The 72089-nt window shown below is 38.6% G+C and overlaps 2 protein-coding genes across 3 annotated transcripts; both read left to right on the plus strand.

Moving 5' to 3' along the window:
• Positions 1-4329: 4329 nt before the first annotated feature.
• LOC307157621 (uncharacterized protein) lies at positions 4330-45509 on the plus strand (the record flags this gene model as incomplete). Its single annotated transcript, XM_079869548.1, has 5 exons — positions 4330-4427; positions 5864-6019; positions 22421-23342; positions 44060-44511; positions 45490-45509. Exons 2-5 carry the CDS (start codon positions 5935-5937, stop codon positions 45507-45509), a joined length of 1479 nt encoding a protein of 492 aa, XP_079725674.1. The 5' UTR covers positions 4330-4427; positions 5864-5934.
• Positions 45510-53385: 7876 nt separating this feature from the next.
• On the plus strand, positions 53386-62644 carry LOC307157273 (uncharacterized protein). Of its 2 annotated transcripts, none has more exons than XM_079869144.1 (3): positions 53386-53445; positions 56191-56346; positions 61190-62644. In XM_079869144.1, the coding sequence occupies exons 2-3, from the start codon at positions 56262-56264 to the stop codon at positions 62428-62430; spliced, it is 1326 nt and encodes a 441-aa protein (XP_079725270.1). In that variant the 5' UTR covers positions 53386-53445; positions 56191-56261; the 3' UTR covers positions 62431-62644. The 2 variants fall into 2 exon arrangements, with proteins under 2 accessions (XP_079725270.1, XP_079725271.1); XM_079869145.1 differs by having other exon boundaries at positions 53415-53445; positions 56213-56346.
• Positions 62645-72089: the final 9445 nt, after the last annotated feature.

A 72089-nucleotide genomic window follows, 5' to 3' on the forward strand; every position in this document is an offset into this window, starting at 1 on the left:
CACAAATGCTTTGCTGCATACCTTGGTTGTAACGAGTGGTTATTTCAGCCAAAGTTGCTCTTCTATCAGCTTGAATCAGTCGGCCCATTCTCCTCTGACCTCTAGCATCAACAAGGCATTTTCGCCCACAGGACTGCCGCATACTGGATGTTTTTCCCTTTTCACACCATTCTTTGTAAACCCTAGAAATGGTTGTGCATGAAAATCCCAGTAACTGAGCAGATTGTGAAATACTCAGACTGGCCCGTCTGGCACCAACAACCATGCCACGCTCAAAATTGCTTAAATCACCTTTCTTTCCCATTCTGACATTCAGTTTGGAGTTCAGGAGATTGTCTTGACCAGGACCACACCCCTAAATGCATTGAAGCAACTGCCATGTGATTGGTTGATTAGATAATTGCATTAATGAAAAATTGAACAGGTGTTCCTAATAATCCTTTAGGTGAGTGTATGTAGTCGTTTAATAGCTGTCTAATTGATGACTAGTCTGTTCTTGGGCTGTGTTTAGACATCTATTAGATTTTCACTGACAGCCCAAAATTAGTCTCGTTTTAGCCTAGACGTCTGGGCTGTGTTTTGACAGCTAAAATTGCTTGCTGGGATTGCAGTGATAGTTTTCTGCTTCGGCAGGGCTGTAAAAATAAATAAATAAAGAGTGGGAAAGAGGAGAAAAAAAGATAAGCTATTTTTACTTATGCTTAATTCGTGTTTATACTGTGTTGTGCATATCACACACACGCACGCACACACATACACAACGCAAATTGGTTCAGTTTTAGGAAGTAGAATACATCAACACTTACTATGCATAAGGACATCCGCGCTCTCTCGCGAAGGTGCCTGTACAGTGCTAGACCTCTGATTCGGATCTCCTGGTTAATTAAAAACAAAAACAATTATGCATCACACACACACACACACACACACACACACACACACACACACAATAGCAACATTTAAACATAAAACGTAATTATTCCGTACCACTCGCTTGATTCAGGAAATTAAGCTCCTCAACAATATCGAAAAGACTCAGTCCAGTCGCATCACCTGAAGCGCAGAGAAACCTGTTAATGTAACGCATTAGAACAGTGACTCTCGTATAAATAAAGTTTCTTAACAACATTACTAAATAATAAAAAAAGTAAACACTTACTGTTAAGACAGGTGTCCATCTTCTTGTGAAGTACGCACACGTTTCCAATAACGAAATGCAGTGTGGAAAATAGTAGTTTGAGAACAAGACAGAGACGCTGACGCGAGCTGCTTGCTTAGATTACTGATGAAGTGAACCCCAATTTTATACAGGTACCATTGGACGGTCAAAAGTGTTAAATGTAGGCTGTTCCCTTACAACGCCATTTACATACACACCTAGCACCACAGATAATGGCGCTATCCTGCATCCTGTCCAGACAAACAGTTTATCCCCATCAGACTGGAAGGAGTCAGATACCACTTAACAAATGACCAGACCGTTTGGCACAGTAAATCAGAGACACATCTGTTTGATCTGTTTTTGTCTTTTAAAATATCCCCCACCGGACATCATCACGGGTGGACATGTGACAACGCGGTCACATGTCAATCAGGACGCAAATCTCAGCCAGCTTGGCACTGTAAATCAGAGACCCTGTTTTCTTGACACCTGGATTAGGCTACCTGACATACACGTGTATCATAAATCAACCAAAGGTGACACATGGTATATGTTAATACTACTACTAACTTAACCCCCTGGGGTCGACGGTATCGCCGGCGATACCAGCTCGCTTTTTTTCAGTTCAGTTCAAAAGAAATTAATTTTGCTCTGTGGACTTTGTTATTACAAGCAAGTTTCATACATCAATCGATTCTGTTAAATGTGTATTATTTTTGTGTATACTCACAATAAAAACAAAGTGTTGTGCTTTTTGCTAAATAAAGAAAAATAAATGTGATGCGAGTTCTGCCTTCTCTCTGTCAGTGAAGACCATTCTGAAACGCGTCCGAAAATGAACTGTAACTCAGCGAATACTCAGTCAAACAGGCATACAGACACACAGGCATGAAGCTTGAATTCTATTCTTTTAAATGAGGTAATTTATATAAAAAACAAATATTCTCATCTTGTGAAATCTGTATTAAAAGAGAGCGATTCCAGTCGAGCTCATTAGAGCTAATTCAAATGTAATGTGAACCCGCCCACGGAGAGCGCATGCTATTCAAACGCAAATTACTGAGGCAAGTTTAATCATATCATTGTAGCCTACTGTTTACACCATCTGGCAGCGCTGTGAGGAATAATAATAATGGAAAATCTACCTCAGAGTGCGGGTATTGCAGGAGAGAGGATCCGAATATGTAGTAAGTTTTTTTTCCTTCTCAAGTTAATCGTGTTTCTGTGAATGAATGAACGGCAGCCGCAGAGATGCGCGCTGTTTATCACAGCTCGCAAAAAGACAGTTTAAATTTAAATTGCGTCTCTGTGTGAATGAATGATGATGTTTTAGCAAACTGTATTGCTATACTGAGTTGAGTAAAAATCGACAGAAATATGTTGAAATAAAATGTAGGCTATTTGTATAAGCAACGTATTAAACTGAAAATTAACATTTATATGCCCTAATATTTCATAAAAACGTTACAGTCAGCCGTTTCTGTTTGTGAATGAATGTTTCGGTTTTAGCAAACTGTATTGCTATACTGAGTAAAAATCAACTGAAATATGTTGAAATAAAATGTATTTGTATAAGCAACGTATTAAACTGCAAATTAACATTTATATTTCTTATAATAAAAATGAAAGACCTATGTTACAGACATATGAAAGACAACATTTCATTGATTAGTTTTGGATAGATTATACATTTTTAATGTAAAATATCTGCCACCTCAAATAAGCTTTTGTTTGCCAATATTTGCTCATGTTAAATATAGTATGTTTTGTCAAAAATAAAGTAATCAAATAATCAATCAAATCCTTAACTTTGAAATTTGTATGATAAAATGTATACTTTAGTTTTTACAAAGAAAGATTACACTTGAATTGTTGTTGTAATTGTAACCTTTTTAATAAAAAAATATATTTACAAGGTAGATGTAAACAAACTATTAAAAGGTAAATATAAGCCTTTTCTTTAAATAATTTTTATTGTGTTTTATTAGTGACAAATTTGGGGAGAGGATAAATATTCCAAAACTGAAAATACAGTATGAGAATTAACTGCACAATTTCTAGACATGTTTTCCTTGGATATTATAGGCCAAATTGCAAGCACAATATGTGGAAAAATAAAAAAGAATTGAGATGCTTCCAACTGTTGCTCTTGCATTCTTGTGGCTCAGTAACTCACCTGAATGAATGGCTAATTAAGTATGCAGGGCCCATTGTCTCCTAAGGTGTGAACCACTAAATATGCATGATCGTTGACGCCCACTCCGCATATTGCCTTTCCAAACAGAAAGTGCTTTGCAAAATTCAAATCAATGTATTGTGTTATGTGAATGATAAGGCAGGGTGATTTTCACATCATTTTGAAGAAAAAACACTAGGTGATGACATCCATTAGACAAAAGTCTTATTGGCACATATTTAGAATGTGTTTTATGGCCTTATTTCAGAAACTTTAGTTTTTAGTTTTTTCAATAACCATGCATAAACATTATTTTCTCAAAAATGCAGACATGTACATTCTTGTTGCTCACATATTATGGTAGCCCTGTTTGTGCTAAATAGTGTGTAATTTTTTTTTGCCATTAATATGTTTATAAGCAACTGAAAAAAGCACAAATGTCAGGGCATGTCAGAACATCTCAAGGACCCCAAAAACACCTTAGACCCCAGAGGGTTAATAAGAAACGTCTTTATATTATTATAGTCACATTTCCACACAAATTCCACACTGTTAATTTTAATAAAGATAATCAGGGGACATGTTAACCAGATTCCATTATCATTTAGATTAAGTGATTTTAAATTATTTAATTTAAAAATTTTACATTCAGACAGTCACTGTAATCCTTTACAAGCCCTTTTAATATAATGCACTTAAATCAAATAAAGTTGCAATTTGATTTTATTTATTGGATATTATGAAAAGGATTCAGTCTTAGTTAATAAGTGAAACCACACATTTAATTTTGAGCTACACATTTTTTAATGAGTTTGGAATATTTAAACATTCTTACCAATCTTTTGTAATATAAAGATACCCTTGATTGAGAAAATCACCAATGCTCTGTAGTTGGAATTATAATTGTGATCACTTCACACTTGCTTACATTTAAATTAATTCATAATTTATCTTATCATTTGAATGTGTTTTCTGTATGCTTATTTCTATTTTTGTTTTAGCGTGTTAAGAGGACTTTTATTTTGGTGTGTTAGTATTACGTCATAAGGCTGCGCCGCGCTCCCTCATCTGTGATTCTGCTGAAGAGAGGTTTGTGTTTTTAATCATTTAAAGTGTTTAAACCAATACAACCTGTTTGTACTATTATATAGACAACTGTGAATTAAGTTGTTTTTTTTACTAAGGAATGTAACACTGTAGGCTAATGTATATAATAGCATTTATGAACAGTTGTTTATGAGTAACTTAAAGCACACGCTTCGTTTCATTTCGCTCCGTTATTGTCAGTTTATTAACGCAAATAAATGTGGTCACATGACAGAATTATCCTACATGTGTTCATGGCGTTTCTCCCGTTAAAGCTCCTTTATCCGTAGTTCAAAGGCGAATTAATAATCTGTTATATTCATGTTATTAAATCAACTAAAATTATTCTACTGTTGGTATTTGTTAAGACTAAGACGTATTATTCTAACATCAAACATTATTTATTACTATTTTTGTCTATGGTTATTTTCTTGATTAGGCTACATATGAAAATTAATTTAAATTGAAATGTTGTATTAAGTGACAACATGGATGTGTTATATCTATAGCCTAAGTTAAATCTGGGAAATTTATTCTAACTAAAATAAGTTGAGAGCAATTGCAAACATATTTTTATATATATAAATTTTGAATAGGCAGTTTCTCACTTTAAAAAAAGAACTGGGGTATTATTAAGCATCAAAAGGCTCGACATTAAGCCTTGCCATGTGTAAATCAGTCATTCACTTGTACGATTAAAAAAGTTGCTTTTCTGGAAAAAAAAAAATTGTGGTGTAAATATAATTTATTCTGAAGGAATATTCTTATCAGTGTTTGATCATAAGCTTTGACATTTTTATATATATATATGTATATTATAAACACGTTTTGCAATGATCAGTCAAATGTGGTGATGAAACACTTGTGTGACAAAGATATGTAATGGAGGCAGGGTGAAGAGTGATACATTTGAGCTGTAAACAAACTATATTCTAAATACTGTTGCATAATCTTCACTAATGACTTTGTCTTTTAACTTAGTCACATTATACACAAAATAACTTGTATCAATAAATATATCAAAAGTGTCACTGGCAAAACCTTATTATATTCTATTATTAGTCTTATTTCCTCTAGTCTCTACCAGTGGAGGAAGAACTCAGATCTTTTTACTAAAGTAAAAGTAATAAAACCATAATGAAAACGTGTATAATTACATACAGTACTTTTATACTATTTTAAATAAGTAGTCAGCAAAATGTACTAAATGTGAAACTTGGCTACTCTTTATGCAAAATGGCCCTGTATAAAGTGTTACAATTATATAAATTATTAGAATATTGCTTGATGTTGTAAGGTAGCGTTATAGGCAGAATGGGCTTTAACATATGGGATAAATCGGTCGGGGTCTACCACAGATTAGCAGAACTATTTCCGTAAGACAGTGATAACACAAGTTAGCCAGTTTTCTTTCTGTTAATTATTCTCATCTTAAACAGGACACTGTATCCAAACACACAGGAAAACTCCTGATGAAGCGACTGAGATCCACGTGACACACTATCGAAAGATGGCGTTTATTAAAGAGGAGAGTGAAGACGTGAAGATTGAAGAAACATTCAGTGTAAACCATGAAGGAACTGAGGAAAAAACAGGTTGGTTTCATTCTCAAATGAATTTGATCTTTATTTAAAAGTCCAGCTCTACAGAAATAAATTATATCTTTGAAGAATCACTAAGAGCAGATTTTGCATTCTGTTCCATAACATGTTAAATGAAATCTTATCAGGGGTGTGATTCTTCTGTGATCCGGAAATCCGGCTTTTCCGACCTGAAAATGATGCTCTCGTAAATCATGCAATTTATTTATTTTTTTCGGGTCGTGCATTGGTAAACATAATGGCCGCTCACCTCTGTCGACGTTTTTTGATTCATGTCTTCATGTCACTCCACAAGTAGTCCATTCATTTGTCACGATTGAACTTAAAGCAGAGCTCCACCAAAGAGCCTGCACTCGTTGCGAAAGGTTATCTAAAGTGTGCTAAGAATTTTGGACGTGTGGGGCGAACTGTTTCTTTTCTTAGCTGAAGCCGACAACGGGACAAAATAAATGTAAAGAGAGACATAGTGGAGTTCCTATTTTCATTTTGACAAGTATAATAAATTCTGTGGTCTAGCCCTTACATTGTTTACATCCATTTTATTTATTGTTTTTGGTATTTATTCAAGTGAATTTTTTTGTTAACAGACACTGAGAGTCCATTGCTTTTATTGTTTTTGGTTGTTTTGTTTATTTTTTGTGGATATTTAAAATGTTTTTCCATTTTCAATGTTTAATATTCTTATTCATTTATGACCTGGTAAAAAATAAAATAAAAAATCTACCATTTCGAGAATAAAGTCAAAACATTATGAGAATATATAATATAGCCTTCCGTAGAAGTTGCATGTGTGCTTGCCGTTGTTTCACATCGCTGCACAGGCATTCATAACAGTGCGCGTCCACTGGCGCAGATCGAGTGTTTCCAATTCATTACGCGCATGTGTGTGTGTGTGTAAAGAAATACGCTTGTTAAGTCGAACTGCCTCGGACATGGATCTACACAAAATAGTAGCGTTTTACTTTTATCTGGGCTTTCAACAAAAGGAAATTCTACCTGTGCCAATCTACCAACATGGCATTAGGCTACCATTATAGGACGTTATAAAATATAATATAATATTTAGGACGTTTGCACTGTATTTCATTAAATGTATATAAAGGATGTCTGTGTGTGTGTGGGTGTGTGGGTGTGTGTGTGTGTGGGTGGGTGGGTGGGTGGGTGTAATGGTAGGTGTGCCGTATATTTTCCTGCTTTTTTGTCCTTTGCCAATCACACCTATGCTTATGTATTATAGAAATAGTCTTTCTATAGTCCTCAACTCCACGAGTTTGATGTATTGACATGCAAATTTAAATCTTCAGTAAATTAAGATATAGGTTTGAGATATAGGTTTGTTGTGGTAGATTCATCTCGTCTCTGAGAGAATGTGATGCCAAAAATTTGGTTTTGCTTTAACTTTCACTTTCAGGGAATAAGTGAGTGCATTTACATGCATGTTCTTATCCCTGTTATGCTTAATAAGCCAACAATGCGTGTGGTCGTGTAAACGTGTTAACCCATTTTCTTTTATCGGAGTAAAGTCATAAACGGCTTAAGCATAAACCGATCAACACAGCTAGTTGTTTGCCCCTTACGCCAATTTCTCCCGCCATCTAAACACATTATCCTGCGTTCTTTGGGCTTATTGAAGTGTGCATATGTGGTTATATGACAGGAAAGCGTCCTTACTGTTCATTTAAACCAGGGCTCCAGACTAACTTTTCCACTGGTTGCACTGGTGCTACCAACTTTCTCAGTTGGTCACACCCGCATATGATTTGATCGCACCTTTTTTTTTTTTTTTTTTTTTTGTGCTATATGCCATGGGATTAATCAATGCATGCTGATGAATAGTGGTGTCTTAATCTGCATACCCTCGTTTTGCACTGATGTAAAAAGACTGACAGTGACACAATAAGACCTCATGTTAGCAAAATGTTTTAATCTTTTAACTCTCAAAAAAATTATTAAAAAAACATGTAAATTTTTAATGTTTGATTATAATTTTACTGTCTTCACATAGGGATGGGAATTGATAAGATTTTATCAATAATAATGCCACTGACGATTCTGATTTAGGTTCCGATGCTTTAACGATTCTCTTATGGATTCTTGATAGCACTGTGTGGAAACATGTAGTCATATGCTTTTCAAAAAAAACAAGTGGGTTTATTTATTTCAAAGCTTAAGCGAGTAAGCAAACTGTACTTTTTATGTAATTTATGTAATAAATAGAACCTTATTGTAAAGTGTTACTGATTGTAGGGGTGTAAATCGGACAGTTCATCGCGATACGATACGATATCGGTTCTCTCAGCCAGCGATATGATATTTTCCGATACTTAAAACAATTCCACGATTCGATTCAGGGCTATATCGATCGATTAATCAATATTTAGATATTATGTTCACACAACCAGTCACGTTTTTATTAACTCACAAATGCAACCAAAATATATAACATGATCGTTTAATTAAACTCTTTGAAAATTGCACACCCTCTCCCAATTGGGACATTTATAACAGAAGAGGTCATTTGCAAGTACTCCGTTCTTGTTCATTTTCATAAATCATGATTTTTATTATTATTGTGCATTCCAAGTAATATCAATCAAACTGCAGCTGGGTTGTTTTGATTAATAATAATAATAAGTTAAAAAATACAGGTAAATTACAAAATTAAAGTTAATTGAAAGTAGCCTATGCTTTAATATGTAAAGTTTTTTTTTTTTTTTTTTTTTTGCAGAGCAGATACATTCACATTTCATCCTTCTGAGTCAAACAAAACCAAGTAATTGCTATGATAAATAATACAACACTTGGTTAATTTTCATTACGTTAATCTCCTCAGCTGACATAACGTTAGACGCCTGACAAACTTTGTTGTTGTGATAACGTACACGCAGTACAGAGAGCTTTTCCCTCACCACTAAACGAGCTGCTTTAGTAAGGTTCCGTGAAAATGTTTCGGCTTTTATTTTCCTTTTACGCCCCGAAGAAGATATCACGAGTTCATTGAAATTATCCATCCTCGATCACTTTTAGTCAGCTTTGACGAAACTCCTCTTAGCCAGCGCGTCTTTTCAGAGTGACATCTGACCTGAATACTGCGCGCTGAGTCGCTAAAACGGATTTATTGTGTTGTGTTCACCAACAAGGGTGCGAGTGCTTGTCTGTTTCTGCTGTAAAACATGAACTCACGATGCCTTGACAGCGGACAATACCGACTTTTGTGAAAAAAAAAACTTGTTGTCAGGCGTCTTTTTCAGATGAGGAGATTAACGTTACACACCGGCAGGCGGTTGTTGGTGAGTAAACGAAAATGTGCGCTTTGGCGGAAGGATGTTACGTGAGAATGTGGAGAGTGTCAAAATAAATGTGTATATCGATATTTTAAGTGTGGAATCGATGCATTGTATCGTTATACGTTATATCGATCCATATCGATGTATCGTTACACCCCTAACACATGGTTATACACCGATTCAGATGTCTCCTGAGTTCACTGTTGGAAAGATCAGTTGTTTTAACCATTCAATGGAGTCATTAGTTCACGAATTGGACGTGTCATGCGCGTTGTGTGATTATCCCAGCAGTTAGGACATAGACATCCAAGATTTGTGTCAACACAGAAAACATTTCATCACTGGATAGTTTTTTTTGTTTAATTAAAGTGTTGTTTTATGTCAGCTGAATGTCCGGAACGCTTTTCAGAGAAGATAAGGCAACGTATTTATCACAATTCACACCCAGCGATAATTCAGGAAAAAAAAAATCTCTGAATGCTCCACGTGAAACTTTGGTCTTCCGACCTTTTACCACCGTGTCGATGTATTTTGATTAATATGTGCAAGGGAAAGAGAGCAAGACAGCGCTTAGTTTGGAGACAGTGAAGTCTTATTTACACTTTCGCCTGGCTCCGAAGAGAGAGAGAGCTGTCTCTCTCTCTCTCTCTCTCTCTCTCTCTCTCTCTCTCTCTCTCTCTCTCTCTCTCTCTCTCTCTCTCTCTCTCTGCTCGTTCTTTCAGTTAAACATGCGCCCTGACATAAGCACAGCAATTCATCTACATTACTCACTGATCAAATAAGACTTTGGCGGGACAACAATTCACTTTGGCTATACGCAGTAGCTATGGAGGAGGAAATGTATCCCAAACTCAGACTCTTGACGCAAGACATTACTCTCATCTCTATTATTCACATTCAACACTCCATCAGCTGACAGAATGGAGAAAAATCTAGGGAGAACCCAGGCTCAGTCGAGGGCCAGTTTTCGACTCATGATTCAGGCAGCATTACAGGTCAAAAGTCAGATTGGATCAATCAGATTATTATCCAGTTCCATCTGGTTTAAGATCGGAGTCATCAGGCCGGTATGGAGACGAGTTTGTTGAGGATCAGTGCTGATGGCTGTCGTGTCGATGAGGCCTTCACAGGGGAGAGTCTAGTTGACCCAACCTCTGCTGATAGTTCAGGGATGCGTTGTGGTCGTGTCAAGGCGCAGGTCCACCATCTGATCTGGATACGTCCCTGATCCGGCTGACCACATCATGTGTTGTGGTCGTGTCTAGGCGCAGGTCCTCCATCTGATCTGGATACGTCCCTGATCCAGCTGATTACAGTAAACCTCAGAATAAACAGAAAGACTAACATTAGTGTAGACGGCATTCTTCTTGTGATGTAACGAGTACATCGGGTGTTATAGGGAGTGTACCTGGTTCCGGCTGACCTAGTTTATGCAGCTTAATAATCATTTAACTGATTTGAATAATATAATTGTATAATGTTCTATGTGTATGCCAGATTGAAGAGATGTGTTTGTAGTCTAGATTTAAACAGACAGTGCGTCTGCTTCTCGAACAATGCTAGGAAGACTGTTCCAGACTGTTTGATATTCTAGGTATTATCAACTGGCCAGAATTTTGTGATTGCAATAGATGTGAAGGACTATAATGCGTTAAGAGCTCGCTCAAGTACTGCGGAGCTAAACCATTTAGTGCTTTGTAAGTAATCAGCAAGGTTTTAAACTGTATACGATGTTTAATTGGGAGTCAAGCACTGTTGACAGAACCGGGCTAATATGGTCATACTACCTGGTTCTGGTAAGAACTCTAGTTGCTGTGTTTTGGACCAGCTGTAGTTTATTAAAGGTGCTGTCTTTAAGAATGAAAGCTAGTGGTTGAAATAGGTACTGCAGTCCAAATTCTAAATATCGGAGATCGTTATTTCCCCCGCCCCCTCCTCCTCAGACTCGACGCTCACACAGGTTATCAGTGTGAGGACACACAACAGGAACGAGCACAATTGACAACAAAAGCCAAGGAGACTTACTTAAATTAATTAACTTAAGTTAATGAGTTGATTTATCTGCGTTTTAATATGCTCTCATTCATAGATATTTTAAATGGATATCGAGACTTTTTAGGTCAGGTAGAATCTGCAGTGTCTGACCTAGTTTGTTTGCTCCTTTCCAAGGCTGCAATACGCTGTGTTTCCTGCCAACTGGCATCCCGTGGTGTTGAAATACTATTGGGTGAGCTGGCAGTGGGCGGAGTCACACAGACCAAAACAAAAACCCACTAACAACATGGAACGTGTAAAATAACTGCCTGTAGAAGAGTTTTTCAGAGAAACAAGTATGTGAACTTATGCATGCATGCATGTATCCTAAATATCTGCAAAAATATTATGGTATTTTTATGCTTTAGTGAGTAAAAAAGTTACTTCCAGCACCTTTAAGCATGCAGGGCAACCAGCCAGTAGAGCATTACAATAGTCTAGCCTTGAGGTCAAGAACGTATGAACTAACTTTTCCACATTTGTCTTTGAGAGCCTATGTCGTAGTTTATATATATTTTTAAGATGGAATAATGCGGTTTTACAGATACTAGACACGTGACTTTCAAATGAAAGTTTGGTATCAAAGAGCACACCCAGGTTCCTGTCTGACAATTTTTTTATATCAGCTGTGCATTCCGTTTGGTATTTTTCATCAGGGCGTGAAGAAATATAATGCTGAGTATCTTCAGTGTAACAGTGAAAGCTAATTCCATGCTTCCTAATGATATCTCCTAAGGGTAGCATGTACATAGTGAACAGTAATGGTTCTAGTACTGAGCCTTGTGGTACGCCATACTGAACTTGTGATTGATAAGACTTCTCTTCATTTACTGCTACAAACTGATAGTCAGATAAGTATGATTTAAACCATGCTAATGCAATTCCACTAATTCCAACATAATAATAATAATAATAGAATAAGAATAAGGTCTATTCAAAAGAATGTTGTGGTCGGTAGTATCAAATGCAACACTAAGATACAACCTTGCATGTTATTCATTTGAACAATAGGAGTTTGCCACCGAAAATGGATTTATTGAGAGCCTGGCTTACCTATAATAAACCCCATGTAATTACCTTGTCTGAAACTTGGCTAAACAACAATATTCCTGATGATGAAGTCAAACTCGACAATTATGTTGTATTTAGGAACGATAGAGGTTCAAGAGGTGGGGGCCTCTTAATATATGTATCCTCAAATCTGACTGCAGAACGTTGTTTTTCTAAATGAAAAACACAGGGATTTTGAAGGCCTTTTCGTTAAAATCATTTTTCATGAAAACAAACGATTAATCATTGGTAATATTTATAAACCTCCATCTGCGCCAGCAGATACTACTGATTGTATTTTGTCTACCATTAATTCTTTAGATGGCAACTGTGAAATGATTGTAAGTCGAAAATCAAAGTGCCTCGTCTTCCTTCTAAATTGATTAAAGTAAGACAATTTAATAAAATTAGCCCTAGACTCTTCATACAGGATATATTAAATATAAACTGGGAGAGATTTCAATTAATTCCATCTGTGGAAGATGCTTGGTTTTTTTTTTATACTGAGTTTTTTCAGAATATATATATATATATATATATATATATATATATATATATATATATATACATATATATATATATATATATATATATATATATACATATATATATATATATATATATATATATATATATATATATATATATATATATATATACATATAAAACAGACCGGGTCGGGTCTAGAATAATATATATGTGTTAGTAACAAAACCAACATAATATACTAATAAACCCAGACACCGTTAAGACTATTAGTATGGGAAAAAATAACCAGCCAAAGCGGGTTTTATATATATATATATATGTATGTGATTGTGCACAGTAGTATTTTAGACAAGACCAGACACTGTCGGGCCTTAATCATACCGAAAGCACCTTCGCCTGTAGAGAAGGCACCTCCATATTATAAAACTTCATAAATGTGGCAGACGAAGCCATGCCTCTAGTCGAATGGGCCGTGATACCTATGGGGTAAACCTGACCCACTGAGGTATAAGCCATAGAAATGGCATCCACCAGGCACGTGCACACATAGACATCAAAGGGGGCTTGAGCACCTGCCCTTTTTATTCCTGGAGAGAAAGTGCCCTTTTTTCTGGGGTGCTTTTTTTTTTTTTTTGAAAAATAATATATATTCCTGTTTGCTTCCCTGTCAAACAAATATATTTATTGAAGAATAGTATATCTAAATAGGTCAGGAGTTCTGAAGCGCTCCCTCTCTCTCTATCTCTCTCCCCCCCCTTGGCGTCTCTGCGCAGCGGCGCACATCGGCACACATCATACACACACACACACAACACACTCACATAATCCCGCTTATTACATGGCTACCTACCAAATAAATAATTAATTTGACACAAAATATTGATTTAAAAGGGAGTTTATTGATTTAAACCCGATTGTATTGCTTCCGCTAAAGAAAATAGTACGCTCCGTCTCTACGGTTAGAATCAGGTTAGAATCCTGTGAGTCCATAGCAACGCTCTGTTTTTCATGGTAACGGTCTGTTATACTTACTGATCTATATAATGACATAATGTCATTCTATATAGATCAGTGGTTATACTCCGCACAGCGGTCTGTTATCAAGAAATAACAGACCGCATTCTACATTGGAATTCAACCAAGCCATGTAATAAAATAAGTTAGTAATAAAATAAGCATATATCACCACCAGATATGCTTTAGTTATTTTGTTTATCCTATTTACCTGCATTGCCCTGTCAATTAGATGCAAATTTTCAATTTGTATTTTTGTATTTTGTCAATCATTTTTGCAGTGATTTTTTCAGTAAAGTTAACAAAATAGCAGCAACAGCCCTCTTCAGTTTAGAGTGAATATTTGTGTTGATTTTAAAGTGTTATGTATTCTGATAACACCAAAATAATTAAAATGATGTGCAAAAATAAACAAATTATTAGTAAAACACGCCCCTCTGCCTGATGCAGTTATTTAGGTTATTCTAAATATATACTTGAAACTAGTAGCATAGAAAATGTTTTCAAAACATGCACATTGTGGAATGGTTTCCTTTGCTGCTCTATAAACCTAGTGAAGGAGACCATGGTTTCTGTGTGAACTGATTATTTTGTAGACATCTTTTGAAAATGAAACAATTGCGTGAGTTTGAGGAAGATAAAATTAATTAACTTTTTAAATTAATTTTTTAAAAAGGAAGTCAGAGTTGCGATAATATATATACTTTTTTGTATAAAAAAAAGAAAAAAAATACGTAATTATGAGAAGTGCCCTTTATTTCACTTGAGCCCCTGCCCCTCAAAATGTCTGTGCACGTCCCTGGCATCCACTATCCATCTAGACAGTCTTTGCTTAGTGACTGGATCACATTTGGATCGGCCACCAAAGCAGATAAATTCTCAGCGCTCTGACAGGGCAGAGAAGATTAACCTCCCCATCCTCGGCAGAAGGGGGAAGGGCTAATAATGTAATAACCTGTGCTCTGAACGACGTTGAGAGCACTTTGGGTACATAACCATGCCTGGGTTTGAGGATGACCCTGGAGTCATCTGGTCCAAACTCCAGACATGAAGGGCTCACTGAGAGAGCCTGCAGATCTCCCACCCGCTTGATAGCGAGAGAGGTTTAAGATCAACCAACTGGAGCGGTTCAAAGGGCGGACCCTTCAGAGCCCCCAGGACCACCAGGTTATTTCTTCCTATTGATTGGCCAGCCACCAGAGCATGATGCGCTGCAATAGCTGCGTCCAACAGCTCCTGCAGGAAGGAGAGCACCACAGATACCTCTCATGACTCGGGTCAAAATGATTTTTCAATCACCAGCTGGAAAAACCCCACCACTTCAAAGCATAAAGGCGCAGAGTAGATGGGGCCCTGGCAGAGATAGTGCTTAAGACCTTCTTAGGAAGGTCCCTGGGTACCCGTTTAGGGGCCATACATGGAGGGGCCATAAGCCGGATCGAGGATGCCATATTGTCCCATTGGCCTGAGAGAGGACTTTCCTCATTGGAACCGGCCAAGGGACTGTGTCTGATAGCTAAACCTGGTACGGAAACCACGGCCTGGATTTCCAAAAAGGGACTACCAGAAGGACTGGGCATCCGCTCTCCCTGACCCGTTTGATGACTTGTGGAATCATCGAGACAGGGGGAAAAGTGTAAAGGGGGCAGTTGTGCCAGGGATGGGCCAGCGCGTCCCTAGTCTTCGAGAAGAACACTGTGCAGTGGGTGTTTGTTCTCGAGGCAAAAAGGTTGATTTCGGCCTCTCCGAACACACTCCATATCAGACTGACCGTCTGTGAGTTCAGGAACCACTCGCCCAGGGGAATGTTCTCCGTGAGAGCATATCTGCACCCAGATTCTGAATGCCAGGGATATGCGTTGCTCTCAGAGAGCTCAGATTGGTCTGTGCCCATAAGAGGTCTCTCGCCATGGCATGCAGGTTGCCTGACCTGATGTCACCTCGGCGATTTATGTAGGCCACCACTGACATGTTGTCTGTGCTGACTAAGACGTGGTGACCCTTTAGGTTTGACAGAAATGCTTTTGGGGCAGAACAAACTGCTTTCATTTCCAGACAGTTGATGTGTAAGCTCTGCTCTGTGCTCGACCAGAAGCCGGCTTGCCCTCGTGCAGCGCTCCCCAACCCAGGTTGGAAGCATCTGTAAACACCACTTTCCTCCTGGAAACTACTCCCATGGTCACACCCTCGAGGTACCAGTTTTGAGCCCACCAGGGAATCAGGGTTCTTAAACAACTGTGATTTACCATGATGCGCAGGCTGCCTAACTGCCATGCATGGTTTGGCACACGGCGTTTCAGCCAGTGCTGCAGCGGGCGCATGCGCAGTAATCCCATACATAGTACTGACAATGCTGCTGCCATGAGACCGAGAAGTTTCTGAAATTTCTTTAGGGGCCCGCGCTCTGAACGATGCTGCTAGCACCTGAACCGAGAGCGTGCGCTCTTGTGTGAGCCACGCTGCCATCGTCACAGAGTCTAAAACTGTGCCCAGAAAGACCACGCTCTGGCTGGGGGTCAGTTTGCTCTTGGTAACATTGATTGTGAGACCCAGGCATTCCAAATGGCCGAGAATCAAATCCCTGTGAGCTAGTAGCTCGGTTCTCGACTGTGCCAGCACTAGCCAGTCGTCGAGATAATTCAGCACGCGCAATCCCTGATGTCTCAGGGGAGAAAGCGCTGCATCCATACACTTCGTGAATGTACGGGGTGCTAGTGACAGACCAAATGGCAGAACGGTGTATTTATAAGCCTGACCCTCGAAGGCGAACCTCAAGAATGGCCTGGGACGAGGGTTTATCTGAATATGAAATTATGCATTTTTCAGATCCATTGTGACAAACCAATCCCCCAGCCGAACTTGTGCAAGTATGTGTTTGATAGTCAACATTTTGAAAGGCCGTCTCATGAGAGCCTTGTTCAAATGTCTCAAATCTAGTATGGGTCTGAGACCGCCGTCTTTTTTCGGGATTAGAAAATAATAATAATAATACCCTGATATTGTGATTTGTGCACGAGTGTTGGACTGACTGTACAAGCTTTCGCCTGAGGGGAAGTCAGTGTTACAACAGGGAAGGGGCCACCTTGTTGAGGGGGACCGTGAACCCGTAGTTGTGATTGTGAAACATACTCTTTTTGTGGTTTATTTGGGTTGCCGTGAAAATGGCGTTTGTTTGTAGAGACACGCTTACTGCTGCGGGCCCGTTTACAATAATAAAATCCCCAGCCGCCTGAACTGAACAGGGAGCTGTGGGAAGTTTTGCAGGGTTTTTTGAGGGTAGTCCGGCTAGCGTGAAACATGAGCCCTCTCTCTTCACCTTTGGTGCTAGGACGACATCGGCGGCACAGCATCAAGCACAACGCTGGGACGTGGGCCCTGATGCCGGGGCATCGGGAAGCGTTTCACTGGTCGCAGCTGGCGGAGGGTATCAGCCGCAGGGCGGGGCTAAGAGACCTGCTTCGCCGGCTTGGCTGGATGAGGTGAAGATGGTGCTGGCTTGGGTTTGCTGGACGCTGAGCTCGAGCGTTTCGGCAAGAAATGTCGCATGGCCTGGGACGCCTTCTATGCCTCTATGTATCTTTCATAGAACCCCTTCACCGCCGGGCCGAAGAGGCCAGAGCTGGATACAGGGGCGTCAAGGAACCTCATTTTGTCAGAGTCCTTAATCTCAGTGAGATTAAGCCAGAGGTGGCGCTCGAGCACGACCGAATTTGCCATGTTCCTCCCGATGGCCTGTGCTGTAGCCTTGGTGGCACGCAATGCTAGGTCTGTGGCACTTTGGAGATCGTGGAAGGCCTCAGGGGCCGGGCAAGCCTCATCCATGGATTGGAGGAGTTTGGCCTGGTAGACTTGCAGCACGGCCATCATGTACAGGGCCGAAGCAGCCTGACCGGAGGCGGAATACGCGCGTCCAGCGAGGGCTGACGTGGTTCGGCAGGGTTTGTTTGGGTGAAAAGCTCTAGCTCGCCAGCTAGCAGCTGTGTTCGGGCACAGATGAGCGGCCACGGCCTCTTTGAGGGGCGGCAATGACTCATAGCCCTTTTCTGCTGCGCTGTCCACAGAGGAGAGCGTTGCGGAAATTGAAGATCCGACACGCGCTGAATAAGGTGCGCGCCATGCCTTGGTCAGCTCCTCGTGTACCTCTGGAAAAAATAGCGCGGGCTTGTGACGAGGGGCCTGCTGGCGCCCCGAGAGAAACCAGCCATCCAGCCAACTTTGAGGAGGTTGACTTTAGTTCTGAGACGGCCTTTGTCAGGATCCAAAGCATGGTCCTGGTAGCTGACACTATGTTCGCGGACTGAGAAGCCGTGACGGGGTCAAGAGAGCCTGGCCATTCCTCTTCAGACGTGCTCGACGGATCTGCCGAAGGAGATGAGGCCCGCCACCATTGGTCGCACCTCAGAGGCACCCGCGCCATTGGATGTGCAGTTGCTGCAGCACAGCCTATGAGCGAGCCAGATGCTCAATGTGCTAGCTGTGCAGCTGCAAATGCGTTTTACATATAAGCTTCAGTAAATCGAGGAAAAGGCATTCGAAAGGAAACCTCTATATTTGCTTTCTTCCAGCTGCACTCCATTTTTCTGGCTGCTCTCTTCAGGGCCCAAGTGTGCTCGTTGTACCACGTCGTTGGACTATTTTCTTTAAAAAAAAACTTTAAGGGCATAGAAGAAACAATGTCTAAAGCGCTGGAAAAGAGAGAGTCAATAGTTTCTGTTGTAACATCGAGTTCTTACAAGCTATGGTTTGCAGAGGAGTATAAACTGATCAGGATGATTATTTATAAAGCAATATTTAGTGGAATAAATTATAGTTATACCATATTTGTAACAGGGAGTTGGTTTTGCAGCCTTGGCTAAATGTAGTATACATGAGACTAGATAATGATCTGAGATGTCACACAATTTCATTTAATAATGAAATAAAAAATAATTTAATGAAATAATAATAATAATTTTCCTTGGTTGTATATTTAAGCTGTGAATATTTTCAATTTCTTTTGTGTATTTCAATATTCAGATTTCAATAAATAGAGGGTTACTTAACTACCCCAGAATTATGGAAGAATTGAATTGAAGGAAATTACTGGTTATCCCTGCATTTGTTTAATACACTTTGCTATTTTGGAGAGTTAAGAAGATTTGTCAGGCTGTGAGGAAATACAAAACTGGCATAACAGTACAAAAATATCTCTCAGGGGGAGCAGGAAGAAAAGTAGAGGACCTAATACTGAGCCCTGTGGTACTCCATAATTTTATTTGATATATTTGAGACATAAATGGCAAATTTTAAATGGGTCTATAATGATCTTCTCCTGGGCTCCTTGTTTTTGTTTTTTTGTTAACCAACAGTTTAAACATTTTTAGTTGAGTTAACAATATCGTGAAGAGGTTTTGAGATTGCATGCAACACTTATCTTAGTGTGTATTAGGGGTGTAACGATACACCAATGCTATGGTTCGGTTCATATCACGGTTTTGGAGCCACGGTTCGGTTCGGTTCTGTTTGCTGTGGGGGCAGGGTTCATGGCAAGGCACCACCAGCAATAATAACTAATTCATTTTTAACTTAATAAAAACAACAACAATTTAACTTATTAACTTTATCTTTATTAATTTTAAACATTGGCTTCACATTTCTTTAGAGCAGTTAGCACACCTGAGTTAACTCAAATGAAAAATGTCTCCACTGACTTGTCAGAAATAAACTGCACACCGGAGTAGGGTTGCCAACTTCAGAAAAGTAAAATGCGGGACAGTCGTGGTTCTTTATAGGAAAATGAGGGACACTCAAAATATTTACTGTATCGCACAATGTACATCATTTCAGTGTCTGCAGACTGTAGTTATATGTTTAAAAGGTTATCAGACAAATACATTTGTATTGCTTAACCTATTTATGTACATTTTAATTCTAAAAATAATTTGAATGTCATACAAAAAAAATGTCACATTACAAACAAACCACCATTCGAAATAACAGCATTTATCTGAAATGGAAAGCTTTTTTAACATTATCCATAGGCCTACAGTTCAAAAGTTTGAGGTTAGTAAGATTATTTTTTTTGGGAAAGAAATTAAAGAAAGTAATTGCCTACTTTTATTCAGCAAGGATGCATTACATTAATCAAAAGTGACAGTACATTTATAGTGTTACACAAGCTTTCTATTTCAAATAAATATCTTATGAACTTTATATTCATCAAAGAATCCTGGGGGAAAAAAACCAAAATGTTTTAAACATTAATAATAATCAGAAATGTTTTTTGAGCATGTTATTCCCTCAGGTAGATTACATGTTTTCTTGCGTGGCTGGATGTTGGACTCATGAACAATAATCACGTTGTTTGCATTCGCCAAAATTGATTTGCCGAAATCAAAACGTGGACAGTGAAAGGGAATTACCGTTGGCGTGAGACGAGTCCGGCTTGAAGCGGAATCGACCAGACGGCAGAGGATTATGATCGCAAATCAAACAATGATTTGTCTCAAAACAATGATTAAAAAAAGCTCTGATTTGTCATCATATTGGATGCTGACAGGAGTCGGTGATCATTCTCAAGTCTCGTGATCAGCACTGCTGCTGTTGCTGCTGTATCAGTCAGTGGTTGTGACCGCAGGGTCTTCACTCTCAATATGCCGCGGAGTTGCCATCCTGAAGTGCGTAGGTAAACTACCGAGCGTGATCGATCACCCAAATCATGTGACATGCACTTTATTTAGTAAATAATATTATAATAATATTTAGTAAAACTACAGCTCTTATTAGTTGTTAAAACTGTACTCATTAATCACTATTTAATCAAATGTCAAGGAAGAAAAAAATAGTTTTGTGACAAAGTGAAGTGAGAGTTGGGCAGCAGGGGGCGGGGCGCGTTCGGTTCGACATGAGAGTCAAAGAGTATAGAAGCCCAAGAGGCGAAACTCAATAGAGCGCTCCATAGCAACAGTTGCCCCCATGACGTGACGGCGCGGCCGCCATTATGGACTGAAAACTGAAGGAAAACGCCGAAAAATAATGGGAGTCAATGGCACTGAACCAATTTAACATAACAAAAACTTAACATAACTTATTTTTTTCTGGCCGTCATATCTAAATATGAAAACAATTTAAAATACATTGAGGATGACCGACATTAAATGACAGAAAATGTTATGTCTATGTGTTGGTTATGCATGGCCTAATTACCCTTAGGAAAATAGTATTTTGGGACAAAATATTACTATAGAAGTACTATAAGACTACTATAGAAATACTATAGCGGCTCTAGGATATTATAGAGGTATTACAGAACATAGCATACTTCTGTGATGGTCTGTAATACCTCTATAATATTTTAAAGCTGCTATAGTATTTCTATAGTAGTCTTATCGTACTTCTATAGTATGTCCCAAATTACTATAGTATTCCTATAAGATTACTATAATATTTTGTCCCAAAATACTATAAGATTCCTATAGTACTTTTTCGTAAGGGTATGTCCCCCACCGAATCGGCTTCATTAGCATACCACTTACGGTTTGCAAAGATACAATTATAAAATTACTGCAAACCTTTAATCTATCAATATTTATGTTCTATTATGCATTTTCCTTGTTATATGAATAACAGAAATTCATGAAATAATATATAGGCAGACACACAGTAATAAGATATTTATTCAAATGTTGATTTTGAAATGAGTGAACATCACCATATGATTTGGAAAAATAAATAAATAAAATTATAAATGAACATTTCTAAAGACAGTTAATCTTTTACATAGAATATCACAAAAATATTAACAACTTGTTTTTTCAACATCTTCAGTGAAAGTGCACACAGTGAACGTTTTAATGGCAAGAACAAAAACAATCTGTGAATGTCCTATTACAGGCGGAAAGGTACAAAAAAGATGTGCAATTTAGCAAGTGCACACATGAACTATAAACAGTACTAAAATGGAAGTGGTGCCATAATATCTCAGTAATTAATCAGACACCACCATCTATTGTGTGTGCATTTGTGTATGAGATGTTGTTTTGTATTTTTTTCTTTTTGTAAGAGAAGAGGCATTGACAGATTGGAAGCATTAGTCAAAAAGATGTGTAATCTAGCAAATGCACACATGAACAAAAAAGAACATTTCAGTCAGGCATTAAGCAAAATTAAGTAATCACTACTTCTCCTGTCGCAAACCATCAACATAGTATATTGTTATTTCTGTTATTTCATTTTAAGCTGGTGCGGGTTTTTGCTTTCAGTCCATAATGGCGGACGTGCCTCCGCAGCGCCATCTACAGACTGTTACCCATAACACAACAGAGTTTCGCCTCTTGGGCTTCTATACTCTTTGTGAGAATATCGCAGTTCGAACCGTGGCTGTTGTATCGCGGTTTTCCGGTTCGGTTTGAATATCGTTACACCCCTAGTGTGTATAGTATGTAACATATATGTTGTTGCTTTGATACTGATGATTTTGATGTTTGTTGCTTTGTACCATTAAACTGGGCTTAATTTGTATTTGTCTCTTTTTTCGCATCAGACTTGATGGCACTGAAAAAGGAGAGTCAAGAACTGAATGAAACAGAAGAGAAAGACCAGTGTGACAAAAAGGATGATCTTATTATCGACAAGAAGTCATTTAGTTGCTCACAGACTGAAAAGACTTCACGAAAAAGAGCCAATGGACGTGATTTGACCTGCCAACAGTGTGGAAAAAGTTTCAACAGAAAAGGAAACCTTAAAGCCCACACGAGAATTCACACTGGAGAGAAGCCTCACACCTGCCAACTGTGTGGAAAGAGTTTCACTGAAAAATGGAATCTTAAAATCCACATGAGAATTCACACTGGAGAGAAGCCTTACACCTGCCAACAGTGTGGAATGAGTTTCACTAAAGGAGCAACCCTTAACAGGCACGTTAGAATTCACACTGGAGAGAAGCCTTTCACATGCCCTCAATGTGGAAAGAGTTTTACAAATAAAACATCTTTTAATAACCACATGAGAATTCACACTGGTGAGAAGCCTTTCACATGCCCTCAATGTGGAAAGAGTTTTACACATAAACCAACTTTTAATATTCACATGAGAATTCACACTGGAGAGAAGCCTCACACCTGCCAACAGTGTGGAATAAGTTTCACTCAAGAAGTAGTCCTTAACAGACACGTTAGAATTCACACTGGAGAGAAGCCTTTCACCTGCAAACTGTGTGGAAAGAGTTTCAGTAGGAAAGGAAGCCTCAAAAGCCACATGAGAATTCACACTGGAGAGAAGCCATACCTATGCCCTCAGTGTGGAAAATGTTTCACTCAAAAAGGACACCTTAAAGGCCACATGAGAAGTCACACCGGAGAGCAGCCTTTCACATGCCCTCAGTGTGGAAAGAGTTTTACACATAAACCAACTTTTAATAAACACATGAGAATTCACACCGGAGAGAAGCCTTTCTCCTGCCGACAGTGTGGAAAGAGTTTTACACATAAACCAACTTTTAATAAACACATGAGAGTTCACACCGGAGAGAAGCCTTTCTCCTGCCGACAGTGTGGAAAGAGTTTCACTGAAAAAGGAAACCTTAATAAACACATGAGAATTCACACTGGAGAGAAGCCGTTAACGTGATCAGTGTGGAAAGAGTTTTGCACGGAAAGTGAACCTTGATTCCCACATGAAGATTCACATTTAATTGTAATCAGTGTAACCAAAAATGTGAGACCCCATTTTTGTTCATTGTGTGGGAAGTATTTAAAATGACTCTAGAAGATATATGTATTTGTGTGAAATTTAGGCTACGCTCATGCCGCAACTGAATTTGGTCCAAATGGTTTTGCCCACCTCCTTTAAAAAAACTGAGTGGTTGCAGTAATCGCCCTCTAATTTTGACTGTATGGAGTCACTCTATTCCATATAAGGATGCCTCAGAATCAAATATTAGTAAAACTTCTGTCTTGCTGTGAAATTCTCAGGGCCCAGGCAGAGTAGGCAATTGCCTTGGGCTCGGGGTTTGATGCAGGGTTTCCATTACCGTCCACCAATCTAGACAGGCATAGACAGACAAAATACTAGGCTCTCTGTCCATTGGATGTAGATGAATTGTCATTCACCTGTAATGAAACCATTGTCGCCGTATCAAAGTGGGTACATTCACAGGTACAGTGAATGACATTGAACAGGAGCTGACTAGCATAATAGTAATGTAAAAACAAAGAAGTTTGTATTAAAAGTCAAAGATCAAACACACTGGAGCAGTGGTTCCCAAACTTTTTAGTGTCCACCCCTTGAGGCGTTTACCATCCTTCAGCATACCCCTTACTTTCCACTTAGACTGCAGTCATACCTTTTCCATTATGGGACAATATTTGCCCCCTAAATTTATTTTTTACCTTTATAAAACAAATAATGTTTTAAATATATAAATAATTAATAGAGAAATGCAATAATGGTAAAAACAAAGTGATTCTTTTAAATATTAAACTAAAACCACCAATAGGTGGCCATAAGTCACAGTTCTAAAGGGGTAATTCACCCAAAAATGAAATCAACCCCCTAATTTTTATTGACAGAGTTTCACTCTTCGGTTGGTGCTGAGTGATTCTTCGCTTCAGAAGGGCTTTATTAACCCCCTAATGCCAAATGGATTACTTTTATCATGGATGGATGGAGGCCCAATCCCAATTCTATTTTATACCCCTTCGCCTACCCCTTACCCTTGCCCCTTGAAACAGAGTGGCAAGGCGTAGGTGTGAAAATATTGGGACACCACTACTACACTGTTACACGTCATTACACATCGTTGCTAGCGCCTACGTCACAGGAGATGCGCCAATGTTTATCACAAACTTCCAAGATGCCGTCGTCAGCTGTAGTCTTGCGTGAGTTACAGCTATTTTTTTGCATTTTTCTTCTGAAGAATGTTGTGTTCACACCAAACGCGAATAGAGCATCTGGCGCGAGTGATTTGAATGTTAAGACGCGTTTGCGCGTGTCTGGAGGTCTTGCGGCGCGAATGAGGTGTTTAGCGCGGCGCGGTGGACACGAATTCGCCTCATTTGCGCGTCCACTTTGCTTCAAACCTTTGCTTTTTACACGCGTCATATTGTTAACGGACTTTAGCGATTTTTTTGCAACCGTTTATTTGAAGAACATGACCGTAAATATGAACACAAGATTGAATGTGACATAAAGAAAATGATTATTGGCAGTCATGTTGCCTCTGTAGCCGGTGTATGCAGGGACATTTCTCATACCCCTTCGTTTGAAGTGTGGTCCCGAAAAATCTTCGTTTCAAGGGCTATCTGGCCCCTCCCCCTCCCCTATCCAGTGATGAAATGTTTTCTGTGTTGACAGAAATCTTGGATGTCCATGACCTAACTGCTGGGATAATCACACAATGCGCATGACACGTCCAGTTCGCGAACTAATGACTCCTTTGAACCGATTCATTTTAATGAATGGTTAAAACAACTGATCTTTCCAACACTGAACTCAGGAGACGTCTGAATCAGTGTATAACTAATCAGTAACACTTTACAATAAGGTTTGCTTACTCAAGCTTAAGCTTTAAAATAAATAAAACCACTTGTTTTTTTTGAAAAGCATTTGACTAAATTTTCCACACAGTGCTATCAAGAATCGATAAGAGAATCGTTAAAGAATCGGATCTATAAGCAGAATCGTCAGTGGCATTATTATTGATAAAATCTCATCAATTCCCATCCCTATGTGAAGACAGTAAAATTATAATCAAACATTAAAGAACATATATGTTTTTTTTAATTTGTTTTTTTTAGAGTTAAAAGATTAAAACATTTTGCTAACATGAGGTCTTGTGTCACTGTCAGTCTAATTACATCAGTGCAAAACTAGGGTATGCAGATTAAGACCACTATTCATCAGCATGCATTGATTAATCCCATGGCATGTAGCAAAAAAAAAAAAAAAAAAAGGTGCAACCAAATCATATGCTGGTGCGACCAATTGAGAAAGTTGGCAGCACCAGTGCAACCAGTGGTAAAGTTAGTCTGGAGCCCTGGTCAGAGGACCCCCTGAACAGAGCCATACCATCAAATTTCAATTCAGGAACATCAACTTGTTTGCAATCTATTCAATAAAAATTCTTAAATAATTTTTATTGTGTGTGTGTTCTTGACTTAATGGACCTGACAGAACTGTATTTATGAATGAATCATTGAAACATTCCCTTTGCCAATACAACCTATCATATGCATAGTGTGGATCATACGCTGCTTGAGTGGATGCAGTCAGTTTTGATGCAAAAGATGAGATCATTTGATTGGATGATGTCATGTATTTACAGCATTTAGACAGAAATACATGCTCAGTTTTAATGTTATTTTAAAGTGGGTAGAATTAAATGAATGGCAAACCTCAGCATTTTGTTTGTGTACCCCCTCTGTCACCTCACGTACCCCCAAGTTTGGTAACCACTGCACTGGAGCATTTGAATGTTTCATAAAAGTACTTAACTCTGTATCTTCCAGTTTCTGCTGATGTGTGTGATTATTTCACCACACGGTGTAAGTGCTCTAAAGTAGTGTTCATGATGCTGCAGTGTGTGTGCAAGACCTGATGATTAAGATCAGAATGAACCTTTATTTATTTGTATTAAATATTTTAATCAGTATTTTGTCTTTTTTTTATTAGACAATCATTTCACTGTATGTAATCACACATTTATGCCAAAATTCTTAATTTTCAAAGTATTTTTTTCAATACTTTTATCCCTTAAAACTCATCTTTGATCACCAAAAATCTATGAATATGAACATAGAATCTGGTTCTATGAATATGCAAATGAGCCCCGCCTCCACTCACTCACAGCAGCTCAGAGATCCACTCAGTGACGATCACACGTTGATCTGGGGTGCGTTTCCCAAAAGCAACGTTAGCCAACTATTTTCGCAAGTTCCGTCGTTATCAGCATAGTTCAATGAGTCAGTGTTTCCCAAAGCCATCGTTCTAACAAACATTCGCAAACAGCCAGGGATGGGCAGTATTTCAGATACATGTATTTAAAATACGTATTTGAAATACAAAATACTATTTTGTATTTTGTATTTTACAGCCTTTGGAAAAAATCAAATGTAATTTGTATATAAATATTTATACATTTTCAAAATACATAAAATACTTTTTGCCAATCAACCTCTTTATCAGGGTATTGATTTTGTGCATCAACTAGTTCAGACATTCACTAGCTCAGCATTGGATCAGTGATTTTTTTTTTTTTTTTTTTTTTTGGAATAAGGTGAGAATGTCATGATCAATTCTACTTGTTGATTAAAGTTAAAATAATGCATTATTCACTTAAGTTAACATGAAAGAATAAAAAGAGCACAGACAAGTGGGAAAATAGCATAAGCCAATCAGTCTTGACCAGTTGTTGATTTTTATCAACTATAGCATAATCAGATTAGGCTAACGTTACAATGTGTACAAAGTAAAAGCAATTAAAAATAACAAAAATTTACAGTGTCCTTTTTTTATATATATATTCATCACCTGTGATCCGTCGCAGCACAGATTTATGTTACAAGGTAAACAATACTTTTTCACCATTGACGCGAGGATGAAGTTATACTAGAGGTCGTTCTGGCGTTATGCACAACCATGCTATGGTTAGACAAGCAACTATAAAACTTCGAATTTACACAAATGAATTACAACAGGCTGAATTACCTGTCGAGAAGAAAGCAGGCAACCTCGGCGTCCGTTTTAAAATCTTTTCTCCTCATGAGCTCTTTCCATCTGGGAAAAGTTACTCCAATATTGACTATGGTCTAGCTGATTTGTCTGTCGTGTTGACGTTTTAATTCTCTCTTTCAAATGTGAGCACGCACACACACACACACCACACTATCTTTCAAATCTGCCGGCACTCGCGAGCTCGCGAGTAATCTCCCCCTCGCATTCGTCACGGTGTCACTGAGTGAAAAACGCAAAAGGCGAAGCTTGAATTTACAGGTATGTCCCTCTTTGGCTAATGTAGTTTCAAGATGGAGGGGCAACATGGCGACCGGCATTCGAACCCCTCACCCGTATGTACTTTCAATGGCAGATTATAAACTTAAGAGAATACTTTATTACTTGAAAGAAGTAAATATACATTAATGAGCACATATATTTTTGAAAGAACTAAGTGTTTTTTGCTAAGAATCAACTAAAAAAGTTACACAGTGTAGCTTTAACTTCCACCTCCGGCAGAGCTTCGACCAGATCCCAAGGGAGACTGGAGACATGGAGTCCGAGTGGACCATGTTCTCAACCTCCATTGTCGACGCGGCCACTCGGAGCTGTGGCCGTAAGGTCTCCGATGCCTGTCGAGGCGGCAATCCCCGAAAGCGGTGGTGGACACCGGAAGTAAGGGATGCCATAAAGCTGAAGAAGGAGTCCTATCAGGCCTGGTTGGCTTGTCGGACTCCTGAGGCAGCAGACGGGTACCGACGGGCCAAGCGGATTGCAGCCCCGGGTGGTTGTGGAGGCAAAAAAAAGGGCCTGGGAGGAGTTCGGTGAGGCCATGGAGAAGGACTATCGGTCGGCCTCGAAGAGATTCTGGCAAATCGTCTGGTGCCTCAGGAGGGGGAAGCAGTGCCCTACCAACACTGTTTACAGTGAAGGTGGGCAACTGTTGACCTCGAACGGGGATGTTGTCGGACGGTGGAAGGAATACTTCGAGGATCTCCTCAATCCCACCATTTCTTCCATTGAGAAAGCAGAGGCTGAGGGCTCAGAGGTGGACTCGTCCATCACCCAAGCTGAAGTCACCGAGGTAGTCAAGAAACTCCTCGGTGGCAAGGCACCGGGGGTGGATGAGATTCGCCCCGAGTACCTCAAGTCTCTGGATGTTGTAGGGCTGTCTTGGCTGACACGCCTCTGCAGCATCGCGTGGCGGTCGGGGACAGTGCCTTTGGACTGGCAGACCGGGGTGGTGGTCCCTCTTTTTAAGAAAGGGGACTGGAGAGGAGAATACGGCCGATAGTAGAACCTCAGATTCAGGAGGAACAGTGTGATTTTCGTCCTGGTCGTGGAACACTGGACCAGCTCTATACCCTCTCCAGGGTGCTGGAGGGTTCATGGGAGTTTGCCCAACCAGTCCACATGTGCTTTGTGGATTTGGAGAAGGCATTCGACTGTGTCCCTCGCGGCATCCTGTGGAGGGTGCTCTGGGAGTATGGGGTCCGGGGCCCTATCTGGTAAGGCTAAGGGCTGGTCCCTGTACGACCGGAGCAGGAGCTTGGTTCACTTCCTGCTTTGCTACTGTTCGGACGCTTTTGCCTACTGCTCCGCACTTTGCTCTATCGCTTTCGTTATTATTACATATTATCACCTAATTTTAACTTCATTGAATCAGCATAGTGCTCAGAACGCTTGGATTACTATAAAAAAGCAGAATTATTTTCATTCCTTCAGAATTCACTGAAGCTTACATTCCGAGGAAGAGAAAACTGAACTGCTTACATTCCGGCGGAAGAGAAAACATTCACAAGGATAAGAGAAAATGCGTCCTTTTGATTCTACTTGCTGTACTAACTGCCAAAAACTTTTACAAAGGATTACAGTTCTTGAAACAAAGCTAATGGTAGGATCAAACCAGACGGAACCCACAACAGAGTTTCATCATGGACAAATACAGCGCACAGCCGGTGAGTGTCATGAATTTAATGCTCCTCAACAGAACATACCTAGTGCAGAGAAACAAGCCGATCGACCTACAAACCGTTGGTACAAAGAGGGGGCAAAACCCAAAAATAGAGACATTAGACTCTCTCAGGCAAAAATAGTTTCATCTACACCATACACAGCTACAAGGATTACAAACACTGGTCGTCTTCCACAACCTATTCATCTTAAGAACAGATTTGAAGTATTATTGAATGAGGAATGCTCAAATTTGTTAAATGTGGATGAACACAGACAGCCAGGAGCTCACTCTGATACTAACAGGCGCTCAAGGTCAAGCAGACAGCGGCACTCAGCTCAGAGCGCAGCCGAGGTCAAAACATTGATAGTTGGGGACTCTACGATCAGAGATATCAGCTCGAAAGATACAACTACATGCTGCCTTCCACAAGCAACAACCTCTGACGTAAACAGAGAAATTCAAAACATTTTGATGAAACATAAGACTGCAAATCGACTCATCATTCATGTGGGGAAGAATGATATCCATAAAGAGCAGTCAGAACAGCTTAAGAAGGATTTCAATGAACTTTTTGAAACACTCAAAAGACTGAAAGTACAAACATTCATCAGTGGACCACTTCCAGCTAGAGGAAGTAACAGGTTCTCACGGTTGCTTGGGCTTAATTCATGGCTGCAAAAAACCTGTAATATAAAAGGAGTGAACTTCATAGACAACTTTAATCTTTTCTGGAATCAGAGGCCACTGTTTCAACAAAATGGCCATCTTCCAAACAAACTGGGTTCAAGAGTGCTAAAGGACAATATCCTTTTCTCCCTTCATCATCCTTCTGCCAATCCAATCAACCAGAATGGCACACACTCACCTGGACACAGTTTGAATGACCACAGGACTTCACTTCAGGACTTGAATGGACATGCGGCTGACACATCTCACAAAGACAATGATAACACCATGCAGCCAAAACAACTTCTGCTCACGGACACAACTTCAGCTGAGCCCTGCCCACTGAGCTCACCAGAGTCACACTGTGACATATTAGAAATGTCACAAGATTCAGCTCCCAAGGACAGCATATTACAGCCTCGAATAACAACAGATTCAGCACCCAAGAATGACCAGGGAAGCCAGGACAGTACATTACAGCCACCAGTAACAACAGATTCAGCACCCAAACACGACCAGGAAAGCCAAGACAGCATATTACAGCCTCCATTAACACCACAGCCACTCTCACCGCTATCACTATCTCCTACATCCCCATTGATGTGTTTCTCAGAGAAAATGGAAAAACTAGTGTATGCTGGAACCCAATTCGCTGGAAGCCCCCAGATATCAACCAGAAAAACATCACTACCACCAAAGTCTATGAGCGCAGCTCGCCCTCTCCCCCCTCCCCCTCTTCCTCCTCCTCGAGCATTAACCCCCTGAGGTCGGCAATCACGCCGGCGTGATCTACTCGTTTTTTTTTTTTATCAGTGCAAAATACTCTGTTGATTTTGATTTTACATACTTGTGTTGTACATCATTCAAAGCTGTTAATGTCTTCTTTTATTTGTGTACACTCATAATAAAAACAAAATGTTGTGTTTTCCGTAAAACAAAGAAAATAAACATGATGCGCGTTCTGCCGTCTCTCTCAATGTGAAACTCATTCTGAAACGCGACAGAAAATGACCTGTAACTCAGCGAATGTTTGTCACACAGACTTGAAACGCATGTCTATACAACGCTTGGAATCTCTATTTTTAAAGTATGTAAATAATATAAAAAACAAATATTCTATTTTTAAGTAATCCATACGAAAGCAGCGGCATGTACAGTTTCTCAAACGCGTCCTCATTAAATTTCATTTGAACACGCCTACGAGCGCACGAGCGATTGACATGCAAATGATCCATGCGGAGAAACGCAGACCTGTAAACGCCCTCATCACCTCAAAACAAATAAGCAGAGACTTCGTAACTTACTCCTTACTGTGTTTGAAAGACGCGCCAGAGCTTACATTGGATTTAGGCTACCTCAGAAGAAGAAGAACGCGATTTGAAGACAATAAAGATTTAAGGTAAGAAATTTTTACATATTAGTTTGTTATTGTTGCATAAATGTCACATTGCAGTTGAACTGTTGCTAGATATATGGGGAATATTATAATATTTAGACCCGTGGCGTGTTTACTGTTAAGCCTACTGTGTTTGTGGATATCTGGTCAAACGTAGATATGTATGGTAACCATAATGTTTTATATTTGAGCGCGATCGCGTTTGAATGTATCAGATTTTGCAGCGCGATCGCGTTTGAATGTATCATTTGAACATTTGAAAAGCAAAACGCACCAAACGGCTTCATGTTTTTACTATTATCTCATTTCATATCATCATAACGAATGGAAACATTTGAAGTAACATGATAATCAATATATTTTTCTCTAGCTTGGTTGTTACTGAAATATTTTGGAAGATTTATACTGCTATCTATTGTTATTATTATTTTACCCAGCACTGCGCATAGCTTATGCCTACAAGGCACAACAAACCTTGTGTTCATTATATTATATATTGTTGGAAACATTTGTGTGTGTGTGTGTGTGTGTGTGTGTGTGTATTTTGTGAACTTTAAAAAGCAATTTTAACCAGAAAAATCTAATATTTATTTCCAAAATCGTGCAGGCCTTTCTCTTGATATCAGTATGTTCACTTTTTTTTCAGGGCCCAGATGCCACTGAGTCCTGCCGACTTCAACATTCACATGAGTCTCTGGAACATGAACATGGTAAAGTGAAAATCAAACACCTTGGAAATTAAAGGTATGTATAATGTTTTTAGGAATGGCACAAAGGTCTGTCTTTGAAGTGTTTTTTTTTGGCATTTGTTGTGTATCTTTGGGTTATGTTGTGTTGTAAATAAATCCAAACAATTTAAAAGCCATTCTTTTTTAAATCTCCTCATTTACAGTATTGTGCAAGGTTGCTCAGAATGACAGGGCTATTACTATATTAGGATAGCTCCTAATAGGGCCGTTGGGGAGGTTCTTTGTCTTTCTCAGGTGAGAAAAGCTTACATATTAATGAGCTGCCGCATAAGGCTTTCTAACACAAAACACGTCGTAAAATTTTTAAATCAATATATTGTCTTCTCTGAATGAGCAGTCAGGGTGATTTTCACATTGTTTTGGAGCAAATATTCTAGGCTACGTGATACAATTTTCAAAAGTCTTGTGAAGAAATAATCAGTATGGGTTTCATGGCCTTATTTCAGTGAGAATTTTTTTTTGTATTTTCACAAACCACGCATAAATGTCATTATCTCAAAACTACAAACTTTTACATACATGCTGTTGATATATTGTTGTAGCAGAGTTTGTGCTGAATACAGTTTAATTAGACTTTAGCCATGAAAATGTCACAAGTAACAGAAATAACCAGAAATGTCAGAGCATGTCAGAACACCTCCAGGGCCCAGAAAACAGCTCAGACCTCAGAGGGTTAAAGATGTCTTTCAATGTAAGCAAATATCATTTGGTAATTACCCGTCTTTCGAATATCTGGGTATTGTGTTAAAAGGTGCTCCACGGATTTTACTTATCACTATTTACAGGCCTCCAAAATACTCTTCAGCCTTTGCTGAAGACTTTACAGAACTGTTATCAATAATTTCCTCAGAGTTTGACAGTTTCACTATTGCTGGAGATTTTAACATTCACATAGATAATGCAGAAAATAATATGGCAAAAGAAATCAATACTGTTTTAAAAACTTTTTATCTGATTCAACATGTACATGGGCCCACACACAATCGTGGACACACTGTTTGACTTCCACAGCGGAAGACGCGGGCCAGGACCAGAGCTAGGACCTCTCCGCCCCTCCCGGCCTTCGAGATCTCCACCCGGAACCGCTTCTCCCCTCTACGCGAGACGGAATGCGACGCTGTGATCATCGGCAGTTCCATCGTCCGGCATGTCCGTGCTACCATAGGTAAAGGTAAGGTTCGCACTCACTGCTTTCCTGGTGCTCGTGTTCTCGATGTCGCTGCACAGGTTCCCGGGATTCTGAACGGTGACGAGCCCGTCGGAGCTGTCGTGCTGCACGCGGGAACGAACGACATCAGGCTACGGCAGTCGGAGGTTCTGAAGAAGGACTACAGGAGCCTGATCGAGACGGTACGCAGTACATCGCCTGAAACAACGATCATCGTGTCTGGACCGCTTCCCACCTACCGACTAGGACACGAAAGGTTCAGTAGATTATTTGCTCTAAATGAATGGTTAATGTCATGGTGTAATGAACAGAGACTGCTCTTTGTAAATAATTGGAATCTTTTCTGGGAGCGACCTAGGCTCTTCCGTGCTGATGGCCTTCACCCCAGCAGAATCGGAGCGGCTCTTCTGTCGGACAACATCTCCAAGACGCTACACACCATATGACTAGTAAGTCAAAGTCCAAATCACACTCTTTGCTGTCCAAACTTAATTGATATAAGTACCAATGTGGAACATTATATTGAAACTGTGTCTATTCCTCGTTTAGTGAGATCAAATAATAAATCTACTGCAGGATCTAAGAAAAATCTAATTGTGATTAAACCAGAAAATCTCAATATTAGTGAACAAAAACAATTTATAAAGCTAGGTCTGTTAAACATCAGATCGCTCACACCTAAGGCGGTTATTGTAAATGAAATGGTCACAGATAATAGTTTCGATGTACTTTGCCTTACTGAAACCTGGCTTAAACCAAATGATTATTTCGGTCTTAATGAGTCTACTCCTCCTGGATACTGTTACAAGCATGAGCCCCGTCTGATTGGTCGTGGCGGTGGTGTTGCTATAATCTATAAAGATATTCTTACTGTTACTCAGAAAACAGGTCACAGGTTTAATTCGTTTGAAGTACTTGTGCTAAATGTTACTCTCTTAGATGTAAGAAAGAAATCCATATTATCTCTAGCCTTGGCTACTGTATATAGACCGCCAGGGCCTTACGCTGATTTCCTAAAAGAGTTTGCAGACTTTCTCTCAGATCTTTTGGTCAATGTCGATAAAGCATTAATTGTTGGAGATTTTAACATACACGTAGATAATTCAAATGATGCTTTAGGGGCTGCGTTTACAGATTTATTAAACTCCTTTGGGGTCAAGCAAAACATAACTGGTCCCACTCATCGTCTTAATCATACGCTAGATTTAATTATATCACATGGAGCCGATCCAACCGATATAGATATTATACCGCAAAGTGATGAAGTCACTGACCATTACATGGTCACTTGCATACTACGTACCGCTGAAATTTGTCATGTTGCGCCGCGTTATCGACCAGGCAGAACAATCCTTCCAACAACTACAGATCATTTCTCAAATAGCTTACCTGATCTATCTCAGCTGCTCAGTGAACCCAAACAAACAGATGAACTAGAGGAAATGACTAGCACTATGAGCACCATTTTCTCTAGTACATTAGACATCGTTGCACCAATTAGATTAAAAAAGGTTAGAGAGAAAACTAAAGCACCATGGTACAACAGTGTTACGCATGTTCTAAAGAGAGAAACTCGTAATTTAGAGCGTAAATGGAAACAAACTAATCTAGAGGTCTTTAGAATCGCATGGAAAGACAGTATGTCACGTTATAAAAAGGCCCTAAAAGCAGCCAGGGCTGAGCATCTCCGCAAACTAATAGAAAACAACCAAAATAATCCTAGGTTTTTATTTAAAGGGGACCTATTATGCCCCTTTTCACAAGATGTAAAATAATTCTCTGATGTCCCCAGAGTGTGTATGTGAAGTTTTAGCTCAAAATACCCAACAGAATTTTATTTACAGCACGTTTAAATCATCATTTTTTGGGTCTGTGAAAAACGCACTGTTTTAGTGCTTCTCCTTTAAATGCTAATGAGCTGCTGGTTCACGGCACAGGAGGCGGAGCCTAAGCAGCCGCGATCAGAGCCAGAGAACAGTAAAGATGATAATAATAAAACAGACAGTCACAGTAATGGTGTTCATTTCGACCATAAAAATGCCTACAGAGTCAGAGAATATATGCTGTATGGAGTTGGAAAAGGTATAGTTTAGTTTAATTACGATTATAACCTATTTGGCATTGCTTGTATACACTATTAATGCAAGCCTGCTGTAGGACTCCGTCTGACGATCTAATTGTCTGAATGATGACACAAAATATACTGATGAGTTTAATAAAGTTTACTGTATGTCACACAAAAGATGAAGCATCAGTTTTTCTTCAGAAAATCACTGTTAGAGCTGAGTAAACAGTATAAGAAGTGACTTACATAAGTTTCTGTTGAGTTGAGGGAGGATTTTCTTTGAAAACAAAATGAATCCACCTCTCGTCTTCAGTGGCTGGCAGATTTCAAGAGTAAATAGAGAGAGCTATGTGAATGAATACATCCAGCTACAACACCTTCAACGCTTGGGAGATGCTTCGACGCTTCTCGTGAGTGCATTGCTGCAGCAATGGCTGATGTGTACAACTCGCAGTGAACTCGATCAGGGCGGGTCTAAGTTATAACGGCAGTGTCAGTCAACACTCGGGGGCGGGGCCTGTGGCTTTAGTGATGTCACTAAAGCCACATTCTGAAAACGGGTCGTTTGGAGAGACTGCTTTTGATTTATGGAGATTTAAAAAAAAGGAGTGAGTGGATTTTTATCACTGTAGGGTGGTTGTGTACACACACTGCCAACACACATTTATGTCCAAACACCATACAAAAGTGAATTTTGCATAATAGGTCCCCTTTAACACCGTCGCTAGACTAACAAATAAACAGACGTTACCGGAGCAAAATATTCCGTCACAGTGTAGTAGTAATGATTTTATGAATTTCTTCACTGAGAAAATAGAAAGCATCAGAAACACAATTGTAAATGTACAATCTTTAATGGTGTCTTATGATTCAGCCTCAATTATCACCCCGCAAGAACAATTACAGCGCTTTGCAACTATAGGACAGGAAGAGTTAAATAAACTTATCATTGCATCTAAACCAACAACGTGTTTATTAGATCCAATACCAACTAAACTACTGAAACAAGTGTTACCTGTAGTGGAAGAGCCTCTTCTCAATATTATTAACTCGTCTTTATCCTTAGGTCATGTTCCAAGAATATTCAAGTTGGCAGTTATAAAACCTCTTATTAAGAAACCACAATTAGATCATAATAACCTAGCAAATTACAGACCCATTTCAAATCTTCCATTTATGTCTAAAATACTAGAAAAAGTTGTGTCCGCTCAACTGTGCTCTTTCTTGCAAGAAAATGATATCTATGAAAAATTTCAGTCAGGATTCAGGCCGCATCATAGCACTGAAACTGCGCTCGTTAAAATCACAAATGATTTACTTTTAGCTTCTGACCAAGGCTGTATCTCAATACTAGTTTTACTTGATCTTAGTGTTGCGTTCGATACTATAGATCACACAATACTCTTAGACCGACTACAAAATTATACTGGTGTTCAAGGACAGGCATTAAGCTGGTTCAGATCATACTTATCAGACCGTTACCATTTTGTCTGCGTAAATGGGGAAAAATCGAAGATAACGTCAGTAAACTATGGTGTACCGCAAGGATCTGTGTTAGGCCCTCTGCTATTCTCAATATATATGCTGCCACTTGGTAATATTATAAGAAAACATGGAATTAATTTCCACTGTTATGCTGATGACACTCATTTATATATTTCATCACGACCAGATGAAAACGCTAAATTATCCAAATTAACAGAGTGTGTTAAAGATATAAAATACTGGATGACATGTAATTTTCTGCTATTAAATTCAGATAAAACGGAGGTATTACTTATTAGTCCAAAAAACTGCCCACAAAACCTCTTACAATACAACTTTAATTTAGAAGGGTGTCCTGTTACTTTATCCTCTACAGTAAAAGACCTGGGTGTTATATTAGACCGCAACTTGTCTTTTGAAAATCATATTTCATATGTTACAAGAACAGCCTTTTTCCACCTTAGAAACATTGCTAAGCTACGTAACATGCTATCTGTTTCTGATGCAGAAAAGTTAGTTCATGCATTCATGACCTCGAGACTAGATTACTGTAATGCTTTATTAGCTGGTTGTCCTGCATCCTCAATAAACAAGCTACAGTTAGTCCAAAATGCCGCCGCTAGAGTTCTTACTAGATCAAGAAAATACGATCATATAACACCAATTCTGTCGTCTCTACATTGGTTACCTATAAAGTTCCGTATCAATTACAAAGTATTGCTACTGACTTATAAAGCCCTAAATGGTTTAGCTCCCGTGTATTTAACGGATCTTCTATCGCCCTACAATCCATCGCGCTCTTTAAGATCACTAAATTCGAGGCTTCTGGTCATTCCTAGGATATCTAAGTCCACTAAAGGAGGGAGAGCTTTTTCACATTTAGCTCCTAAACTGTGGAATGGCCTTCCTGATATTGTTCGAGGCTCAGACTCGCTGTCCCAGTTTAAAACTAGATTAAAGACGCATCTCTTCAGCCAGGCATTCACATAATACTTACATTTTATACTACAGTTGAATCAGATTGAATGCATTAATATTGCGAACAGCAGCTACGCTAATTATTTCCCATATGCTTTTCTGTTGTTATCTCGGGACGCTAGTCCCGAGGTAAATACAGATCGTCAGCTCCAGTTTGTATCCAGCCTCTCATGGAAACTACAGATTCTCCAACACCCGTGCAGAGACGACTCGGCGCCTGTGAAGAGACGACTCGACGCTGGCGATGTTTATGCCCTAAATCAATACATGATTAACTAACTGTATTTCTCTGTGTACATTTCTGAAATGCACTTTCTGTAAAGCTGCTTTGAAACAATATGTATTGTGAAAAGCGCTATACAAATAAATTTGAATTGAATTGAATTGAATTGAATTGAATTGAACACACTCTAGATTTACTTATCAGTAAGGGTCTAAACATTTCATTGAATGATATTAAGGATGTCGCACTCTCTGATCATTACTGTATTTTCTTTGATTTATTGATCTCTCCTGCCATTGAAGTTAGATCTGTGTCTGTCAAGAAGAGATGCCTAAATGAGAACACTAGTGTACTATTTATGAAGGCCATATCCCTAAGACCGAGCATATCTGCTGACTCGGTTGATTCTCTCCTTGATTCTTTTAACTCGAAGGTTAAAAATGTAATTGATGATATTGCTCCTGTGAAAGTCAGGAAGAATGGTAAACAAAAAGCACCTTGGAGAAACTCAACAGCAGTGCAAATTATGAAAAGACAATGCAGAAAATCAGAGCGCATGTGGCGAAAGACAAAACTTGTAATCCACTATAACATCTATAGAGACACCATTCGTGCTTTCAATATGGAACTAGGCAAAGCTAGACAGACTTTCTTCTCCAATATCATAAACAGAAACCTAAATAATACTCGAAATCTCTTCGCTACTGTCGACAGACTAACAAATCCCCCAAGCCAGATTCCCAGTGAAATGCTCTCCGACAGCAAGTGTAGTGAGTTTGCTACCTTTTTCTCTGAGAAAATCAATAATATTAGAAAGGTGATCAGCACATCCTTGAGTTGCGCTGGGGTCAGTCAGATCAGACTACAACCTGAGAAAGTAGTTACTATGTCTGATTTTGAAGAAATTGATGGCAAAATTCTGAAAGAAACCGTTCAGCACCTTAAAACATCAACCTGCGCCCTTGACACACTTCCCACATCTTTTTTTAAAAGTGTGTTAGACTGTTTAGAAGCAGATCTCCTAGAAGTGGTAAATGCCTCACTTTTCTATGGAAGTTTTCCAAACTCTCTTAAAACTGCTGTTGTCAAACCCCTCCTGAAAAAGAGCAATCTGGATAAGACCATATTAAGCAACTATAGACCGATCTCAAATCTTCCTTTCACAGGCAAAATCATTGAAAAAGTTGTCTTCAACCAGCTGAACAAATTCTTAAACTCAAATGGATACTTTGATAATTTTCAATCTGGCTTCCGATCGCATCACAGGACAGAGACAGCGCTCATTAAGATAATAAACGATATTCGCTTAAATACTGATTCAGGCAAATTATCAGTGCTGGTGCTACTCGACCTCAGTGCTGCATTTGACACTGTAGATCACAAAATACTTCTAGACAGGCTGGAAAACTGGGTGGGGTTTTCTGGGACAGTTCTAAAATGGTTCAGGTCATACTTAGATGGGAGAGGTTATTATGTGAGTATAGGAGATCATAAGTCTGAGTGGACGCCCATGACATGCGGAGTCCCTCAAGGCTCAATTCTTGCGCCACTCCTGTTCAACCTGTACATGCTCCCAATGAGCCAAATAATGAGAAAGAACCAAATCTCTTACCACAGCTATGCAGACGACACACAGATCTACTTAGCCCTATCGCCTAATGATTACAGCCCCATTGACTCTCTGCTTCAATGCATTGATGAAGTCAACAGTTGGATGTGTCAAAACTTTCTACAGTTAAACAAAGAAAAAACTGAAATCATTGTGTTTGGAAACAAAGATGAAGTTCTCAAGGTGAACGCATACCTTCACTCTAGGGGTCAAACAACTAAACATCAGGTCAAAAATCTTGGTGTGTCTTTAGAGTCAGACCTTAGTTTCAATAGTCATGTCAAAGCAATAACTAAATCAGCATACTATCATCTGAAAAATATTGCAAGAATTAGATGCTTTGTTTCCAGTCAAGACTTAGAAAAACTAGTGCATGCTTTCATCACCAGCAGGGTGGATTATTGTAATGGACTTCTCACTGGCCTTCCCAAAAAGACCATAAGACATTTGCAGCTCATACAGAACGCTGCAGCCAGGATTCTTAGCAGAACCAGAAAATATGATCAAATCACACCAGTACTCAGGTCATTACACTGGCTGCCAGTTACTTATAGGATTGATTTTAAAGTATTATTACTAGTATATAAATCATTTAATGGCCTAGGACCTCAATACATTGCAGATATGCTCACGGAATACAAACCCAACAGATTACTCAGATCATTAGGATCACATCAGCTAGAAGTTCCAAGAGTTCACTCTAAGCAAGGAGAGTCCGCTTTTAGCTATTATGCCAGCCGCAGCTGGAACCAGCTTACAGAGGAGATCAGATGTGCTCCTACATTAGTCACATTCAAATCCAGACTCAAAACACTTCTGTTTAACTTTGCATTTAATGAATGAGCACTGTGTCACTGTTTGTCCGACTGTTTATACTGTGTCTTATTTTAGTCTTTATTCTAAACTGTTTTAATTATTTTTAGATCTTTCTCGTTTCTTTATTTTAAACTGTTCTTTATTCTAAACTGTTTTAATTATTTTTAGTTCTTTCTCGTTTCTTTATTTTAAACTGTTTTGTATATTCTTATTTCTTCTGATTATTTTTAATAGTATGTAATGCACATTGAATTACCATTGTGTATGAAATGTGCTATATAAATAAACTTGCCTTGCCTTGCCTTGCATTGCCGGCAGTAAGTCAGACTTGTTCCCGGTGCATGTTGGACTCCGGCAGGGCTGCCCTTTGTTGCCGGTTCTGTTCATAATTTTTATGGACAGAATTTCTAGGCGCAGACAGGAGGGTGAAGGGTGTCTGGTTTGGGGACCACATGATCTCATCTCTGCTCTTTGCGGATGATGTTTTCATGCTGGCTCCATCAGACCGGGACCTTCAGCATGCACTGGGGCGGTTTGCAGCTGAGTGTGAAGTGGCTGGAATGAGAATCAGCGCCTCCAAATCCGAGGCCATGGTTCTCAGTCGGAAAAGGGTGGCTTGCCCCCTTCAGGTTGGTGGAGAGTTCCTGCCTCAAGTGGAGGAGTTCAAGTATCTTAGTGTAGCCGGTGAGGTGGCAATTAGTGGAGGGCGTGGCCAATTAGGTAGAGGGTATTTAAGCAAGCACCTCTAGGGAGGCCTAGAGAGGAAGTCCAATCTGTTGTGTGGAATTGTGCTGTTTTGTAGCCTTTCCTTTGGTGTTGGTGCACAGACTGAGCAGGTAGGCTAAATAAATAGTGATTGCTTTGTTTCTTATTTATGAAGACTTTTACTTAATTAGGGAATTGTTTTTAATATAGACGCCAAACAGTGTGGATTTGTAGGCCGTTGGTCACGCCCGGTTCTATCTTGGAAGTTAGTCCAGGATTAGTGGCTGTGTTGCAGGTAATTTGAGTTTTTTTATACAGTGTTTGAATGTGTCTTGATTTTTTATTTTCTACTGAGATTAAATAAATACGTTTTGTGGTTATCTTTTTGTGTATTGCTGATTTGTATTGCTAATTATGTTTTTGTTTTTTTTGTATTAGGTTTAGTTGATCGCTGTTCCTCTTGAGTTTGTTTTGGTTTTGATTTCCCCATCTAGCCAGTACCGATATGTGCGCGCTGTATGCCTCCAGCGCAATGTGTATGGATGTTGTGACTCGTACTGGCTAGTGGGGTGTTTTCCTTTTTATTTTTTTCCTTGTTTGTATGTCACTTCCCAGCCTCGTGTTGCCAGCCAACTCTTGTACTCTCGGTACTATACTGATGCTTTAAAACACATTAACTATTTATTTGCATGAGATTTAAGTTTGTAGTGGAATTTCTTTCTTTGTGTTGGTTTGAGTATGGTTTCCTTTCATTTAATATGATTTCTGTTTGTGTCATTTACTTTGTTTATTTTGAGTTGTTTTGTGAGACAAAATTGGGACTGTATTGGGGTTCATAGGAGGTTGGCTGGTCATTAATATCCTTCGAGGGGGAATGAGTTTTTTGTTCTACAATGTTTTTTTTTTTTTTCTTTGATCTGACATATGTATTGTCCTATTGGTTTATTTGTCAATAAATCTGCTTATTTTTGTGAGTACATTGTAGGTATTATTTTTGTTCTCCCCCCCCCCTGTCTTAAAGGAACGGTACCCCTTGGTAACATTGGGGTCTTGTTCACGAGTGAGGGAAGGATGGAACGGGAGATTGACAAACGGATCGGTGCAGCTTCTGCAGTAATGCGGTCGATGTACCAGTCTGCCGTGGTAAAGAAAGAGCTGAGCCGCAAGGCGATGCTCTCGATTTACCGGTCAATCTACGTTCCTACTCTCACCTATGGTCATGAGCTGTGGGTCATGACCGAAAGGACAAGATCCCGGATACAGGTGGCTAAAACGAGCTTTCTCTGCAGGGTGGCTGGGCGATCCCTTAGAGATAGGGTGAGAAGCTCGGTCACTCGGGAGGAGCTCAGAGTAGAGCCGCTGCTCCTCCACATCGAGAGGGACCAGCTGAGGTGGCTCGGGCATCTGTTCCAGATGCCTCCTGGACGCCTTCCCGGGAAGGTGTTCCGGGCATGTCCCACCGGGAGGAGGCCCCGGTGAAGACCTAGGACATGCTGGAGGGAGTATGTCTCCCAGCTGGCCTGGGAACGCCTCGGTGTCCCCCCAGAAGAGCTGGAGGAAGTGTCCAGGGAGAGGGAGGCCTGGGCATCTCTGCTTAGACTGCTGCCCCCGCGACCCGGCCCCAGATAAGCGGAAGAAGATGGATGGATGGCATTAAGTTGAACTTAATCAATTTTAGTTACTTAATGCATTTGTTTAAATGTAGCTAAAATCAATTGTGTGCAACCACTTACCATAATTTGTTTTATTAAATTCAATGAATAATTTTTTTCAGTGTAAATAGTGTCAAATGAATCTAAGTAATTCTAATACACTTTCTTATTTTAATAAACTTATAGAAACAAATAAACTTTACTTAAAATAAACATAAAATTACTTAAAAAGCAACAACAACAACAAAAAAAAAACTCAGAGTTTGAAATTCAGTTTATGCTGTGGAATCAAACTGATATTGAGAATTGTGAAACCATGATATTGTTACTGTGAAGTAAAATTGAGATTTTGTCCATATCGCCCATCCATAATCTTTGCTAGATAGCAGAAAAGGTTTCCACAGTTTTACATACAGTATGAATTTTTTAATAGTGTTCACCACAAGTAATAGACTACATTGTAACCAGAAACAAGTATATAAATGGCTGCTATTTTGCATAGGGTTTTATGTAATTGCCAGAAAGAAAGAAAGAAAGACAGAATGACAGAGAGGGCAGAGATGTGGTTAGGAATGAAAAGTCAGTAGGCCTATGTAGTTTCTTCATTCACTGTGACCTATACCTGCACTGGATGGCCAATTTCACATGTATTTTGTGTATTTTCAAATTATAAAATACTGTATTTGTATTGAAATACATTTTTTCACACAGTATTTTGTATTTGTATTTAAATACATTTTTTTCATACAGTATTTTGTATTTGTATTTTAAATACATTTCCATGTATTTATGCCCATCTCTGCAAACAGCATCGCAAAGTTGTGTGGTTGGAACGACAGATCTCGACCTGTGTTTTTTTTTTTTTTACAGTCAGACAATGAGGTAAAAAAAAAATAATTCAGGAGTGACACACTGCCAAGATGGCGATGGTCGGCCACGCCCATTTTAGGCTTCAAAAACGGTCTTCAGAAACCTCACGGACACTTGTCCATATTTTTTTAGTCTATGGTATCTGACGGCTCCAGCACTACTTCTACACTGCCCACACAGTAGCTCCGCAACTCCCGCAATCGACCTCCATGTCGCTTTTGGATCAGAGCCAACACTAAAAGCGGAGGTGCTCTGGGTTCTCCACACGGAGACTAGACACCAGTCCTACAGTGCGAATGAGGAAATCGGGGAATTGTTTCAAACGATGTTTCCGGACTCTGACATCGCTAAATCCTTCAGGTGCGGGAAAGATAAAACGTGCTTTGGAATAGCGGATTTTATAAAAAGAGAACTAATTTCCAAAATCACGAGACCGTTCGTGCTGATGTTCGACGAAAGTCTGAATCGCACCACCAAAACGAAACAGCTGGACCTGCACATGTTTTTGGGAGGTGCAGTCAAGATACCTGGGATCCCAGTTCATGGGGCATGCAACAGCCAAGGACTTAATGAAACATGTGAAAGTAAGTAAATGTTTTATTTTAACAAACATTTTTACTGTTAAAGGTGGTATCAGTGATTTCAGGCCCAAAAATATTTTTATCACATTCATCTAATCTTTCCTAACGATCCGCTAGCTGCCCGCCCCATAAGCGTGCAGTCAAAAAAACGTGTCTCTGTAGGCAGCCTAGGCTCTGAGATCTGCACACAAAAACAAACCTCACAACACCCTCCCCCTGTCTGTGATTGGTTGGAACACTATTTGTTTTGGTTTTGAGTGTTTTGCTAAACCGTTTGTTTTTGTGTGCAGATCTCAGAGCCTAGGCTGCCTACAGAGACGCGTTTTTTATGATGGCATGCTTATGGGGCGGGCAGCTAGCGGATCGTTAGGAAAAAATAAAAATATTTTTGGGCCTGAAATCACTGATACCACCTTTAAGACTTTGTTTATAGTTTTTTTTTTTTTATTAGCAAAAGGGTGATTAGAGTGAGATTTTCTGTTGTATTAAGTGTATTGTTTTGTTACCCATTTTTCTTAATTTCATATCGTTTCTACTACCTGTTGAACAGTATGGTGTCTACCTCCCTTAGCTGTAACTGTGCTAGGTGGCTATTTTGCAAGAAATAATTCAATTAAACTTGTAACGTTATAACACCAATGACAGTAGGAAGGAAGAAACATTGAGCTGATCTATGGCTAAAAGGAAAGACAATGACCTATCTTCCAAGGACTGGATAGCTGAGTACCGGTATTAGAAAGGACAACTGTGTTGTAGGATACATAATATAGGCCTAGATACATGGTTCCATGGGGCATAGTAAATATTTATGAACATAGAATATATACACAATTAATAGAAAAGGAAGGGGGCCAGCTTTTACGGTATAATGCATCTCTACTCATTTCTTGGTTAATTTTAAACAACACCAGAAATAACATAATATCTCTGTCTAAATGAATGAATACGAATTGAAATTAAGTTTGTTTGTTTTTTCCTCAGGAGTGTGTGGACCCCCTTGACCTAAGGAGACTGGTGTCCATTTCAATGGATGGGCCCAATGTGAATTTCAAATTTTGCAGACTGTCAAAAACAATGCATCTAAGCTGTCTTCAGTACTATGTTCAGTTTGAATTAATTAATTTAGTTTGCAAGTAATTTTGAGACTCTGCGTTTCCTTTGTACATTTTTTTTTTATGTTGTGATATAGGTCTTAAATTTCATTCATAATGGTCTTAAAAAGGTCTTAAAAAGTCTTAAATTTGACTTTGTGAAACCTGCAGAAACCCTGCCGTAAGGGAAAAGCACTGTAAATGAGAAGATATGCACTGGACTGCGGTAGGTTAGTGGGGAAATAATTGTATTTATTAATCAGAATGCACATTTGGAAGGGAAATGTATTTATTAATAAAGCATTACAGTAATCTAGTCTCGAGGTCATGAATGCATGAACTAACTTTTCTGCATCAGAAACTGATAGCATGTTACGTAGCTTAGCAATGTTTCTAAGGTGGAAAAAGGCTGTTCTTGTAACATATAAAATATGATTTTCAAAAGACAGGTTGCAGTCTAATATAACACCCAGGTCTTTTACTGTAGAGGATGAAGTAACAGGACATCCTACTATGTTAAAGTTGTATTGTGAGAGGTTTTGTGGGCGGTTTTTTGAACCGATGATTAGTACCTCTGTCTTGTCTGGATTTAATAAAAGAAAATTTCGCGTCATCCAATCTTTTATATCTTTAACACACTCTGTCAATTTGGATAATTTAGCGTTTTCATCTGGCCGTGATGAAATATAGATTTGAGTGTCATCAGTATAACAATGGAAACTAATTCCATGTTTCCTTATAATATTTCCAAGTGGCAGCATATATATTGAGAATAATAGCGGGCCTAACACAGATCTTGCGGCACTCCATAGTTTACTGGAGTTATGATCGATTTTTCTCCATTCAAATAGACAAAATGGTAGAGGTCAGATAAGTATGATCTAAACCAGCTTAATGCTTGTCCTTGAACACCAGTATAATTTTGTAGTCGATCTAAGAGTATTGTGTGATCTATAGTATCGAACGCAGCACTAAGATCAAGTAAAACTAATATTGAGATACAGCCTTGGTCAGAAGCTAAGAGTAAATCATTTGTGATTTTAACGAGCACAGTTTCAGTGCTATGATGCGGCCTGAATCCAGACTGAAACTGTTCATAGATGTCATTTTCTTGCAAGAAAGAGCCCAGTTGGGCGGACACAACTTTTTCTAGTATTTTAGACATAAAAGGTAGATTTGAAATGGGTCTATAATTTGCTAGGTTATTTGGGTCTAATTGTGGTTTCTTAATGAGTGGTTTTATAACTGCCAGTTTAAATGTTCTTGGAACATGACCTAAAGATAAAGACGAGTTAATAATATTGAGGAGAGGCTCTTCCACTACAGGTAACACTTCTTTCAATAGTTTAGTTGGTATAGGATCTAATAAACATGTTGTTGTTTTAGATGAAGTGATAAGTTTATTTAACTCTTTTTGTTCTATAGTTGTAAAGCACTGTAATTGTTCTTGCGGGGTGATAATTGAGGCTGAATTATAAGGCGCGATTGAGGATTGAACGTTTACAATTGTGGTTCTGATGTTTTCTATTTTCTCAGTGAAGAAGTTCATGAAATCATTACTGCTAAACTGTAACGGATATTTTGTTCAGGTGACATCTGTTTATTTGTTAGTCTAGCCACGGTGTTAAATAAAAACCTAGGATTGTTTTGGTTGTTTTCTATTAGTTTAAAATGAGACCATATTAGTTTCTATTAGTTTGTAATTAAAAAATTTTGGTCAGCAGGAAAAACTGTCTAACGAACAGTCAGTATTAATATGGTGAGGTCTATGTTGTTTTGGTTTTGTTTTGTTTGTTTTTTGTGTTGCTTTGTTTTGTTTCTCTATATATATATTGGGTCTAGTAATATTGGTCAGTATAAGTATAGATATAAACAGAGTAAATTCGGTCAGTATTAATAAGGTGAGGTCCATGTTGTTTTTTGTTTTGTTTTGTTTTCTCTATATGTATTGGATTACTTGTTGTTTTGTTGTCTGGGCATTGCCTGATTTATTATACTGTATGAATGCTGATATTTAAACCAACATTGTGTTTTGTCAGTGTAATTTTGGCTGTAAGCTGCTTAAGCAAGGTTCTTTTCTTTTTTGGAATAGGGGACAGATATTATAAGATTTTATCTTCTTTCTGCTCCCTTTTGCACATGGGAATTTAAATTATCTAAAGAAGAAAATGAAATGTTTTGTGTTTTTACCATGGAGCAATAAAATAAAAATTAAAAATGTTTAAAAATCCATTCTGAAATCAAACCGAAAGCCTCGTACCGAGTGGTTCAATACGTGTATCGTTACACCCCTAAAATATATGTATGTATGTATGTGTGTGTGTGTGTGTGTGTGTGTGTGTGTGTGTGTGTGTATATATAACATTAGTGCATCACCATTATGCAGGCAAAAATGTTCAATTATTGATATTAATTTATTAATAATATTGATATAAATTATTGTCTATATTGATATAAATTATATAGTCTCAATCTATATTCCGTTAACTCTATATTGGCCAGCTCTAGTGTGCATCCAAGCAAAAGTGAATGACTGTAATTAGTTAAAAATGATTGTCAACAATGCTTTTCTTGAGCAATAATCTTTTTCTCATTTGGCAGACGCAGTGATGACCAACTTTCCTTCAGCGACTGAATGAAAAAAAAAAAAGCAATTTCTGGTCATTTTAAACAAGCACCAGGGAGAGCAGGGGGTGGTGGTTATGGATATAAAGCTAACAATTAATTCTTAATTTTAGTATCTTAAGTTGTTTTACATATTTTCCAATATTTTATTTGTTCCTTTTTGTTTGAATGATTTTCATTAATGAGAACCTGTTATATTTGAGTGAAAATAATCCTTATGCCTCATTTTGTTGTCTATTACATGTATATGTAGTGTAATTGATGACTAGTCTATTCTTGGGCTATGTTAGACGTCTATTAGATTTTCACTGACAGCCCAAAATCAGCCTTGTTTTAGCCTAGACCCATATTGCCTGTCTATTAGACACTCACCTAAAGGATTATTAGGAACACCATACTAATACTGTGTTTGACCCCCTTTCGCCTTCAGAACTGCCTTAATTATACGTGGCATTGATTCAACAAGGTGCTGAAAGCATTCTATAGAAATGTTGGCCCATATTGATAGGATAGCATCTTGCAGTTGATGGAGATTTGTGGGATGCACATCCAGGGCACGAAGCTCCCGTTCCACCACATCCCAAAGATGCTCTATTGGGTTGAGATCTGGTGACTGTGGGGGCCATTTTAGTACAGTGAACTCATTGTCATGTTCAAGAAACCAATTTGAAATGATTCGAGCTTTGTGACATGGTACATTATCCTGCTGGAAGTAGCCATCAGAGGATGGGTACATGGTGGTCATAAAGGGATGGACATGGTCAGAAACAATGCTCAGGTAGGCCGTGGCATTTAAACGATGGGCACTTGGCACTAGTTGGCACTAAGGGGCCTAAAGTGTGTCAAGAAAACATCCCCCACACCATTACACCACCACCACCAGCCTGCACAGTGGTAACAAGGCATGATGGATCCATGTTCTCATTCTGTTTACGGCAAATTCTGACTCTACCATCTGAATGTCTCAACAGAAATCAAGACTCATCAGACCAGGCAACATTTTTCCAGTCTTCAACTGTCCAATTTTGGTGAGCTCGTGCAAATTGTAGCCTCTTTTTCCTATTTGTAGTGGAGATGAGTGGTACCCGGTGGGGTCTTCTCCTGTTGTAGCCCATCCGCCTCAAGGTTGTGCGTGTTGCGGCTTCACAAATGCTTTGCTGCATACCTCGGTTGTAACGAGTGGTTATTTCAGTCAAAGTTGCTCTTCTATCATCAACAAGGCATTTTCGCCCACAGGACTGCTGCATACTGGATGTTTTTCCCTTTTCACACCATTCTTTGTAAACTCTAGAAATGGTTGTGCGTGAAAATCCCAGTAACTGAGCAGATTGTGAAATACTCAGACCGGCCCGTCTGGCACCAACAACCATGCCACGCTCATAATTGCTTAAATCACCTTTCTATCCCATTCTGACATTCAGTTTGGAGTTCAGGAGATTGTCTTGACCAGGACCACACCCCTAAATGCATTGAAGCAACTGCCATGTGATTGGTTGATTAGATAATTGCATTAATGAGAAATTGAACAGGTGTTCCTAATAATCCTTTAGGTGAGTGTATGTAGTCGTTTAATAGCTGTCTAACTGATGTCTAGTCTGTTCTTGGGCTGTGTTTAGACATCTATTAGATTTTCACTGACAGCCCAAAATTAGTCTCGTTTTAGCCTAGACGTTTGGGCTGTGTTTTGACAGCTATTAGACGTCTATTAGACGCAAAATTGCTTGCTGGGATTGCAGTGATAGTTTTCTGCTTCGGCAGGGCTGTAAAAATAAATAAATAAAGAGTGGGAAAGAGGAGAAACAAAGATGATAAGCTATTTTTACTTATGCACAACACAGTATAAACACGAATGAAGCATATCACACACACGCACGCACACACATACACAACGCAAATTGGTTCAGTTTTAGGAAGTAGAATACATCAACACTTACTATGCATAAGGACATCCGCGCTCTCTCGCAAAGGTGCCTGTACAGTGCTAGACCTCTGATTCGGATCTCCTGGTTAATTAAAAACAAAAACAATTATGCATCACACACACAAACAATAGCAACATTTAAACATAAAACGTAATTATTCCGTACCACTCGCTTGATTCAGGAAATTAAGCTCCTCAACAATATCGAAAAGACTCAGTCCAGTCGCATCACCTGAAGCGCAGAGAAACCTGTTAATGTAATGCATTAGAACAGTGACTCTCGTATAAATAAAGTTTCTTAACAACATTACTAAATAATAAAAAAAGTAAACACTTACTGTTAAGACAGGTGTCCATCTTGTGAACGTGTGAAGTACGCACACGTTTCCAATAACGAAATGCAGCGTGGAAAATAGTAGTTTGAGAACGAGACAGAGACGCTGACGCGAGCTGCTTGCTTAGATTACTGATGAAGTGAACCCCAATTTTATACAGGTACCATTGGACGGTCTACAACACCATTTACATACACACCTAGCACCACAGATAATGGCGCTATCCTGCATAGGGCTGTGTTGAAAAAATCGATTCACCAATTCTGAATCGATTTTCATATTAATTCCTAAAGATCGATCCGTAACTCAGAGGATCGATTTAATAATAGGCCTACATTTTCCCCGTGAACTTTAACTTGCCGCGTCATTGAATTCACGAAAGTGTCACGCGGTCTTAAATTTAATTTAGTCAGGTCTTAAAAAGGGTTTACCCTCGTTTATTTCCAGAAACGCTGCCCGCAGAAAGTTATTACAAAGTAGCAAAAAAATATCGAGTCGTAGCCTACAAAGCGGCCGTTCACACGTTCACATATCGCGTCTTTTGCGCGCAGTTTGTTCAAATGTAGACGCGCGGTAAGCGTGCTCATAATTGAAGCGACGCACTCGTTTTTTCCAGGCGCTGTCTGAAAACTCAGTCAACAGGAAGGATGGGGGTGCACCCAAACACTACGGGTGTTTTTCTCTTCTCCGTAAATAAATCTTGTAGCAGAGCTAAAGCAAGCGTTTCTCGGTGGTGGAAATCCATTAGCTACTAAAACTTCTTTGTCGTTGTGGAGAGCGCAGTGCTTTGTTGCATAGCAACGACAGACGCCACGGGAAAATCGGACCGAATTTTACTATTAGTAATAAAAGATAAGGGGGATTGTTCTTTACAACCATCAATACTCCATTAATTTGCAGTTGAATGTCTATAATAATAGTATCAATATGTTGCATAACTACAGTCCTGTAATTCAGGTAACAGCTGGGAAAAAATGCTTTTTTTCAAAAACACATTTAAATCTCGAAGATCTGATCAGATCGGATCGAATCGAATAATGATAATTGATTCAAGATCTTGAGAATCGGAATCGATTCTTGAAATTTGAATCGAAACCCAGCCCTAATCCTGCATCCTGTCCAGACAAACAGTTTATCCCCATCAGACTGGAAGGAGTCTAGCCTGGGAAAACCCAGACTACTTCCGGCGAATTTTAATTCTCTCTCCAGGATAGTCTGGAGAAGAGCCCATTCAAACTCATTTCTGTGCCGCCGAAATCGCGGCACCAATCAGAAACGTTTGGGGAGGGATTTACATGATGACGACAGCGCAGCGACGCTGAAGGAGTTCTCACGCAGTGAAAAATACATTGCGGAGTAGAGAGGAGACTGACAACACGCTGGCAGACAGGACAGAGCAGGCTACTTTTCGGTTACGTTTGATATTAAACATATTAAACAAAGTCTCAGCTTTCAAATTTGGTAATTTTTTAAAAGAAATTCAAACAATAAATACCGTTTTGTTGCTCTTTAATGTGCCGTGACAGATCGCTGTAGAGCAGGGGTGTCAAACTCAGTTCCTGGAGGGCCACAGCCCTGCAGAGTTTAGCTTCAACCCTAATTAAACACACCTGATCAGCTAATCAAGTCCTTCAGGCTTATTTGAAAACTGCAGGTGTGTGTGTGTTGAAGCAGGGTTGGAACAAAACTGTGTAGGGCTGTGGCCCTCCAGGAACTGAGTTTGACACCTGTGCTGTAGAGCATCAGTTAAAGCTGTTCTTGTGAACCGATCATCTCTTCCTTCTAGTTAATTTATAGCCTCAAATAAACATGAACAAACATAAGAAGGAATGTTGTTTTAACCACGGAAAGGCGTCAGTACACTCCGTTTTTCAAGTTCAAATCATCATATGTTAATCTACTCTCCTGACTGCTTTGTCGGACAAAATGGCGGATGGCGAAGTATGATTGGTCAGATCACCTGTCAATAAAGATGAGCTACGTCGGTTGGTGACGCCCCTTTGGAAATGATTTGTCTACATAGCTTCTCCAGACCCTACACTCAGTTTCAACTGAGAAGGGTCTGGTTTTAACCAGGCTAGAAGGAGTCAGATACCACTCAACAAATAACCAGACTGTTTGGCACAGTAAATCAGAGACACATCTGTTTGATCTGTTTTTGTCTTTTAAAATATCCCCCACCGGACATCATCACGGGTGGACATGTGACAACGCGGTCATATGTCAATCAGGACGCAAATCTCAGCCAGCTTGGCACTGTAAATCAGAGACCCTGTTTTCTTGACACCTGGATTAGGCTACCTTACATACACGTGTATCATAAATCAACCAAAAGTGACACATGGTATATGTTAATACTACTACTGACTTAAGAAACGTCTTTATATTATTATAGTCACATTTCCACACAAATTCCACACTGTTAATTTTAATAAAGATAATCGGGGGACATGTTAACCAGATTCCATAATCATTTAGATTAAGTGATTTTAAATTATTTAATTTAAAATTTTTACATTCAGACAGTCACTTTAATCCTTTACAGACCCTTTTAATATAATCCACTTTAATCAAATAAAGTTGCAATTTGATTTTATTTATTGAATAAAAAGGATATTATGAAAAGGATTCAGTCTTAGTTAAGTGAAACCACACATTTAATTTTGATCTACACATTTTTTAATGAGTTTGGAATATTTAAACATTCTTACCAATCTTTTATAATATGAAGATTCCCTTGATTGAGAAAATCACCAGTGCTCTGTAGTTGGTATTATAATTGTGATCACTTCACACTTGCTTACATTTAAATTAATTCATAATTTATCTTATCATTTGAATGTGTTTTCTGTATGCTTATTTCTATTTTTGGTTTAGCGTGTTAAGAGGACCTTTATTTTGGTGTGTTGGTATTACGTCATAAGGCTGCGCCGCGCTCCTGCATCTGTGATTCTGCTGAAGAGAGGTTTGTGTTTTTAATCATTTAAAGTGTTTAAACCTATACAACCTGTTTGTACTATTATATAGACAACTGTGAATTAAGTTGTTTTTTTTTACTAAGGAATGTAACACTGTAGGCTAATGTATATAATAGCATTTATGAACAGTTGTTTATGAGTATTTAAAGCACACGCTTCGTTTCATTTCGCTCCGTTATTGTCAGTTTAACGCAAATAAATGTGTTCACATGACAGAATTATCCTACATGTGTTCGTGGTGTTTCTCCCGTTAAAGCTCCTTTATCCGTAGTTCAAAGGCGCATTAATAATCTGTTATATTCATGTTATTAAATCAACTAAAATTATTCTACTGTTGGTATTTGTTAAGACTAAGACGTATTATTCTAACATCAAACATTATTTATTACTATTTTTGTCTATGGTTATTTTCTTGATTAGGCTACATATGAAAATTAATTTAAATTGAAATGTTGTATTAAGTGACAACATGGATGTGTTATATCTATAGCCTAAGTTAAATCTGGGAAATTTATTCTAACTAAAATAAGTTGAGAGCAATTGCAAACATATTTTTATATATATAAATTTTGAATAGGCAGTTTCTCACTTTAAAAAAAGAACAGGGGTATTATTAAGCATCAAAAGGCTCGACATTAAGCCTTGTCATGTGTAAATCTGTCATTCACTTGTACGATTAAAAAAGTTGCTTTTCTGGAAAAAAAAAAATTGTGGTGTAAATATAATTTATTCTGAAGGAATATTCTTATCAGTCTTTGATCATAAGCTTTGACATTTTTATATATATATTATAAATACGTTTTGCAATGATCACTCAAATGTGGTGATGAAACACTTGTGTGACAAAGATATGTAATGGAGGCAGGGTGAATGATTGAATGAGAATGATACGTTTGAGCTGTAAACAAACTATATTCTAAATACTGTTGCATAATCTTCACTAATGACTTTGTCTTTTAACTTAGTCACATTATACACAAAATAACTTGTATCAATAAATATATCAAAAGTGTCACTGGCAAAATCTTATTATCTTCTATTATTAGTCTTATTTCCTCTAGTCTCTACCAATGGAGGAAGAACTCAGATCTTTTTACCAAAGTAAAAGTAATAAAACCATAATGAAAACGTGTATAATTACATACAGTACTTTTATACTATTTTAAAGGGGTCATGAACTGGATTGTTTTATTATTTTATAATGTTGCCTGGGGTGCCCTTATAATGTTAGTATGATTTTTACATAAAAAAATGTCATAATTTATAAATAAAAGCCATTTTTCCAAGCCTGATTTCTGCCTCAGATTTGAACGCTCCGTTTTAAGGGGCGTGTCTGCTGTGAGACTGCAGTGCAAACGCCCACTGCTGTGATTGGCTGACATGCTTGCATATGAAATAGCTAGTATTACATGAACTCTCTCGAAAACTTTTACTACGTTTTTACTATTACAGCTATCAAGATGAACAAATCGTGAAAAGTATCGTTTAAAGCATTATATTTAAATCTATTCCGTCACATGAAAGTTTGCAGCATGATGAGCTTTGACTGAGCAGATGACAGACAGTCTGTTAAACGCCTGAATAAAGATCTTATCATTGCAACGCAATTTTTGCACTCTCACAAATGCTTACACCAAATCACAATGCAAACACGATGTGAGTACACAGTAAGAGCTTCGTTGTGTAGTGTAACAGTGTCATTATTTCATCACGAGTTTGGTAAGTGTCCAGATAAGCTCTCGCGGCTCGCGCTGTGCTGTTTGATTGACAGCTTGGGCGAAACGAAAGGGATCGTTCTTTGATCGCTTTCTGTAGGCTATATAATTTAATAACAGTTTTAAAAAAGATTATTTTCATAATACTACGAGGAATGATGTGAAGTTGATCGTTTAGTCACTGATGCTGCATAAACAGTATTGAACGATTTTAAGAGAAATATCTGAACTTGAATAATTACACCGAAATCACTGATCGCAGATCAGGCATTAGAATACACATGGTTACTTACATGTTGCTGGCAGATCCGTGTCGGGAAATTGTGATTGACTGATTTAATAAAGTTTAACCATGCTGGAATCCGAAGGAAGCTTATGCAGACTGTCTTCTTCCACAAACAGGCACGCACAATATTTAGTAAACAGCATGTTTATTGCTTGGAAGTAGCTCGATCCGGTTTAGTATGTCGTCCTATGTTATTTAGCACGTTTGGGCGAATCGGTGGGCGGGGCTAGACAGGCCGTGTTGAAGTAGGCGTTGATCTTCTTTTGTGGAGGCGGTGTTTTATCCTCTTTGACGTCATAGTTCCCCACTTTGAAAAACGAGTCGTTTGCTGAGCCTGATGTCTATAAAAGCTTTTATTGGACTAACAAGGTAGTTTTCAGTTCTGAAACTTACAGGATATTATTATAGTATGATGATCTCTTATATGTCAAAAGCTCAAGGAAACTTTGATTTCTCAGTTCATCACCCCTTTAAATAAGTAGTCAGCAAAATGTACTAAATGTGAAACTAGGCTACTCTTTATGCAAAATGGCCCTGTATAAAGTGTTATAATTATATAAATTATTAGAATATTGCTTGATGTTATAAGGTAGTGTTATAGGCAGAATGGGCTTTAACATATGGGATAAATCGGTCGGGGTCTACCACAGATTAGCAGAACTATTTCCGTAAGACAGTGATAACACAAGTTAGCCAGGTTTCTTTCTGTTAATTATTCTCATCTTAAACAGGACACTGTATCCAAACACACAGGAAAACTCCTGATGAAGCGACTGAGATCCACGTGACACACTATTGAAAGATGGCGTTTATTAAAGAGGAGAGTGAAGACGTGAAGATTGAAGAAACATTCAATGTAAACCATGAAGGAACTGAGGAACAAACAGGTTGGTTTCATTCTCAAATGAATTTGATCCTTATTTAAAAGTCCAGCTCTACAGAAATAAATTATATCTTTGAAGAATCACTAAGAGCAGATTTTGCATTCTGTTCCATAACATGTTGAATGTAATCTTATGTATTATAGAAATAGTCTTTCCTCACCTCCACGAGTTTGATGTATTGACATGCAAATTTAAGGGATAGTTCACTCAAAAATGAAAATTCTGTCATTAATTATTCACCCTCATCTCATTCCAAACCTGTACGACTTTCATTCATCTTCAGTAAATTAAGATAGTTATAGGTTTGTTGTGGTAGATTCATCTCGTCTCTGAGAGAATGTGCCGCTAATGCAGCGACATTCAGACTACACCTCCTGTATGTAAAACAAGAACCTATTCAAATCTCATAGTGTGAATCCCTGAATAGGGAACCAAAATCTAATTATAATGATAGACGACCATTTGGTATGAATTGAATTATCTGGGTATATAAGGAAAAGGCTTAGAAAGGTTCGAGGAGTCTGTAGGTTGACTGCCCACACAACCGCATGTGTGTAATTTTCGTTGCCAGGTAATAATTTCTACAAATTCTTCGATTCCTGAATTGTTGTTATGTTATGATTAACTGCTGATTTTACTCTTTCGAATTTTAATTTTGAATTATTGCTTCATTACCTGGTCAATAAATTGTAAACGTTTGATTTTATTCTGAACGACTCTGAGACTTGTTTTTCCCAAATAAGATTAACGGATTTGTATATTGCCACAAGGTTGCGTCAGAGATTAGCGACGGCTAAAAACTGATATCAGGAAGTGTGCGGGCGACTTGGATGAGAGGATGTGTTTGTCCATCTAGGATCAGCAAGATGCTGGTTGATTAACCTAGCTTGGACGCTTCCGATGACTTCTGTTCTAATTTAATGTTACTTTAGATAAAGGTACGGCCTTGGCTAATCCAAAGCTATTAAAAACCAAAACCTACTAAAGTAAAACGATTGAATTAAGTTCCTGAAGGGCATCCAAGGGGGCTATTGAATATATCTTTGATTGTTGCGCGTCTACGGCAAAATCCTAGATATTTAGCCAATTGCCTCAGCTTCTGATCTCCGGGACTGACCAGTTGTGTCGGAGACCTGGGTAAGGAACTTGAAGCGATATAGTTTTCCTGATCTAAGCGGGTAAAATATAAACAGAGTTTAAGAGAATAATCAAATATTCGTTCACGTTTAATGATGCACAGATATCATTAAAACCTTTTCATTTATGGAGTCAGATGAAACGAGCTATTGCATGTGAAAAAATATATTGCATTTAATCTTGTTGTGTTGCGTAAAAGGAAAGATAGTAACGCGCAGAGAAACCTTCCCCGTATTATTGGAAACCTCCATTGGACCAATAGAAGGGCTTACAAACACATGAACTAACTTTTCCACATTTGTCTTTGAGAGCCTATGTCATAGTTTAGATATATTTTTAAGATGGAAGAATGCGGTTTTACAGATGCTAGAAATGTGGCATTCAAATGAAAGATTGGTATCAAAGAGCACACCCAGGTTCCTAACCGACGACGAAGATTTGACAGAACATCCATCCAGTGTTAGACATTTTCTTATATCAGCTGTGCATTCCGTTTGGTATGTTTCATCGGGGCGTGAAGAAATATACAGCTGAGTATCGTCAGCGTAACAGTGAAAGCTAATTCCATGCTTGCTAATCATATCTCTCCTAAGGGTAGCATGTACAGAGTGAACAGCAGCGGTCCTAGTACTGAGCCTTGTGGTACGCCATTTAAGTTTTGGGTACATATCCTAATGACAAAGATGAATTAATGATATTAAAGCTGCAGTCGGCAAGTCTGGCAGATTGAGTGGACATTAAATAAAAACATTAAAATTTTTAATGTTTACAACTCTCATGCCCCTCCCCCACTACCAACGAGCACCCGCCCATCGTCAGTGCGTGTGTACCTGATTTTCTGTGAACGCGTCCGTCTCTTCAGCATTGATCAACACCATGGACCCGGAGGTAGGCTGGCCTGGCTAATCTATCCATAGATAGCAATAACCGAGGAATTGGAAGCTTGTTAGTAGATTTTCTCTCCGCCATCGCGCTTCGTACAATCTTCAGGCGAACTTCAGGCGTGTCGTGTGCATGTGATATTGTAATGTGCGCGCCTGCGCGAGGGAGGGGGGATCTGTGGCGTGTACACGAACTGTGATTGACAGTCAGATCTCACATCATCATCTGCGCTGATTGGACCCGATGAGACGGGAGCGGTGGATTTTTGCAAAACAAATAACACGCTCCAGGTGGAGTTAGAAGCTCGGGTTTTTTCCTAAAACCACCTTATTTATGTTGTTCTGTCGGATTATAGTGTCGATTTTCACTGAATTTGATAAAAAAAAATGTTGCCGACGGCAGCTTTAAGAAGAGGATCTATAGCCGCATTTCCACTGTTGTGCCAAAAGTGGGTGTGCTAGTGCATGCCAGGGCAGTCGCGTTTACACTGTCACTTCGGGGGCTTCCTCGGGGCCAACGGCCAGGGTTTTTTGGCCCGACGGTCCAAAGCGGGCCAGCTCGGGCTTAAGGAGTGGTTACGAACAGAGGAGGAGTTTACCAGAGTCTGGAGACGGCTTTCTATACGAGATTCTATACCAGCTAACATCAGCATTAAAAACTTTAAAAATCATTTTAGCTCAAACATCACTTTCATGTTTGAATACTTTCTGTTTGTGATCCGATGTGGATTCTGATCACCGTATAAGGCAAAAATATTTATTCGCAATGCAAAGGACTGCGCTCTAACCATTATCATGGTTATCATCTCGTCTCTTTATACCAGACTGTCTGATTTCCATATTAACCTCCGCATAGCGCCTATCATAAAATAAACTAAAGCAACTTCCTCTGTTTGTCGGACTGAAAATATAACTGTATTGGGAGAGAGTACTGCTCATCAGGTCATATTTTTGGTGGCATTTTTATAGAATCATTATTTCTAAATGTGATGTAAATTATGTTTACAAATAAACAGAAACAGACGCGACTGAATAAGGCTGAATAAGGAAGTGTGTCCTCTTTCTTTTGTGAAATAACGGTAAATCACTTTATTTCTGCGTGACTAATGTGCAATTTTGACACAAATTAATTCATTATGATCAATGTATCACTTTTTATTGTAAACCTGTGGTAAAACATCGATGCTTGGGTTTTAAATCTTAAGTAGGCCTAAACAACAAAAATGCCAAAAAACGGTCGCTTTTATCATGTTCGTTTTGCGATCTCGCTGTTTCCAGTGATTTCTTTCTGATTAGTTTTCTGATAAAACTTCCATTTGGTGGTGAAATGATGGGTTTGTGTGACATTGTTCCAGAGAGGCACGTCACGGGTGTGTTTTAGTGAAGCGTTGCTGTTTTAGCTTCTGGCTCGACAGTGGAAACGTGGCTTATGACCTCTGGGAGCATCTTTTTCAGTAGCTTCGTCATTATAGGGTCTAACATACAAGTTGTTGATTTTGATGATTTAAAGAGACAATTCTTCCTCTTCTATAGCAATGAATGAATGGAATTTGACACTACAATGCACTCTCTGATGAGACGGTTGCATGGTTATAAATTTATCTCTAATATTATCAATCTGTCAAGTAAAGAAGTTCATAAAGTCATTACTGTTGTGCTGTTGGGAAACGTCCGAAGCTTAAGCTTAATTTTTCGTTAATTTAGCCACTGTATCAAATTAATACCTAGGGTTGTTTGTGTTCTTCTAAGAAAATCGGAAAATAAGCAGATCTAGCAGTTTTTAAGGCCTTTCTGTATGCAATAATGCTTTCTTTCCACGAAATGCGAAAAACCTCTAGTTTTGCTTTATTCCAGCTGCACTCCATTTTTCTGGCTGCTCTCTTCAGGGCCCGAGTGTGCTCAGTGTACCACGGCGTTGCACTATTTTCTTTAAAAAAACTTTAAGCGCATAGGAGAAACTGTGTCTAAAGTGCTGGAAAAGAGAGAGTCAATAGTTTCTGTTGTAACAGCGAGTTCTTATAAGCTATGGTTTGCAGAGGAGTATAAACTGATCAGGATGATTATTTATAAAGCAATCTTTAGTGGAATAAATGATAGTTATACCATATTTGTAACAGGGAGTTGGTTTTGCAGCCTTGGCTAAATGTAGTATACACAAGACTAGATAATGATCTGAGATGTCACACAATTTCATTTAATAACAAAATGACAAATAATTTAATGAAATAATAATAATTTTCCTTGGTTGTATATTTAAGCTGTGAATATTTTCAATGTCTTTTGTGGATTTCAATATTCAGATTTCAATAAATAGAGGGTTACTTAACTACACCATAATTATGGCAGACTTTAATTGAAGGAAATTACTAGTTATTACTAGCATTCTTTTGTTTAATTTATACACTCTGCTATCTTGGAGAGTTAAGAAGATTTGTCAGGCTGTGAGGAAATACAAAACTGGCATAACAGTAAAATAATATCTCTCAGGGGAAGCAGGAAGAAAAGTAGAGGACCTAATACTGAGCCCTGTGGTACTCCATAATTTTATTTTATTTTATTTTATATTTTATATATTTTAGACATAAATGGCAAATTTGAAATGGTTCTATAATAATCTTCTCCTGAGCAAGTTTGTTTTTTGTTAACTGACATTTTTAGTTAAGAGTTAACAATATTGTGAAGAGGTTTTGAGATTACGCACAAAGATAGGTGTTGCATGCATAGTATCTAACATGCATGTTGTTGCTTTGATACTGATGATTTTGATGTTTGTTGCTTTTTACCATTAAATTGGGCTTAATTTGTATTTGTCTCTTTTTTTGCATTAGACTTGATGGGACTAAAAGAGGAGAGTCAAGAACTGAGTGAAATTGAAGAGAAAGACCAGTATGACAAACAGGATTTCAACAAACTTATTATCGACGAAAAGTCATTTAGTTGCTCACAGACTGAAAAGACTTCACGAAAAATAGCCAATGGACATGATTTGACCTGCCAACAGTGTGGAAAAAGTTTCAACAGAAAAGGACATCTTATAGTCCACATGAGAATTCACACTGGAGAGAAGCCTCACACCTGCCAACTGTGTGGAATAAGTTTCACTCAAGAAGTAGTCCTTAACAGACACGTTAGAATTCACACTGGAGAGAAGCCTTTTACCTGCCAACAGTGTGGAAGGAGCTTTACTGAAAAGGGACACCTTAAAGTCCACATGAGGGTTCACACAGGAGAGAAGCCATACACTTGCCAACATTGTGGAAAAAGTTTCTCTCAAAAAGTAATCCTTAACAGGCACGTTAGAATTCACATGTTAGAGAAGTCTTACGCATGCAAACTGTGTGGAAATAGTTTCATTAAAGAAGAAAGCCTCAAAATCCACATGAGAAGTCACACCGGAGAGAAGCCTTACACCTGCAAACTGTGTGGAAATAGTTTTATTCAGAAAGGAAGCCTCAAAAGCCACATGAGAATTCATACGGGAGAGAAGCCGTTCGCCTGCAAACTGTGTGAAAATAGTTTCAATCGAAAAGCAAGCCTTAAAAGCCACATGAGAATTCACACTGGAGAGCAGCCTTTCACATGCCCTCAGTGTGGAAAGAGTTTTACACATAAACCAACTTTTAATAACCACATGAGAATTCACACCGGAGAGAAGCCTTTCTCCTGCAAACAGTGTGGAAAGAGTTTCATTCGAAAAGCAAGCCTTAAAAACCATGTGAGGACTCATACTGGAGAGCAGCCTTTCACATGCCCTCAATGTGGGAGAGGTTTTACATATAAAACAACCTTTAATGCCCACATGAGAATTCATACCGGAGAACAGCCTTACACCTGCCCCAAATGTGGAAGAAGTTTTAGACAAAAAACAACTTTTAATGTCCACATGAGAGTTCACACTGGAGAGAAGCCTTTCACCTGCCAACAGTGTGGAAAGAGTTTTGCTGAAAAAGGAAACCTTAAAAAACACATGAGAATTCACACTGGAGAGAAGCCTTTCACATGTGATCAGTGTGGAAAGAGTTTTGCACGGAAAGTGAACCTTGATTCCCACATGAAGATTCACATTTAATTGTAATCAGTGTATCCAAAAAATGTGAGACCCCATTTTTGTTCATTGTGTGGAAAGTGTTTAAAATGACTCTAGAAAATATGCATTTGTGTGAAACACCACACGGTGTCAGTGCTCTAAAATAGTGATCATAATGCTGCAGTGTGTGTGAGAGACCTGATGATTAAGATCTGAATGAACCTTTATTTATTTGTATTAAATATTTTTATCAGTATTTTGTCTTTTTTTTTATTGACAATCATTTCACTGTATGTAATCACATATTTATGCTAAAATTCCTAATACTCAAAGTAGTCGCTGTCAAGGCGTTATTGTTAAATATAAATTTTTTCAATACTTTTATCCCTTAAAACTCATCTTTGATCACCAAAATTACATAACTAAACTTTTTTCATGCCTTAAAATAGCTTGAATGCATCTCGAAACCCTCAACTCATTTAGTATACGTGGTTCTATGAATATGCAAATTAGCCCCGCCTCCACTCACTCACAGCAGTTCAGAGATCCACTGGTTGACGATCACTCGTTGATCTGATTGGTTACAAGGTAATTTGTGACGTCAGAAACACCAGTGATTTCAAAGCGTGTTTTTGAGACTGTCTTTGGTTCACTGCAGTTTTAAGGAGGAAATACTCAGCAATGGAGTCGACTTATGAATTTACACATGGTTTGTCTTAAAGCATATTAAAAACACCACATAGACACATAAACAACATTAAAAGCTTGACTTTAAGGCAGTTACTGCACATTTATTGAACTATTTTAAAAGACTGAAATAAGAGCACCAATGTACACAAGCAATGCTGTTTATTAGTCAAATTCATTTAAAAATATAAATTCAAAATATGATCAGTAAGGGAAAAGCACTGTAAATGAGAAGACGTGCACTGGACTGCGGGTTAGTGGGGAAATAATTTTATTTATTAATCAGAATGCACATTTGGAAGGGAAATATATTTCAGCAGGTTCAAGACAATTCATAATATTGTTCCATGTACAGAATCTTCAGAGATCGGGAATTTATTTCCAGAAGTCTCAAGAGTTTCACGTACAGTAGGATGCAAGATGGCACTGAAGGCGTACCGCTTCACTTCTTGCGCATGAAAAGTGCCATTAAATGAATATTCATCAGAGCCGAGTTAACTTTAGGAGACAGGTTTCTCAAGACAAAATACATACTTATAAAACGTATGGATTCCATGTTTAGAAGCCCAGGCGATTCGAGGTTTCAGAAGATGTGTATCTGTATCTGAAGAGATTTGGAAAAGAATCAGCCAGCGATGTAATAACATTGGTGGCCCCTCCACTACACTGTAATTTGGCATTAAGAGATGCACACATTTCTTGGGTTCACAACTTTCTCTCACCAAAGCATAAGCTGATCTAAGATGGCAGAACTCAGTGGAACAGCGCCTATTTAATGGTGGAGAGACAACTTGAGCAGCGCTGGCCCATTACTGCCACACTTTCTGATTCTGAGGGGACTCCAAGGGGTAAATATTACTCTGACATGAATAGCTGAGCCAGGGCCTGTGCCACTGAGTTCCTTAGTGGTCAAGAGTTTGCAACCCCGCCATGCCTTCCTCAACTGGTAAGAGTTCTGTGCAACAATCCCTTAGCTTTGAAACAACACCTGGAAAAGCTTCTTTAACCAAAACATCTAAAGAGTTGACAGAGAGGTGGGGGGATATCAGCACTTTCTTCAAGAACAAGTTGACAGAGAGGTGGGGAGATATCAGCACTTTCTTCAAGGACAAAGACAGCCAAGTTCTTCTGTCAGCTGCCCTAGTGTGAAGGTTGTTTTCCTCGAGGCCTGGAAAACGTTCCCTTCCAAAAGAACAACACGATTGGATCGGTTGTTCCTCCTCCGACACCAGGGATAACCTGCAGATGTGGTGTTATCCTCTCTAGCCACGTCTACAGTATCATCAGCCTCCAGATCTGTTCTTCACCTGGCCACTGTGTTTGTGGATGCCCTACTGGATGTGGTCCTACAAGCTGATCTGCAGCTCTGGTCAGCCACTGACATCTTGTGGCCTCGACAAGACAGTCGGCTGGTATTTTCTGGCAGCAGAATACCTGGAGTATCAGCAATGCCATAAGAATGGATCTGGATCTGGCTCACTGCAGGATGTTCCCAGCTATCCTCAAGAACCAAAATATTACACCATTAACTAGGAATGAATGATTAATTGCATTCGCAATAATGTTGTGATATAATTGATATAATCTCTGGTCACGTGACACGCGAGAGTAAAGCAGTCTGCAGAGGAAACATCAACTTTGCACGACAGAAAAAAGGAATCGCCGGTGCAGCACAGATGTCTTCTTATTACATTTATTTAAGGTGTGAAGGATTCCAAATTTAAGAATCTATTTCAAATATGCTTCCTTACATAACATCACGGTAAAGAATATTGTATTTAGCGTTTAAGGGTAAGATAATGATTCTGCTCAGCAAAGTTGCCATTCCTGTTTTCTCTATTGTGTTTTAAATGAGTCAGATCACTGAGTTATGCTGATTGGATTAGCACATATGCGTTTGAATAGTTATGCTGATTGGATTAAGACTGGTAACACGCTGGAGTCTGGGGCGGGTTCCTTAACCTGTATACCTAATTTGCATGCTTTGTTCAACCTCAATGTAAATCCCTCCCCCTTAAAGGGATACTCCACCGTTTTTTCATATTAAACTATGTTATTCCCTTAACTAAGACGAGTTGATACATACCTCTCTCGTCTCAGTGCGTGCACTCAATCGCTCTGTCTTGCGGCAAAACTTTGTTAGCACTTAGCTTAGCCCAGTTCATTCAATATGGGCCAAGCAGAGAAGCTACCAAACACCTCCACGTTTTCCCTATTTAAATACAGTTACTCGCGTAGTGTAACTCGACCTAGGACGGTGACTCAAAACAAAACGTTGCGCTTTTCTAAGCGTGTAAAATGGATAACTATATTGTATGGCGGAATACCATAGCCCCCGCTCCCTCTCCTCCTCCCTCTCATTTCGGGCCGGTGAGAGGATTTTTCATGAGTGAAGATATTACTGCGCCAAGTCGAAGTGCTCACAAGCACTTACTAAAAAAAAAGCACAACGTTTTGTTTTGAGTCACCATCCTAGGTCGAGTTACACTACTCGAGTAACTGTATTTAAATAGGGAAAACGTGGAGGTGTTTGGTAGCTTCTCTGCTTGGCCCATATTGAATGAACTGGGCTAAGCTAAGTGATTGAGTGCACGCACTGAGATGAGAGAGGTATGTATCAACTCGTCTTAGTTAAGGGAATAACATAGTTTAATATGAAAAAACGGTGGAGTATCCCTTTAATGTCTATAAATTTGCAAGGCAACTGTCTTGAGTTAGTCTTGATGATGATGCTGAACTACAGACTACTTGGAAGAATAAATCTCTTCTGCTTATAAGATCCATCTCAAGTCTCCTGGTTTTTGCTTCGATTCTGAGGTTGGTCATACTATACAATAGGGGTGGGAGAAAATATTCTCTCGCAAACGATTCCAGATTCTGAGCTTAGTTTTTAACCGCTGACTCCTGATGACGCCGTGTGTGTTTTAGAAACACCCGTATTCTGCTTGCTTCCAATTCCTCACACAGAACACTTGAACCTTCTGTAAAATAATCTTTCATAAAGTTCAGAAAGGTTGAAGAGAATTACAAGGACATTCACCGGCTTAAAAAGAAACACACGCTTTGCTTGATTTTACCCTTGCACTGTGTGGTCTCGCTGGTATTTTTCTTACAAATGCTCTACGAAAGCATCATTTATGTCTTGTGGAATGCAGTTGGCTTATATATTAAAAATAGGAAACTCACTGACAGAAGTCTACTTTCAATTTCAGATACTCCCGTGCGAGTTGTGAAGAGCGCTTGAGCACGCGGCTGTGTGCGACTCAGTGTAAGTGGTTAAATGTACTTGCATCTCAAAATGGTTTTATGACGGGAAATTAATGTAAACACGGTCAGTTACCTCTTACGGGATTAAAAAGACAGGACAAACCACATCATATTTCTCAAGAGATCTGTGCATTAGTGTGAATGCAGCTTATCGAATCTTATCATCAGTAATAATAAAACAACAGTAGAGCTTAGAAAGAGATAAATAACTCACAGCTCCAGAAAGGAAAACATTCTGACTCTTAAATACTAAAAGCACTCTGTTTATTGCTTGTAATGTGTTTTTTGTTCCTCTTTATTATTTACTGGCTTTTATGCTTTGATTATGGTTTAAATATTGGTAAAATAATATTTTAAATGTTTAAAACATGCAATTGTTTATTTTTATTTTTTGTAATTATTTTAAAAAGTACTTATATTTACATATGTAATTAAAGATTTTAAGTTATATTAATATGATTAATAAGAAAAAAAGTAGATTGGATAGTGACTCTCAGATTCGGATAGGATCATGAGGTGCCTAAAGATTCCCACTCCTACTACACAATGATTTACTGCTTGTCTTTGTTGAATAATACAGAAGATAAAGAGCTTAAAAAATAAATCGCATATTGTATCGCAATCGCAATATTGGTAAAAAAAAAAAAAAAAATTAAATTATTTTCCAAAATCGTCAAGCCCTAACGTTAACTAGGCTGTAAATGTAATGTTATAACATAACATTTTTGATGCTGTTAAAATAAATAGCACATCATTTGAATCAATGAATCAAAACAAACATTATCTTGCATTTGTAGTTCTTTTGCTTGACCTCTGAAAGGTGTCAGACTCAAAACAATAACATTCCTTCCTCTTGACACACTGTGAGTGACCTTGTCAGACTTAAAATGCTGCTTGAATCAAAGATCTGTGTTTGTAGAGGGGTTTTTTTGTATGGGAAACATCACACCTTTCCCTATGCTATGAAAAAAAAAAAAAACACTTTAAATTAACTTTATTAAACATTACCTTGGTTTGTGTTTTAAAAGGTTTTCTTGTGATGTTCATGTGTCAAAGCTGATAAGGCGGCCACAGTACCGGGAATGATTCTAGCATATAGGCAGCTTGCATAGACTCCCGGTACTCTCATCTGTCCTTTCTGAAGATATATTGAAACTGAAATCGTTGATTTACTCGTTCTCTGACATGCTGGGTCTCTCTCACACAGTTATAAATAATAATAATAAAGAGCAATGAATTGCAACTGCATTTCTCCGCCTCTGTTCGAGACCAGCAAGTTTTTAAGGCCCGAGAACCAAAAAGAAAGAAAAGCTAATACAAGAAAAACAGGGACCTAGAGCCCAACTAAAGCAACACCGATCACCACAATATCAACATCTAAACCTCTGTTAATTCTCACTAAGAGCTTCTGTAGATGTCTGACAGAAATAGTCAAAGTATATTTTATGTCTGTGATTAAGGGCAGCAAAAGTGTCTTTCCTTCAGATCTGGTTTCTCTCATGATCCAAAGATGTGTGATTTACAGATGTTTCCTTTATGTTCATGATTTTTTGGACAAACACAAACTGTTTTTGAGTTGCTTTGCAATTACAAATGGAAATTACATTGAAATAAACATGGGTTTTATTTCAATGCATCCTGAGAGTGTTTATTTGGTCCAGAAACAGTATAAATTATGTCTAAATGAGACCATAAATGATGTTAAAAATATGTCCACAATGGCCACATTTGAACTGGTTTTTAACCTTGTACGGAGGATCCATGAACGTCTCTATCAGCCGTGCAGAACACGTCAAAAGAAGACGTCATAAAAACTTTCATTCTGGCTCCACCTCAGAAGTCAAGTCTTTTCAAAGTACGACTTTTGTGACAAAGACATTGAAAAGACGTCTTTTAGACATAATTTTGCCTAGTGGACAATCCAATAATATACCAGTATTGTACGATCTGTAATTGTTACTTCTGTAATCCAAAAGGATGGGAAAATTGATAACATTATAAATAGATACACAACTTTTTTGGTACACAATCTCACAAACATAAAAACAAACATTTAACTTTAATATAAAGAACATTTTTCATTGTCCTCTATCTATCCATGCAATCCCATCTCTCCATGTAAACGTTTTCCTGGCTGACTTTATCCAGTATTTCTTTGTGAATGTGACAGACTGCTACATTGTTAATGTGAATCTGCAGCATTGTGCTTCTCAGCCAGGTCTTCAAGCTCCTCAGAGCACTGAAGCTCCTCTCTGCTTCAGCATAAGAACAACAACCATAAGAAGTGCAAGTGCTTCTACTTTGATGAAAAGTACACGGACTTCAGGGAACTGATTCCTCAGAATAGTTGCGTCCTCTGAAGTGGTTATGTATGTGTATTGGAGCTTAAATCAAAAGGAGCAAATTGCAAATACAGCTTATTGCAAATACAATAGAGACATTTGATAAAAAAAAAATTATGCCCAGAGAAATCGACAGAAATGAAAGCAAATGACTTTTCTCACCATCAACATGAAGATGCCGCAGTCATTTCCACAAGTTTGTCTTGGGAGGCCCTGTAACAATACAGAACACATAATAGTTTAGTTGTGTTCATCTGATCAGTCACATGACAGACAGACCCAGTAACATTTAAAGACATTCACGCATTAAAACAGATAAGAGGGAAAAAAAGACAACATGAACACCAAAAAAATATATATATATTGAGAAGGTAAAACATCTGTCCTGTGTGACAGTGTCACATACTTTATAACTTGAATAATGTGTATTAAAATTTACAAATAGCATGTATAGATACTTAAAGCTGATTTTAATAAAGATTTACATGTTGCAGCATATGTCTTGTATTTTTGTTGTTTCCATGCACCACAGGCACACATATGTATATAGGGCATGAGTTTTGCTTCTGTTTTGGAAAATGGAGGGGAATTTGTCCTGAAGTTATTCTTGTGGGATGAGTTTTTGATTTGAGGGGGGAGTTGGGTGAGAAGGGAGATATACATATTTATATAAAGAAATTACAATTATCTCATTGAAATGTTTGATCACTGAATGCATTTGATTTTTAGGTGATTTTTTGTGACAATATTGAGTAATAAAACAAGGATAAATAAATTACAAGCTGTAGCATAAATACAACAGAATTAAGTTACAAATGAATGCTGTATATTTTTCGGGTACGTCTAACAGTAATATTCATGTAAGCAGTATCGGCAGTGCTTATACACAGAGTACGCCGTCCCAGAGGGGGCACCACGTCTTTGCTCCAAAAAAAAAAAAAAGTTCAATGTGTATCAATATTAACATAAATACAACGATTTACAAGTAACAAATTTACATATGAATATAAATAGAAAAAAAAATCATTTTATGGCGAATGGAGTAAACTCAGGCGACACATGCCCTGCCCCTCGGGAAAAAAACAGAAGTCTGGCGCTAAGAAGCAAAAAAGAAAAAAGCCATAGAAGACTTGCTTGCATCACTTACAGGTATGATACAAACATGTTAAGCTTTATATTTTTGACTTATTAGTATTCAACTCATCTCAATCAGCCTAAACACGTCTATAGACGACGGACGATCAGCCTCACTCTCAGCAGCCTCGTCTCTTCTCTCTCTGTCTCCAGAACTGCTGACTCTCTCCGCAACTAAGGGCGTTTTTCCACTGGGTTCGTTTGCTGCGGTCCGAACCCGAGTGCGCTAGTTCCCGGCGCCCCCCGCAGCGTTGGTCTGGTTTCACACTCAATTAGTTGTATCGAACCCAGGTGCGTTTGCAGTGATCTTACGTCATCGCAAACGCACACGGAAAACGCATGGAGAATACAACTCGACTGAGCATAGCTGTAATTTGTCTGTTTTTTTGGTGCAATTATGCACAACATAGTGAGAGACAACTACGTTTATGTTCATTACATGGTGTAATTCAGCACATATCCAGGGGACACCGTGTTTCTGCTGCTCCCCTGCCACTCATGGTTGTCGTGTGTGAGGAAACAATGATATCGACAGTGATACGCATGCGCGGGATACTATACTTCCTGAACAAGCGCGCACCCGAGTCCGTGTTGCTTCCACATCAGTGTTGCCAGATGTACGATAATTATCGTATTTGTACGATAATTTTGACCTCTGTACGATCAATAATGAAAAAAATCCCATAATGTACGATAATTTCAGAGTTTTCAGTCGTTCGTCCAAAACACACATCCTACCGCTTCTCTCTCTGACCCCGAATCATTTCGCAGGCTCGCCTGCCTGCACGCAAGCATGTATACACACACACACAAACACACACACAGGCACCACACGGTGTCGACCGCACGTCAACAGTTTTGCCGAAGAAAACACTTCAGTTCGGCATCCAATCTGTAACAAGGATTCCCCAACCAACAAAATCTGCCAACACAACACAAGTGGATGTGGTCAATGATGACAGCGACTTAAGAGATCGAATTTGAATCTTTCTAGTGTTAATTGTGCACTTTTTTCTCTCTGTATCATAGTTTAATTATGGTCTAGTTCAAAATGTGGACTGTCGGCATATCTTTTGCACTTTGGCAAAAAAAAAAAAGGTAAGTAGCCAGACTTCCTCCACTTAGTGTGAGCGTATTACACAGCTTGTTTAAATTGGCTGTAAAATTATTTGGAAAATAAAATTGTTGGAAAATAGCTATATTTTATGCGTTTGGTTCGTGTACGATCATTTTTCTCAAAAAACGATAATTTTGAGGTTTTGGTACGATACTTCGATATTTCTAATCTGGCAACACTGTTGCACATTAACGCGAACCGCGCCACGGTTCGGGAGCAACCGAGCTCAGACCACCTCCTCCAGGTAGTTTCGGGTTCGGTACTCTAGTGCGCACCCGGGTCCGATGACCGCGTTCACATTAGCGATTTTTCATGCGAACCGTGCCCCGGTCCGCACTAAACTGCAAGTGTGAGAGCGCCCTAAATCACCTTACTGACGGGCTCTCAGTTCTTCTTTCTCCAAGCTTTCATGTATTTCTGACTATTTTTCACAAGCATCTTCTCTCTCCAGTCTTGACTGACCATTTTTCTTATTAAAGAAGGATATTATGTCCTTTTTATATAGGATATTAGGTTTTTTAACTACAAAGGGGAAAGGATGAACATGTTTTGAGTCTAAATGAGAAGAGAAGCTTGCTCGAAAATCCAATCATTAATTACAAGCTGTTTCAAATCCATTTGACTTTCTTTGGATACAATGAAAGGAAACATATTTAAAATAAAAAGAAATAGTGATTCTGACGGGCTGTCAACAAAAATAATCAATATACAGAATAAGTCAAACTGATTATTTTTACTGTGATTTTATGATATTTTGTTCTTTTTGAGCATGACAGAACACAGAAGACAGAAAATCATGAGCTGACATGACAGTTAAAAAATAATAAGTGAATTTTCTTTTTTTTTGGTCAGGTTATTCCTTTAAATCTAAATTCTGGACTTCTAACATCTCATTCATCAAGTGATTGATGAATCCTTTATTATTAGTAAAAGACTATTTTTGTCCAGATTTTGTCTTTGCACAGTCACGTCTGCTTCATATCACCTACTAAAAAATAATATCTTCTTATATGAGTGCGACTGAAAACTACATTTCTTTAACGTGTTGCAACTGTTCTCTGGTAGCAGCTGACTCTTCTCTAAGTTTCCATATGTATGTGTAGTTTTTAGTTGCATAAGCTTATGTAGTTTTTAGTTGCATAAACATATGTAGT

The sequence above is a fragment of the Squalius cephalus genome, assembly GCF_949319135.1.
Source record: "Squalius cephalus genome assembly, chromosome: 4".
Taxonomy (NCBI): Eukaryota; Metazoa; Chordata; class Actinopteri; order Cypriniformes; family Leuciscidae; genus Squalius; species Squalius cephalus.

Coding starts and splice junctions, on each gene's coding strand:
- LOC307157273 (XM_079869144.1), top strand. CDS start 56,262: ATGGCGTTTATTAAAGAGGAGAGTGAAGACGTGAAGATTGAAGAAACA. Junction 56,347..61,189: donor AGGAACTGAGGAACAAACAG/GTTGGTTTCATT, acceptor TTTTTGCATTAG/ACTTGATGGGACTAAAAGAG.